The sequence below is a fragment of the Andrographis paniculata genome, unplaced genomic scaffold (assembly GCF_009805555.1).
Source record: "Andrographis paniculata isolate CXL003 unplaced genomic scaffold, ASM980555v1 Contig57END, whole genome shotgun sequence".
In the NCBI taxonomy this organism is placed as follows: Eukaryota; Viridiplantae; Streptophyta; class Magnoliopsida; order Lamiales; family Acanthaceae; genus Andrographis; species Andrographis paniculata.
Window position 1 is genome coordinate 3,223,051 of NW_026137592.1, and position 71,570 is coordinate 3,294,620.

General features: G+C 31.5%; 10 protein-coding genes across 12 annotated transcripts in view; 7 read left to right on the plus strand and 3 right to left on the minus strand.

Moving 5' to 3' along the window:
* Positions 1-1,729: 1,729 nt before the first annotated feature.
* Positions 1,730-9,198, plus strand: LOC127257368 (uncharacterized). 3 transcript variants are annotated; one of them, XM_051283754.1, is made up of 8 exons: positions 1,730-1,879; positions 1,990-2,143; positions 4,242-4,283; positions 4,444-4,569; positions 4,965-5,200; positions 7,229-7,265; positions 7,854-7,911; positions 8,002-8,263. In XM_051283754.1, exons 2-8 carry the CDS (start codon positions 1,997-1,999, stop codon positions 8,079-8,081), a joined length of 726 nt encoding a protein of 241 aa, XP_051139711.1. In that variant the 5' UTR covers positions 1,730-1,879; positions 1,990-1,996; the 3' UTR covers positions 8,082-8,263. The 3 variants fall into 3 exon arrangements, with proteins under 3 accessions (XP_051139711.1, XP_051139710.1, XP_051139712.1); XM_051283753.1 differs by having other exon boundaries at positions 1,731-1,879; positions 1,979-2,143; XM_051283755.1 differs by adding an exon at positions 8,947-9,198 and having other exon boundaries at positions 1,742-2,143; positions 8,002-8,095.
* Positions 9,199-10,278: 1,080 nt separating this feature from the next.
* Positions 10,279-11,232, minus strand: LOC127257242 (glycine-rich cell wall structural protein 1.0-like). Its single transcript, XM_051283627.1, has 2 exons — positions 10,980-11,232; positions 10,279-10,868 (listed from the first exon to the last, which is right to left on the minus strand). The coding sequence occupies exons 1-2, from the start codon at positions 11,230-11,232 to the stop codon at positions 10,279-10,281; spliced, it is 843 nt and encodes a 280-aa protein (XP_051139584.1).
* A 6,648-nt stretch (positions 11,233-17,880) lies between these two features.
* LOC127257119 (subtilisin-like protease SBT1.7) lies at positions 17,881-20,479 on the plus strand. Its single transcript, XM_051283433.1, has one exon. The coding sequence runs from the start codon at positions 18,041-18,043 to the stop codon at positions 20,342-20,344; it is 2,304 nt and encodes a 767-aa protein (XP_051139390.1). The 5' UTR covers positions 17,881-18,040; the 3' UTR covers positions 20,345-20,479.
* Positions 20,480-20,921: 442 nt separating this feature from the next.
* Positions 20,922-24,042, minus strand: LOC127257120 (protein arginine N-methyltransferase 2). Its single transcript, XM_051283435.1, has 3 exons — positions 23,725-24,042; positions 22,809-23,204; positions 20,922-21,356 (listed from the first exon to the last, which is right to left on the minus strand). The coding sequence occupies exons 1-3, from the start codon at positions 24,002-24,004 to the stop codon at positions 21,043-21,045; spliced, it is 990 nt and encodes a 329-aa protein (XP_051139392.1). The 5' UTR covers positions 24,005-24,042; the 3' UTR covers positions 20,922-21,042.
* A 2,148-nt stretch (positions 24,043-26,190) lies between these two features.
* LOC127257244 (putative expansin-B2) lies at positions 26,191-28,540 on the plus strand. Its single transcript, XM_051283628.1, has 4 exons — positions 26,191-26,278; positions 26,441-26,556; positions 27,155-27,345; positions 28,207-28,540. Exons 1-4 carry the CDS (start codon positions 26,191-26,193, stop codon positions 28,538-28,540), a joined length of 729 nt encoding a protein of 242 aa, XP_051139585.1.
* Positions 28,541-32,842: 4,302 nt separating this feature from the next.
* LOC127256979 (uncharacterized) lies at positions 32,843-36,800 on the plus strand. Its single transcript, XM_051283222.1, has 4 exons — positions 32,843-33,062; positions 34,584-34,801; positions 35,609-35,855; positions 36,319-36,800. Exons 2-4 carry the CDS (start codon positions 34,633-34,635, stop codon positions 36,608-36,610), a joined length of 708 nt encoding a protein of 235 aa, XP_051139179.1. The 5' UTR covers positions 32,843-33,062; positions 34,584-34,632; the 3' UTR covers positions 36,611-36,800.
* Positions 36,801-42,651: 5,851 nt separating this feature from the next.
* On the plus strand, positions 42,652-49,373 carry LOC127256980 (uncharacterized). The gene is made up of 5 exons (XM_051283223.1): positions 42,652-43,067; positions 43,243-43,357; positions 43,916-44,569; positions 44,679-44,862; positions 49,043-49,373. Exons 1-5 carry the CDS (start codon positions 42,991-42,993, stop codon positions 49,066-49,068), a joined length of 1,056 nt encoding a protein of 351 aa, XP_051139180.1. The 5' UTR covers positions 42,652-42,990; the 3' UTR covers positions 49,069-49,373.
* Positions 49,374-50,813: 1,440 nt separating this feature from the next.
* LOC127256981 (probable esterase KAI2) lies at positions 50,814-53,220 on the plus strand. Its single transcript, XM_051283224.1, has 2 exons — positions 50,814-51,282; positions 52,692-53,220. Exons 1-2 carry the CDS (start codon positions 50,900-50,902, stop codon positions 53,134-53,136), a joined length of 828 nt encoding a protein of 275 aa, XP_051139181.1. The 5' UTR covers positions 50,814-50,899; the 3' UTR covers positions 53,137-53,220.
* A 3,914-nt stretch (positions 53,221-57,134) lies between these two features.
* On the minus strand, positions 57,135-61,425 carry LOC127256982 ((S)-8-oxocitronellyl enol synthase CYC2-like). The gene is made up of 3 exons (XM_051283226.1): positions 60,770-61,425; positions 59,169-59,599; positions 57,135-57,435 (listed from the first exon to the last, which is right to left on the minus strand). The coding sequence occupies exons 1-3, from the start codon at positions 61,329-61,331 to the stop codon at positions 57,277-57,279; spliced, it is 1,152 nt and encodes a 383-aa protein (XP_051139183.1). The 5' UTR covers positions 61,332-61,425; the 3' UTR covers positions 57,135-57,276.
* A 6,985-nt stretch (positions 61,426-68,410) lies between these two features.
* The window catches only part of LOC127256983 (uncharacterized), a 3,891-nt gene continuing 731 nt past the window's right edge, over positions 68,411-71,570 (plus strand). The window contains exons 1-2 of the mRNA XM_051283227.1: positions 68,411-68,734; positions 68,837-68,948. Coding sequence (XP_051139184.1) covers positions 68,447-68,734; positions 68,837-68,948 — 400 coding nt within the window. The 5' untranslated portion in view covers positions 68,411-68,446. The remainder of the gene's footprint in view (positions 68,735-68,836; positions 68,949-71,570) is intronic.

Consider the following 71,570-nt stretch of genomic DNA (forward strand, 5'->3'; position numbering starts at 1 on the left):
ATAAATCGCATCTAATGACTGTAAACGCAGTATGCAGAAATTGCACAAATACGAATTATCGAAAAAGTTTAATTAAAAAGCAAATCAATCTCACAAATCCATAATCTAATACAAAATCAAATTCGACCAAAAATCAATAAGAATTATGCATAATTATAGTCAATACAAGACATTAACGTACAAAACGTAGAATGAACAATAAGTTCATCAACTGTGTCCCTAACTAAAGGGGTCATTTTGACCGGAATAGAGGAACTACAATATTAGAAAGTATTACATTAATATTATGCATTCTATTTTGCTTTGCATAATTTTCTATATGCTCTTTAACACGTTGATTAAGTGTTAACAAGGTACTTAATCAATATTTTATTTTAATTTGAAGTAATTTTATTATAGTATATTGTTGATAATATAAAAAAAAAATGATATTATACAGATATAGGATTGCGAAACAAAAATTCTTATTGCAAATTCTAAAAAATTATGTCAATTGGGCTATCATATTATGAGGCGGTTGCTATCTTGTGAGTCATTATATCATGTTAGAAAAATGAATATTATTTAAGTCCCGTAAAAAATGGTCTGGTGGTATTAGATCAATGTGATATTTCAAATATAAAATTAATTTTTAATATCATATAGAAAATAAAAAATACTTTATCTGTTCCATAAAAATGACATATGTTTAATTAGTTAATAATAGTACTTCATGTTATTACGTTATTTTATTATTTTCTATATAAGGGATAATGTTAATAGTTTTAAAATAAAAATTAATATATATGAATACAAAAAATTTAGAATATATATATAAATTTTTTAAAAATTATATGTCAATAAAAATATATTTATTTATTTATGACTAATATAAATTAATATTATGTAAATTAGTTGTACGATGTTATATGTTATAAAGTTAATTTAAATTGATTTATATTTGTTAAAATATATTTTAAGTTAGTAAAGTCTACAAATATAAAAATGTGTCATAAATATTATTTAAAAATATAATATACACATATTAATTTAATATATATAATATTATATTATATTTTATACTACTAATACAATTTTCATATTTAAAAAAAAAAAACTTATGTCTAAAAACATAAAGTAACAAAGTGTATAACATGATTCTTCATCGGAGCCGAACACAGTTAACTTTTCACCGGAACTGAAATGACATGATTCTTCATATAAAAAAAAACAGATAGATAGCAAACACCAAACAGATTACACACACGGCATATAGCGATTGCAAAACGACATATTTATAATCCGAAAAAACACGGGTTGATAGGATATATTTTCGCATGCGAAAAATAAACTTTGATACCATTTTAAAAATTTTGGAAAAAAATTATGAAATGACATATAAATTTGATAAGTTTGATAAACAAACTACTTAAGAGCATATCCAATGCACACTCTATTTAATGATTGGTGGCATGATCTTGCTCCAATCTACTCTAAAACTGGACATGTTAATACACCGCAATACTATTTTTAGTGTTCGTATATTTTTTTTAATATTTATAAAATTTTTGTATATATATTATTTTATTTTATTTTTATTTTCTTTAAAAAAGTAATATTAATATAATATATAAAATAAAATATTCGAATAATATTTTTTTTTAGAGTATGAAATTAGAATTATGGATCGGAGTAAAAATACTGTAACTAAAATGTATTTTTTGAGTTAAAAACTGAGTTGGTCAGTGGAGACTGCCTAAATAGCAGTCGTGAAAATTAGTGAAGGTCAGGCAGGAATTGGAAATTTATAACTGGCCATCCCTCTCGAGAAAATATGGAAGAAGGAAGCACATAATCGAGCAAAGAGTTGCACTCTAGCCGCGGGGAAGACCACTTTGAGGTGAGGGGTGGCAAGCGGTTTCATTTTTGGGATTTCCAAATCAAATAATGTGTGAGTGTGATCGCCATAGCTAAGCCATCAAAATTATTCATTCGATAGTATGAAAGCAGAAAAACCATGAGCAAAGAGGAGGGCAATAAACGGAGCTCGGATAATCCATGGGCCCAGACGAACGGCTATGGCCATGGGATGGAGGAACAGGACCCCAAGTTATGGGCAATCGTACTTTTTGGATTAATTGGAGCCACGTTCACCACTTTGGTTGTAAGTCAGTATATATATTATATATTTTTTCCAGAGTTTAGAGTGTTCTTTTTATTAGATTCTCTGAAACTTTTTTATGTTTTCTGATTTTTTAAATGTCAATTAGCGGTTGCTTTTAGTGTAGATTTTCTTGTTGTGGAATTGAATACCCCGTAAAGCTTGGGAATTCTGGTTCTTTCTAGGATGAAGTTAATTATCTGCGATTAGGCTTTGGCACTGTTCGGCGCTGAGGGTTTGCTAGTGATCTGTTATTCGTTAAGCTATTAGCTTCGGTGCATAAAGAAGATGGAGGATTGTTTCAGTAACTATTAATATTTGTTTTTGTTTCTTAACAAATTTTATTGGTTAATCAGTGGTTCGTTTTTGTTTTTTGTTTATTTCTCATTATTTAAAATAAATATGGTTTCCTGTTGGTTTCTCATTAATGCAATGTTTCGACACTTAAGTTCAGATTCTTCTGGCATGTTGTTGGATCCGAAACTACATGTAGTTTCTAGAGGAGAAATAAGCTTCTGAAATTATACAAACGGATATGAAGATGTTATCCAGTTTGTAGACTGTTATGCAAGATGTACGAGTGAATCAGGTTTTTGGGTTATATATTCCTTCATTCGTAATTTTCTTATGCATGGTATACAAGTGCTGAAAATGATTTAGAGTCGTAATATATGATATTCCTTATGGAAGAAGGTGGTTGTAAGTAATGAGTGATGGTGGTGGAAAGGGATGCGGACTGATTGCTTATGTTGGATATGGGTGATGGGAAAGAGAAAATGATGCTGAAGTATGCAAGTCGGATATAGGAAGCATTGATAAGAGAAAACTTGTGCTGCCATTTTAGTTTCTATGCGTATACATTTTTGGATATTTAGCTGTAAGTTGTGCATCTGTAGAATGGACATTAATCTGGGCTAGGCATCTAATTTTAATCGTTGAATTAGGAAATGCATTTAAGTTCAGTGTTCATAATTTAGTAGAAGCTGGATCTTAGATTCCTATCCCTAACAATTAGTTTTGCAAAACTAAGATATGATTTACAAGAAATTAATTCACAGAAATGTAATACATTCTATATAAAGTGCGTATGCCTTTGGTACTGCGTTCTCACTTAATGGAAGCAGCTTTAGGAAATCCTATCATAGTGGAATAGAATTTTCAACCACTGTTATCATGGTAAATGCCCATCTTCAGTTGTTCCCCCTAAGGCTATTGAAGTGGGAAGTTTGGCTTTTAGGTTAACTTCTAAATAAGGCAGTATGTTTCCGCATTTAGATATAAAACTGAACAAAAAAAAAAAAGGTTAAAAGATAACTTGTGGTTTGTGTGTTCATAATCTTCCTCTTTTGTGCCTGGTGCACTCACTCTCCAACATGTGAAGTCTCGGTGGAAACTGTCAGCAGTGAATATGGTTCATGTGGAAGACATTGGTTGCTGGACATAGGCCAACTTGGAGGACCAGATGTTAGCCCTGATATTCTGTAAGATTGAAATTAAATTAGAGGAAAGTGTGTTGAGTATTTTACTAAAACACTGGCATCTTATTTTCGGTTGATGAGTATTGTAAATAAAATAGAAAGTGTGATATTATAAAAAGAGAAAAAGGAAAAGACTTGAACAGGTAATAGATACTACTATTGATTAGATATTCCATGCCAAGATGATGTTCTATTCTAAGTTTCTTTCTGGCGAGTTCAACTTGAGAGCTGAACATTATTGGACACAACCGTGAATTGGGTGCTTATTTTGATGAATCAATGCAGAAGCAAGTTCTGGCATCAGATGTAGTTGGTCTTATATAACTCTTTCTCCCTCTCTCTTCACACACACAAACACAAACACACACATATATGCCTCTAATTTTTACATATGTCATATTGTTGATTATTTAGTATACGTTGTAATGGTTTATTAGTCATTTCCTTGTGGAAAATACCTTGAGTTGGCCATCTTGTGGCTTTTTTAACATACGCATCCTATAAATTTTTTATTTTTACTTTTTTACTTTTGTCGTGGGAAGGTCCATTTGATTTAAAGTTAACAGTTCATATATATTTCCGATGCAAATGTCATTTCTTTATTTTTTTAATAATTGTTTCAGTTTACCTCATTGCGAAGGCTAGGTGATGCGGTGAACCCTCAGGTAATCATCAGATTTATGTGTTCTTTTTATATTTTTTAATTTTATGAGTACTTAAAACAATTAAAACAATGCAATTGCATGTGGAAAGCAAGATTTCCTCAAACAGATAGAACTCCTATTTCTAGTAACTTGTGTTGACTGAAGATATTATTTTCCACAGAAATTCAATACATCTCGATCATCATGGAAGAAAGAGCATTCTTTTCGAACAAGTTTTCAAGAGGATGCTCGGAAAAAGTATTATCGTCGTTTGCAAGAAGAATATGAAGAAGAAATGGAGAGAGTGGTGAGATCTCTTTTAGGTGTCAGTATCATTTTGTCATTTTTAAATTGGGATGTTTATTATATACTTCCCTTTACAGATTATTGCTAGTTTTGACATAACTTAACTAAAATAAGTACGCCACAAATTCTTCACCTTTAGAAAACCTGCTAATCAATCAATATTTTTTCTAATTAAGAATTATACGTTGGACTCTGTCATAATTATAATACACTGCCAAATTACATTTACCGAGATTAATAACCCACACTGTATTTGACATCACTCCTCCAGTAGGGGGTAAAAACTAAAACACAGCACCGAAGAATTGAATCTGATGAAAGTGGATTGTGGGTACTGCTTTGATTTATATACAAAGTTGCATTACCATGATGATTCTTAGTTATGCTTTTTTCTAGGAAAGAATTCGGAGAATGCAAAGCATCTTCAATCGAGAGAGAAATAAAATAAAATGGAGTTATGAGCGTTGGCGTGAAAATGATCAAGGCTCAGATCATCAGCATTTTCAGAGCAATGATTGGTATTGGCAGTCAGACGCCTATTTTAGAGCTTATGATCATAATTTTAGAGATACACATAGGACCAATGCAAGTGCTCCATTATCGCATCACTACTCTGTTCTTGGTCTTGATAGGTACGCCATGTCCCGCATTCAGGATTACTTTTGGTCTTTAATTACACCAGTTGCATACATGACATCAGTGTTATTTAACAATTCTGTTGTTTTGTCTCTAGGCGTGACCGCCTAAATATTTTAAGAGCCTTGCTTGTGCATGCTGTATCAGCTTTTTAGTTGATGCCTAAGATAGCATGGTTCATACCTTTCTTGTCCATCCTTATGATGGGGGGTGGAGCTTCATGAATTCTAATGAAACTTCTAGATTGCATAATTGAACAAAAGCCCTTGACAAAACTTACAGCATTCATTCAAAGGATGCTGGACGTTTAAGTTCATTTGCTAGGTGCAGAATTTTTCAGGTCAATTCTTTGTTACTGTAGTTTCAGTTCTATCATGCCTACTTTAGAGATGGTTTGGCCGACAGCTGAATTGTACTTTGGATTGCTAGAAATTTTATCCAAGAAGGTTGTTTGGCCTTTTGAAGCTATTCCCACACTATGCGAACACTATAATTTAATCCTTCTAGTGTGTTCTTTTTGTTTTGTTTTTTGTTTATTTGAGCTTTGGTATTATTGAGGTGAAATAATGGTTTGATGTTACTTTTTTAAAGTAAATTGAGAGATTAAATAGTAAAAAAATGCAAAGTGAACAAAGCTCTCTCTCCTTAACATATTTATATATATATATATATATCCAAACCTTGTTATTTCCTTTATTAAACTAAATTATGATAATTATATAGAAATACATATATTTCTTTTCTATTTATTTGTAATATATAAAATTTTATTTTTTACAAATAAGATGCATATTGTGGGTGTGTACTTTTGTATTTTTGTTTAGTGTTTTTGGTTTCAATGTTTTTAAAGTGAAAATAGTTGTTTTATGTGACGATTTGTATAAAAAATGAGTGTTGGCTGTGATGTTTCCGGATGATAAATAAAATATTGAATAGTACAAAAATGGATATAGAAATACAAAACAACTAACCGTAAGTATATTTATATTGAAATATAATTTACAAAACACTTTAGTACATATTATTAGTTAAATATATTACATTACCCCATACTCATCCAAACACTACCTCATTTAAAACATTTTTCAAATCCAGAATTGAATACCTCTAAATTTCAAAAAAAATCTCAAAACCCATCAATTTGTGAAGGTTACTGCTTGTGTTATCGTACAAATTTCAAGTATATACTTTGCATTAAAGCTGAAGTTTTCTGTTGGCAATGAGATTACTAGATCCAGCTGTCACCTATATGCTATACTAATTTTTATTCTGTGCTCTCTGGAGAAAATGCTACTTCAGTCTAAATGTTAAGTATGTCATATATATATATATACATATATCCTGTATCCTATGGCCTTCAAACTTACTGTATGTATTTCTGCACGTGTTAGTTTCTATCAGTATCAACTAATGACTTACTATTTTTTTCCCAAGTAGAGAAAGAAAAGAACAAAATAAAAATAAAAATCATGAGGCTGAAGGAATTATACTATCTATTTGAGCTCTTTTATAACTGTGCTCCATGCTGCCCATAATGCATGCATATATATGGTTTTATTTATTGATAAATTAAATTATTATTGTTGATTTTATTCTTGAGGGAGCAAAGTTATAGTTTCATATGTTTCGGAAGCAAAAACTAGAAACCAAAAATTGAAGTACATGGGCATGATCCAACCATTTGGGTTATTAGATCTATAGTAGATAAAAATCTTGAGTTACGGTGCCTTATAACCAAGCAATAAGGTCCTTTCTGTTAGCAGCTTTGTATTTGCTAGAAAGTCAACTAGAATGTTTCCGCTTCTATAGCAATCCTAGTTACTTTGTTTAGTTTCACTAACTCATTTATCTTAGATGATGTGGTGAAACATGATAGCTGAGAATCTAGAGATTACTAAATATATCAAAGTTGATCCTCCTCGGGGGAAATCACTGTAAATCCAACCAATGATATTTTTGGAGTTACATTCCACCATATTGCATGCGGAAGTTCACAAATTGCACATTTTGTTCATCTGTTGCAGGTTGAGGACAAAACCCTACACTGATGATGAGATAAAGGTATGTTTGAATACACACACCTAAAATATTTGTATCCACATCAATCATATTAAAAGAATTTGAGAGAAAGACAAGGGAAATCAAAACAACAATGAAATGAAGTACATAAAGTGATAATTGCCAAAACTAAATTTGATGGGAAATCAAAAGGCGAATATTATATTGCATATGGTTGGATGTAGGATTTAGGGTTTACATAATCTCCTTGGAACTTCTTTGGATGCTCTCTCAAAATTTATGAAGTCTCGACCTCTCCTTTGCATAAATAATTCTTCTCACTCGCTCAAATTATATCTGGAGCTATTGATTATCAATAATGCAACATTTTCTCCTTTGAGGTTGATACAATAATTTGTTTTGAAGACTAATATGTCAATTCCTGTTTAACTGAATATGCTTGCCAAAGATGATCATGTTACCTCTTGATTTAGGTGCTCAAAGGTCTCTGATGTTTGAAAACTTCTTTTTTGTTGTATTGATTTTTTTTGTGATTCCAAACATTTGTGCTTCCATCCTATGCGCACCCGATATTTAAAATTTTCATTTTCTTGCCTATGAGTTACCTAATCCATTTGTCACTTATTACAGTCTGCTTTCAGAAAAAAAGCTAAAGAATTTCACCCAGACCAGAATCGGGACAACAAAGGTGTTTAACCTATGAAATGTTGCATATTTTGTATCAAGTGTTGAATCCAGGGGTCTTATTACTTTCTTTATTTAAAATTTTTATCTGCAGAGTCTGCTGAAGAAAAATTCAAGGAAATTATGGTGTCCTATGAGGCTATCAAGTCAGAAAGAATGAACAAGAGTTTCTAGTAAATGAGCATGAGGTAACATGATATTTCCAACTGCAGAATTCTGCATTTGTTAGGATTTTTATGGTACAATCGTTTATTTTCACATTATAATGAACTTAGTACAGTAGATTCTGGGATAACTGATTGAACATTTTCTTGTAATTTTTTCTCGCTATATTCTTCTGGCATATTTGGCATTGACCTGCAGGTGTTATTTATTTATTATTATTATTTAAATATATTGAGAGATGGAAATGCAATTATGAAGAAACTAGCATATAGCATGTAAGAAGCAAACACATATACCAAATGATGAATTATTCAAATAAATACCTTATAGAATTCAAGTTCATTGCATTGCCGCTCGATCATTACAGCTTTGTTTAAATATGTATTGGTGTTTTGGATTATTTGGGAAATAGAAAACATTCGAATGGAAAATAGGTGTTGAATGTGATGCTTTTTAGAACAAAATTTTTGTGGTGTGAAAAAAAAAAAAAAAAAAAACAAAAAAAGTTGAAAACACAAGTAAACATAGCCCCACATCTTTGGTTGTGTAAAACTTTTAAGGGCACTGTGCAGTCAAGCTGCAATAATTTTGTTAAAAAATTTTCCTGCCTTCTGGATTACTTCATAATTGTCGATATTTCTGCTTCTCCTTGTCTGTGCTTGCTTGTTTATCATCATCCTTACAGCCTATCTGCTGATGGCATCTTGTATTCGATATATTACAATATCATGACCTAGAAGAATATCGGGGTGAAGGCATCTTATTGCCACATATACTTGAAGTACTTCTGCAATTTTAGATACTTGGCATTATAAAATCTAGTTTATAGAAGTCGCGGGCATCGTATTCATGTGTTCTTTTTCCCTGAATAAAGGAAGTCCATTAAATCTTGTGTGGAAGCTGCTTTGCCTTAACTTTGGTGTTGACTTCCTTGCTAACCTCGGAACCCTGTTGGGAATGGATCTTACAGCTCGACTCACCTTCAATGCACTATTGGGTGTTATCCTGACTTAGGCTTTCTGTCTCTTCGTTGTTAGCTTTAGTGTTTCACTTTATGTTTCTATCTATATTCTTATGTTTGTGTTTAGGATTATCATGATATATTTTGATGTGATATTCTATGGCATGAACAAAAGTTGCAAAAGGAATAGAATAGTTGTCTTCTCTACATATATTACAAAAACTAATTAGATTATAAATGAGATAGTGTAGTAAGAGAGCTTTCTGCGGCAAGAATAGTCCCTTTATATATATATATTCTCTTAATAAATTAAAAATAATAATATTTATTTTAAATTTATTTGTTTTTACAAATTTCCTTGAGAAGTATCACAATCCATTTTATTTTAATTTTTTTGTACAAAATATTTATATTTAACAATATTTTTTCATCAACAATATCAAGTCCCAAACACGTGTGTGTATATATATATATATGTGCGCGCGCTAAGGTCTTGTAATGTAATGTTCGAAGAGAACCTGTAAGAGATGGTGTGAGATGAAGTCGTGATCGCCCGCACCAAATGAGATAAAATTACCTAAAATTACCTAACAGAAGAAGTATTAATTAAAAAATAAATGTAGGATAAAAATTTTTCTAAAGAAAAATAGTTACTGTTGATAAATAATTGAAAATTGCTGCTGAAAATACAATCAAACAAAACAAATTTAATGGCTATATCATCAATAAATTCAATACATGATACAACTAAATCATGTAGTAGTTTTTTTATTTCTTTTTTTAAATAGTTATTGATGTGTTAATGATCTTTAATATATTTTTATTTTCAAAATCTTTTTTTAGAATGACACCGAATAGATGATATTCAATATAATTTTATGTTGGTTTAACATTTTTCAAGTTTAGAATGAATAATGTCATGTTAATTTTGAAATTTACTAATTAAAGTACTCTAATACAATCTCAAAATTCCAATTAAGTGCAACAAGTTATGAGAAATAGCATCAAGAATTATTTATCTATAATAATAACAAGAGGTAAATATAGCATAATTTCAACAAAATCAACATGCTATAGCCAAAATGTCTTGCTACATGTAAATCAAATTATTATTTAGAAAGAAATAATGAACAAATTTTATTTAATTATTTGTCGACTACGAAGGATGACATATCTTAGAACTATATAACAAACTCTTCTTATTAGCATTTCATTTCTGTCATTCTAGAAATTTAAATTTTTTTGTCAACCGTCAGTAATACATGATATTTTATTCTTTTTATCGTCTCTAACTTTTGATTGATCAACTAGTCCGACTCCACCACCACCACCACCGCCACTACCTCCACCATAATTACCATAACCAGAGCCGGAACCACCTCCTCCGGCATAATTACCATAACCAGAACCAGAGCCATTTCCTCCATAGCCATATCCTCCGTTGTTGCTCCATCCGCCATTATTACTATTTCCATTTCCACCACCGTTACCATATCCAGAACCACCACCACCACTTCCTTTGCCTATGTTATTGCCACCACCACCGCCGCCACTACCCCAACCTACACCGCCCCCCGAAGCGAATCCATCACCCGATCCTCCTCCTCCTATACCACCACCTCTACCAGCATCTCCACCACCGCCGCCACTTCCCCAACCCCCACTACTTCCTCCACCCGAACCATATCCAACACCACCATTGCCACCGCCACCACCACCGCCACCACCACCATTTACTCCTCCTCCTTGACCCCCACCGCCATATCCACTTCCTCCTCCTTGACCGCCACTACCATATCCTCCCCCAACACTTCCACTAGATGTACCGCCGGATCCTGATCCATATCCATTTCCACCACCACCACCACCGCCGGCACCACCTCCACCACCACCACCATTATTGCCACCGCCGCCGCCACCACCACCACTAGCACCTCCACCAATACCTCCACCTACACCCTTTCCACCACTCCAACCTTTTCCAGGAACAAAAATCCTTCCTTTATCGTCTTCTCCTATCGCATCAAGAACTTTCTCTCGATCCTTCATCTCAAACACATAATTCATCCCATTTCGATCATCAACATGTAAGAACCTCCCAACCCTATTACCCCGAACAACCGGATAACCGCAAAGAACAAAACAAAACACAATCGACAAACAAAGAGTACTACAAGAAACAACATCAAGGTTTCCCATGACAAACCAAATTCAATATATCTTCAATAAAAAGAAACAAAAAACCAAAGAACCCTCAACAACCAACAACAATCATCAATTAAATGCTCACTCAATTCTCTAAACCATTTTGAAAACAAATAAATAAATGTATCCCCTAGAAGCATGCAACATGTAAGAATTTGTGTAGTAATTAAGTATGTCCTAATCAAGGAGGCAATATATATAGGAGAAGGGTTTAAGGTTCTTGCACGGGTTGGCTTATTAGTTATTAACTAGTCATGGATATGGAGTGGTGAGTGAACATGGCATGAAGCTTACTACATCAATTTGGTGGCCTAAACATTTTGCATGAGTGCACCACCCCTCATTCACTCTCCATGAAAATACTAAGCTCCCCTTTTGGTCGAATGGATTTGAGTTTCGACTTTTCCAGATGATTTTAAATGAATGAATTTGAATTATTTCGATTAAAAAAATAATTTTTTGGATGTTTTTATTTTGTGTTTATCTTTTAGTTTCTGACAGTGGACGAAGAGAGTATAAAAGAAGACATACATAATTTTGTAAAACAAATAGTAGATATTATTTTTTTATTTTTTTTTTTAAAAAAAGTGAACAATGTCATATTCGTTTTTCTATGAGAAAAAATATAAATAATTTATTTTTCATAATTTATTAATAACATCGAATTTTGTTACTCATAATTTTACGGTTACAATTTCACCATAACATTAGTAGATCATCATTCAGAGGATATTATAAGCAACTTCAAGTTAAGGCTTAGCTTTCGGTATTATTAAAATGATTATAAGTTATGTAATATTATTTTATCTCAAATACAATGCAAATAGGATAAGTTTTTTTTTAAAAAATAATAATAAAATATTCTCCTATACTTTGTAATAACTCCAAAATATCTTATTAAAGCCTTTGTTGTTTCTTTAATGTCTAATTAGGTTGGTGTTATCCATTATATTTTTTTTCCTTCAAAATCATCAAATTAAATATTTAATTTTATTTCATTTACTATTTTAAAAAAATAATTTTCATTTAAAGAATTACATCAAATAATTATTTATATTACATTAAAGAATACTTTGATTGAATTTTTTACCATCCTCAAATTTCAAACTCAAATTCCACCTTTAAATGAACAATATTTATATAAGAGGTGAATTGCATTATTATTATTACGACAACTTTTGTGTATGTCCGTAAATATTTATTTTTTGAAAAAAAATAAAAAATTTAGTATTTTATATGGTTTAAAAGAGTTTCCTTTAGTTTTATTTCTTCAATCGCGTTTTCATTGTACCGTATTCCTCTGGTTAAAAAGGTAAATCCAAGACCAATAATTCGTTAATTCCAATAATCCAATTCTTGAATCAATCACAAGTATATTTATTTTCATATATTTATTTTCATTTAATTCATTTATTTTATATAATTCAAAATATTGTATCAAATAAATTTTAGTTCAGATTTTTTATTATTCCTAGAACACTTATATTGATCTTCGATTTACTGATTCTAATTTTATATATATGCACGAGGATTTCTTGTTACTGAAACCACTTATTTTCATACTTTATTTTCAATCATCAATGACTTGCTTGTTATTAATTTGTAATTTGATTTTAGAATTGATTAGGAAAACTTAATTGTGTTCTAAATTTTAGCAAGAGTTTCTTTTATCGAAACATAATTGGCATGCACTAGTTTAACATTTTAAAGCCTAGTTGATCGAATACGGGTGATCAAACGATCGTTGGATTACTATTATTTATGAAATGTCTCGTTCAACGCCCGAATAGCAATCTTCGATGATATTTAATTTGGTTCGATCCAATATTGCTAATTCTACAAATACCAATACATTTGGGATGGGATAGACCAAACTTTGATCGATCCTTTAACGATTCAGATTATTATTAGTAGCGGTAATAGTTATAACATTATCATATCAAATAATCAGTACAATTATATTGTAGTACATCGTCAGTCCCGGCTATCATGTCTGTTTTACTGTAGACACAAAATTTAAAAGGAGTATAATTAGTAAATAATTAAGAATATGTTAGTGAAAATAATCATTGTATAATAAAAATAATTATAGATTAAGATTAAGATAAATAATTATTCTAATTAAACTTAAAAACATTATAAAGCAAAAAATTTAAAATAAGATTAAAATATATAATTCTTTTTTAAAAAAAGAAAGTGACAAAATAAATGAGACGGACGAAAAGAAAAATGTGGACATGATAAGTGGGACGGACGGAGTATATTTTATTTAAATTGACACATTATATTTTAAATGATATTATTACAATGAATTTATAAAATAATAACAATAATAAATATTATGTGTTTAATTATTTTTACAATATATTTTTTTATGGTGTGCACATTGAGTAAAATTTTTAGATCGAGCACAATAGTTTGCAAATTAAGCAATCAAGTAAACCATACTGAAAAATACTCTTTGAGATTCAACCACGAAGCCGTCGACAAGATTTGAATTTGTTACTTCGCAATTACAATCCTACTCGTAAGGATTATTTTTTCCTTTTAGGGTGTGTTCGTTTGTAGGATTTTGATAAAATTCTACTATTCATCCAAAATTTTCCTCCCAAAAACATCAAATCAAACACCTGTTTTTTATTTTTTTATATTATACTAAAAATCAATTTTACATATAAAATATTATATCAACACCTATTTATATCACATCATACAACTATTCAAATTCAAAATTTTTACTATTCAAATCCCAACTCAAAATACCAAACCCCCAAATATAAGATAAAATATAAACGACTATGAATCATGCATGATCTTATATGTCTTCCTAGATCTTACAATTCTTAAAAATTCGAAGAGAAATACAGAAAAAGATGACTTTGCTTTTACTAGGAAAAAAATAAAAATAAAACATCAATTACAATAATAAAATTTGATCTTGTCAATGTAAATTCAATATTGTTTATCATATAAATGTTATTGTTTTGTAGAAGGATTAGGAAGTCTTATCGAGTGGATTTGACAAAACACCAAAAATTGAAATTACATAGCAAAAGCTAATTAATGAAGATAGATATATGTACCAATAATAATAATAATAATAATTTATTGATGTTTAACTTAATAATAGCGTTAGTTAATACACACACAAAAATGATACAAAACTAATAATAATAATAAATACTTAAAAGAGATTGAAAAATCTATTCATAATAAATGAAAATTTATCTCAATTTAAAATTTTATTATTTTGAAACACAAGTGCAATCGTTCACCTATCATACTTAATTTTATATTCTATTTTGTTTTTGCTTGCGTGACCATGCACAAGGAGTATATTATCATTTATTTTTGTTTGTATTTTCTTCTTCATTCAGTGTTCTTTCAACACAAACTAGTATCGAAGCCTCGTTTAACGAAGTTTGTTAGTAAAGTGGATTGGATGTCATTCGACATTACTTGTAGGTTTGGGAAGCCCTCGTTGACCTCGTTATTGAAATCTACAGTGTCGAAAGTCTTCTTGACCTGTGATAGTCGATCGATGGTCCCGACATGTGTAGTCAAACGGGAGGTCCCTTTGTTTATAAAGACGGCCCAAGATAAGCAAATCAACATGATATAACCGGAAAAGAGATCAAGTTATATGGTCATCGTCTGAGGGGAGGATTGTTAGATGTAAATTCAATTCCATATTGAAATATTAGAAGAATAACCCACACTTTGCGAGTCACACATAAATTTCACTAATCCGAAGCTTTTTAGAAAAAATTCGAAAACAAATATGTGCTAATAATATCATACTAGTATTTGAGTTATTAAGTACTAACAACTACAATAATAATACAATAAGAGATGGATATTGCAATTAGCAAAAATTTATAGTATGTAATGGCTCAGAATGAAGGGGAAATCCTTGTCCATTAATGGTTAGTGAAGTGTCCATTACAACCTTAATTAGTACCCACTAGCCTTGTATTAATAGGTGGTTAGCCAGCCACCCCATATGATAGCAACAGCAATAACATTATTACTATTATTATTATTGTCCAAAAATCTATAAATCAATAATTGCTCATTTTCTTCATGATAAGATATCCCAACAACTCACACACCTGTCATTAAATCTTGCAATCATGAAATGAATCCCACTTGTACCAAAATGATGATAAGAGTTCAAATCCAACCATTTTCTAAAATTTTGCATCAACATTTAATGAATGGTTCATGTGGATAATGATCATCTACTAGGACTCCAATTTAAACTAAAAGTATCATAACTATTGCACAAAAGTTCGTTGTTTGGGTATATAATTTTGGAATTTTTACACTATACTATTCATTAACACTAGTTCTTTAAAATATATAACATTCAATACTTTTATTTTTCTTACGAAAAATCATATCAAATGTCAATTTTTTTACCCTGAAACTTTAGAACTCCAAAACTTCTATTTAAAGGGACTTGCTGAAGCCACTTCCAGCTGTAGTCAAGTCTGATTTTGTCCTCCAAAATAAAAAAGACTAATAAATCAAATTCAATATTTGTTCTCTTCAATGTGTGTATATATATATATACACACATATATAGTTCAGGTTGGGTGCTGAACAGATCAAATCAACACTATTTTTATTTGATCCCAATAACACATATATATAAGGTAAATAGCACATAAATAAAATCACATAATAAATACAATATACAATACATATTCTGACAACACATGATAATATTATATACATCATAATATATTATTGATTTTCATTACAATAAACATATATACATATATACAATACAATATAATATATAAACCGTAAAACGCATGTGCTGATTTAACTCAATCAATACCTAAACCACCGTCATATATATACATACTCCATCCGTTCTCCCATACGATAAATATTTTTCATTTTCGTTTGTCCAATCAAAATATATAAATTTCATTCTTTAGTAAGTTTGATAACATACTCATTATAAATAACCCCAAACTTACATTTATTTATATTAACACAGTTGCATCATATTAAAGCATAAGGACAAAAAATTTATACACAAAAAAAGTTTACATCGGCCGGATGTAGTATATCTTTTCAATTTCTTTAATATGCAATCTCATGATTCCTTATAAAAATACATAATTTCTTCCAACAAAACATCAAATTCAACCACTGTTTGACATAAAGACAAACCAAACAAACAACATGAATCCCTATTGTTAATTAACCAGTCTATCCTGTTATCAAACTATTAAAGTTCAAAGTCTAATACCACAACATTTATTATCATGCTATGGTCTATTTTTATATTAATATAAGAATTTAACTTCTATAGACTATATTAACAGAACAATATATTTTATGTCAAAATTAATACTAATTTATTGGCCAAAAACTTCCTCATTTCCAAACAAAAAAAGGAAAACATTAAACTAAAATTTCAATGTATCAAAAATTGACGTATTAGAATATAAAGGAAACCTGTGAAGGACAATTAAAGCAACTTTATAGAAAGTGTAGGCAAATGAATCCACAAAAGCTACACAGTAGATATTGAATCATCAAATAATTGAGCATTTTGTTGATATCAGAATTCCACTATGGTCTCTCACTACTATGGTGCTAAGTTATCTCTTCATTGATTTACTCCACACATGTTTGTCTAACATATAAACAATAATATAAAGATTAATTTAAATGACTATTTTGAGTTATAAATTTCTTACATGAGAAATTGTACCTATATTTCATTTTTAAAAGAGAGACTGGCCATGTTCATTTATGTTTTCATTGTCTTTTCCATAATATGCAATCTATAGTATTTTGTTTCCATCTAAACCTCTTATTTTTCATTCAAACATCACGTCTAAACAGCAATCCAAAATACAATTAAACACACCCTATCACTCGTAACTATACCTAATAGTAAACACGCCTATAGAGAAACAAAATGATATTGCCAACATGTAAAAGCATCAAGTTTTGACCCCCAAATAATATCAATAAAGCAAAATATGTCTATTAGTTGACAGCCTATCCTCCACAACCACATCAAATTCATCAATCACATCCATCATGAGTATAACCAAAAATTTTTAAAAAGTGAACAAATAAAGATGGTCCCAAGTTGCGTGATCTAACTTGTATTTCCAGCACTGGACCTTTTGTCTTATCCCAGTCCCCAGTAGAGCTTTTCAGAGCGTTTTCAGTATCTCCAAGAAGTTCATCAAGAATTCCAGTAGTCTAGTATGCGTATGATCATAAGAGCAACATAAACAAAGTTTGAAAACTCTACCAAATTCTCACTCATGGGGAAGGGTGAATTTAGAAATGATCACAGTTAAGATTTAGGACAACAAAGAGAAGCACCAGAAGTTGACATGGTCAATACAAACCATGTTTATAGTAATAAGAAACTGAGAATAATGAAAACACAAAACCTAAATGTAATGCCAATCCTGCATAATAATAATAATAATAATAACAACAACAATAAGAGATTCTGGTTTAAAATGAATCTTACACCAATTAAACAATAAATGAGCCAAGTTCTTTAATTTCTACCAAATATGTGGGTCCAGAGTAATAATATCAATTAAGTTCCCAAACCAGTGAATAACACACGCATATATATATATGCACCAAGGTAGCTCTCCTTAAAAGAGAAAATTATATGAATACACAAAATTTGGAGCCCAGATGAAATATTGATCTCTTGCTCAAAAAGTTTAGACGGGGAAAGAAACTTACAATATAATTTTAGTCACAGGGAAGATCTTTACTCTCATCTCCAAAAGTGGACAGCTAAATGAAGATGCCAAGGCTTAGGCTTCTTCCTCTGTTGATAGTTCTGTTTCTCTTCCATTCATCTGTTGATGCAGCGGACACGAACATCAGTCACAAGAAGACATTCATAATTCATATGGACAAGTCATACATGCCAGAAAGCTTTGATGATCACCTGCAGTGGTACGACGCTTCTTTGAAGTCAGTATCACATTCTGCAGACATGCTGTATTCCTACAACAACGTCATCCATGGCTACTCTGTTCAACTAACGGTTGAGGAAGCCAAGTTGCTCGAAGAGCATCCAGGAATTATATCAGTCCAAGAAGATGTTGTGTATGAACTCCACACCACCAGATCACCTGAGTTCCTTGGACTCCTCAACACTGGCGCCTTGTTACCTCAGTCCAGCAAATCTAGTGATGTAATCATCGGTGTGTTGGACACCGGGGTTACGCCTGAACTGAGCAGTTTTGATGACAAGGAGCTTGGTCCAGTCCCAAGCATCTGGAAGGGTACATGTGAAGTGGGCAAAAGCTTTAGTGCATCAAGCTGTAACCGCAAGCTGATCGGCGCGAGGTTTTTCTTGAAAGGTTATGAATCTGCATATGGGCCAATTGATGAGACAATAGAATCAAAGTCCCCAAGAGATGATGATGGTCATGGAACACACACAGCAACCACAGCAGCTGGATCAACTGTGGTCGGAGCAAGCCTTTTTGGTTTTGCTGCTGGTACAGCACGTGGAATGGCCCCTCATGCCAGAGTGGCTGCATACAAAGTATGCTGGATCGGAGGATGTGTCAGCAGCGACATACTAGCAGCAATGGACATGGCAATCGCTGATGGAGTGAACATTCTATCATTATCCCTGGGCGGATCAGTCTCTGAATATTTCAGGGACACTGTAGCAATCGGAGCATTTGCAGCAACATCAAAGGGAATACTCGTTTCCACATCAGCTGGAAATGGGGGGCCTAGTGAAGGAGCCTTATCCAATGTTGCACCATGGATGACAACAGTCGGGGCTGGCACAATGGATCGTCAGTTCCCATCCCATGTTACGCTTGGAAATGGAAGAAAGCTGACAGGAGTATCACTATACAAAGGAAAACCGTTAGCTCGCTCAGTGCAACTTGTGTATGCCGGAAATGCTAGCAGTATGTCCACAGGTAATTTATGCATGAAAGGAAGCTTAATACCAGAGAGAGTCCGGGGAAAGATAGTGCTCTGTGACCGAGGACTTAATCCAAGAACAGAAAAAGGATTGGTTGTGAAGGATGCAGGCGGCATCGGAATGATTCTATCAAACACTGATACTTATGGAGAAGAGCTTGTTGCAGACTCCCATTTCATACCTACAGCAGCTGTTGGTCTGATAGCAGGTAATGAGGTGAGAGATTACATCACGTCGACGCATAATCCAACTGCTACAATTGTCTCTGGGGACACTCAACTAGGAATCCAACCATCACCTGTCGTAGCAGCTTTCAGTTCAAGAGGTCCGAACCCAATCACACCAGAAATACTGAAGCCAGATTTGATAGCACCAGGTGTTAATATTCTAGCAGGTTGGACAGGAAAAGTTGGTCCAACAGGGCTGCGCGAGGACACCCGGCGTGTAGACTTCAACATAGTTTCAGGCACTTCAATGGCATGCCCCCATGTAAGCGGATTAGCAGCGTTGATCAAGGGTGCCCATCCAGAATGGAGCCCTGCCGCTATTAGATCAGCTTTGATGACCACTGCTTATAGCAAATACAAAAATGGAGAAAGAATTCAAGATGTTGCAACTGGAACAGCATCATCGCCATTTGATTATGGTTCAGGACATGTGAATCCTGTATCAGCCCTTGACCCAGGTTTAGTCTATGATGCTGCTGAGGAGGACTACATAAACTTCCTTTGTGCCATAAAATATAGTTCAGCAATGATCAAACTCATCACAAAGCGAGATTACACCTGCAGAACAGATAAGGAATACAGTATAGGGGATCTTAACTATCCGTCTTTTTCTGTTTCCCTGCAAACAGCTTCAGGCCCGAATGGTGGAAGCAGCACTACATCGGTAGTCAAATACACAAGGACTCTGACTAACATGGGACAACCAGCATCTTACAAGGTCTCGATCTCTCAGGAAACAAAGGAAGTCAAAATAGTAGTCATACCAGAGGTGCTTAAATTCAGCAAACCGAATGAGAAGAAGACTTACACAGTGACATTTACTGCAGACTCAATGCCCTCTGGTACAACCAGCTTTGCTCATTTGGAATGGTCAGATGGAAAGCATATAGTCAGTAGTCCAATTGCATTCAGCTGGACATAATATAGTACGGAAGAAAGACAATTGTATCCCCATAATTATCTTGCCACTAAATCTCAGAAGCTCAGCTTCCCCAGCTGTCTCTGAAAAATGATGTGAAGTGCCCTTCAAACTTCAAAGGAGGCTGTTTACAAACTACCAGAACAAGTAAGCAAAGAGCTCACAGTTGCTCAATACGAAACATAATGCAAACCAATATCCCAATTACAACATGCAGCCCATGATGAGTCAACCATCATTGCTACATTTCTTTATAAAGTTCCCATTCATAAATTATTTAACCAGCTCTTCATAATGAAATAGAATTTGACAAGTAATTTTCCTTAAACTAATAAAAAATACAGAATTCAATCTTTTTGAACCACTAATACTGCAGTCAGTTCATTAAAATATTCGTCTTCATGCTTCCAACATATAATCATGCCAGTCTCTTCTCGTATGTACCGTACACATAAAGCATGAGCCCTAAAGTAGTGTACGGCGTGGTCCTGAACACATGCCTGAATAACCCCATGCAACATCACAGGTTATAACAGCAACATCAGGAAATTCAGAAAGAACATCAAATCATGACCCAGTAGGAACAATAAAGGAGAATGGTCATAATTAAGCAGATGCATTCTGCTCAAGCACTTCATAAATGTTCTACAGTTAAGCACAACATCTAAATGCATTCTTGATGCAAAAGATAATAGGAATTATTATTCAGTATCATCCATACACTGACAAACAGGAAGGTTGTAAGTATCCAACTGCCAATATTTGTGTTTGACACCCTCCCAGATTTCTTCTCCTAAGCAATCCTTGACAGGTAAGGGTATGAAGGTGGTGGAATAATCCAAATTCTGAAGCTCCAGAGCAACCAATTGACAATAAACAACATGAAAGAATGGATTACTGCCACAAAGACCATTGAAGAATGAATATATTCCTCCGGGTTTTAATAATTGAGGGAGATGCTGATGAAACTCTCTCATGTCTTCATAATATTCGCCATAGGTGTCGAAGAATATACCTGATCAATTATTTAAAAAGAAAAGATTTATTAGTGAATATTCAAGTACAAAGAAGGGCAATATCAAGCAGCATAAATAGAGAAAATGCCTGAAAAAAGAACCCAAAAGGAAAGTTTATGAAAGGAATTTTTCTCGAAAGCATTGTATTAGCTATTCCAAATTCTACTACATGCCAATGCAAGAAAAGAAGAAAATGCAAGTTTATTATAATTAGTATATATTAAGTGCAGGGGAGTAAGTGGCGTCTCTGAGATATCCATAAGCACAGGCACCTCCACTACGGTTAACTGATTATGTTTATCATCTTAAAACTGACATTAATAAGAAAACCAATGTATGCAGAATTTAATTAACTACTTTGTGAAAAATTAATAACATGGCATTTCCGATCAAAAAAAATAAATAAATAACATGGCATTTGCCAAATATACAAACTCATTATAATGTGTCAAACTCCTATCATGGCTTTTATAATTTATTCAACTTCAACAATCAACATACATATGGACCCTTCGAGATATCCAGATCTTTCCATAATATGTTAGAAGCATCACCTATACACACTGATATGTACACATGAAAAAAGGCAATCCTAGACTTTAATAAAAAACAGCACCTATAAATTACTATTTTCAGGGTGGTTCTATATACAACTTCGTGATGGTACACACGAATTAAATTCATATTTATATTAAGATTCATTAAACATTTTTCTTTCTCTTCTATGCATCAAGTGCAGACAGGTAGCAGCTAGTTAGTAACCAGGTAGGTGTCTCAGGTTGAGTCTCTACAAGTAGATAGCTATTAGGTATATCGAGCTATTTGTTGAAAGCAACAAAAATGGTTTAAAGAATTATCGTCATATCAAACTTAAAATTTCAGTCGGGAACTTACATGTACCAAAAGCAGAGGTTTGGAAGGCACAATCAGTTTAGTTTTAAAGATCCTGAATCAATCTATAATCTATGAAATTTAAAGAAATAAAGAAACGACACAGTACAAGCTTCTATGCTAGAAACAATGTAAGGTTCTTTATACGAGAAACAAAGTACAAGCTTCTATGCTAGAAACAATGTAAGGTTCTTTATACGAGAAACAACAAAAGAAAAAAATGCCCACCACTCTAGCCAAAGCAGAACAAAGGTGTGTTCTTTCGTGTCTTTTTTCCCAATTTCCTACTATTCGATAGATTATCTTTCCCCTAAAATTGTCACATCCAAAACCCAATTTTCATACAAAAAATCACATTGAACAACTATTTTCACTTCAAAGATATCAAAGAAAAAAAAACTAACTAACTAAAAATTTTATAGAAATGTTGTGCGGAGAAGTTAAGTGTGCAATTGCTAGTAGATGACAGTGGCATGCACTACAGAATTCACTTTAATTAAAAACACATTTACAGATTACTGAAGCCCTTTGGAAAATAAGTTTCCATATGGATATATTACCGTCATATGAATCCAGCTGAGGAAGAACATCCTGCCAGCGTCCAAATACTATTTTGACGTTTTTCTTTTCAGCCCATCCAGTCCGTACCATCCGATCATATACCTCTGGGTGTGCTTCAATAATAGTGTGGGAAGCCGGTGTGTATTGCTGTATTGCGGTATCAACAAGGCCCATGCCGAACCCAATATTTAATATGTGTCCACCTCCTGAGCAAATTGCCTTAGCATGAGCTTCCATTAGTGGTCTCTCCCAAGCCATCATAACAGCCTTGCTCTCCATGTCCATCACCTTGTCCTCACTGAATGTAACCCGGTCTTCCAGGTAACAATCATTAGGATTACTCTTGGCATTGTCTTTCCTAGCTATTGTTCCAAGAATCAATTCTGCTTGTATGCCTATAAGCAATCAAACACTTGCCATCAATTAAACAAGATTGCATCGAAATGAACATATAGGAAATGGATTGTTGAGAAAGTATGATGGTAGGGAACTATATCATTCACAGGTTTGCATTCAAGTATATTGCACAATGTTCCTTGGTACAGAAGATGTCACAAGATGATTAAGTAAATACAAGAACAAAATTAATAATTTAATAATATATAGAATGAGGTTTTTGTTTTGTATTTTATGTTTTGTTGTTTTTGGGTGAAAATAGTTGTTGATGTTTGTAAGATAAAATGGGTGTTGAATGTAATTTTTTTAGAGGGAAAATAAAAGATTGGATACTTATAATGGTAAAGTGCTTCCTTTTAGCAAACTACAAACATGGGGAAAAGGACTTATTGGTTATCTTCCCCATAAACTTGCAAAAACCATCAAATTTTATCTGAGAAAAATGAATAATTGCACAAATCGAAGCTTACTTCGGAATACAACGTACAAAGATTTGAAATTTATCATCAGAAGACAGACCTGCGTTGAGGAGGATGTCGAAGGCCGACTGGTGGCCATTTTCCATGGCGAAGTCTCCGGCAGAGATGTTGGAAGGGGAGAGAGCGTTCCATGGGGCGCCGCTGTCGAGGAGCAACTGCACCACCTCCGCGCAGCCGGTTCTGGCTGCAAACATCAGCGGCGTTAGGCCGTCAGCATCGAAGAAGGTAACGTCAGCACCGGACTCGATTAGAGATTTTACTCTGCAAAGGTCACCGTTTTGGGCCGCCTTGCATAGCGATTCTTCTTTGCTCTCCGCCATGGCCGATGGCTGTGCCAGTGCTTCGGTTAAACCCTACTAATTACTTATAAAAGAAAAATTAATAATAATAATACTTCTTCCGCCCATATAAGGATGTGTTTTTTTGTTCGAAAAAAATTGATTTGACTTTTATATTAAAATAATATTTTGTGAATGAAAAAAATATAAATTTTTTAAAAATATAAAAATCAAATAGTAAAATTAGGGAAAATTTTGATAAAGAAACATACCATTAGTATCATTCTCACATCATTTTTTTTTATATAAAGTAATACCTCTCCCTCCTCTTCTAAGAATTTTTATTTATATTTTGCGTGTTAGATATTTAAATATTAATTATTATATTAAAATGTAGCATAAATTAAAAAAAAATTATAAAAATACTTTAATTAGTATCTTATAATACTAATAGAATGATATTTGTAAAAAAAAAATTATACCAATATAAATAGTAAATGTGACTATTAGAGACGGACTGAATGAGTATTTCACACTTTAATTATATTTAAAATTTGTAAATTTCACATTATTTTTAAATTTTAATGATACTTATTAATTATTTTAATTTTAATTTATAATTATTTTTATTATATTACAATTATTTTTATCGATCATATTTTTTTAAATTCTCGTGTTTATGACATTATATCATGAAGTAATAATAATCTAAACCGAATACATCAAAAAAGACAAATTCAATTAGCTTTTTCATAAATACATGAATAAAAATAAAAATTGATGATCTCCTTCTTTGTATATTGTACTTCCTCCGTCCCACATAATTTGTTCCTATTTTCTATTTTCGTTCGTCTCACATAATTTGTCATTTCCTTTTTTGGAAAATTAATTATAGACTTTAATCATATTTTAAAATTTAAAATTTAATTTTTTTAATCTTAATTAAACTATTTAGTTATTTTAATTTTAATCTATAATTATTTTTACTAAATAATAATTATTTTTACTAATATATTTTTTAATTACTTACTAATTATACTTTACCTAAATTCACGTTTATACAGTAATACATCCATATTATATGGGACGGAGGGAGTATATGATAATCACAACCACGACTATTTTACATTCTTTAATATATTTGCATCATTGAAAGTATTTTAAATTATTTACCGAAGAATCGAGAAGGTTATCAATGTCGGAATAATATGTTTGATAAATTTTCCAACATATGGACAAGTCTTGAAGATTGTCTAAGACAATAAAACCCGTCATATTCGGAAATAGCTTTATTACGAACTTTTTTAAGCATAAGGGATGCTCTTATAGTGTGTTTGTTTGGATGATTGGATTTAAATCCAACTATTCATCCAATTTTTTTCCCCCCAAAAACATCAAATCAAATCCTTATTTTTCATTTTTTAAAAAACACTAAAAATCAATTTTACATTCAAAATATTACATCAATACCTATTTATATCACATCATACAACTATTTAAATTCAAAATTTTTACTATTCAAATCTCAATCCAAAATTCAAACCCCTAAACAAACACACCCTTAGTAGTTCATTGGAGTCATGAGTTTTAAACTATAGAATTCTGTTTTACTTTTGCAGTAATGATGAGATTATCAAAATTTATATATCTGAAAATTTTGAAGTTGTCTATCATAAATAAAGAATAATCAAATTATCTTGAATTTTATACTTTTTTTTTTCATCTTTTTTATATTTTTATAGCACTTTTTGAATTAATTGTTCTAAAACAAGGTTTGAGTACGCTATATAAACATCATCAAAGAAGGGTCTTTAAAAATTTAATAATATTATAAAAATTGTTTTAATTGTTTTGTAGCTTACAAAAAATAAAAAAATTATACTACCTTACAAAGAAATTGAAGCAATTTTTTAATGACAGAATATAATAATATTTAGTAGCTTGAGTATTCTTAATTTGCATGGATCATGCAAACAAAAACAAGGAAAACTACATTTATAAGTATATGCCAAAGAAAAAATAAGATAAAAAGAGGAAAGTTAATATATATACACACAAGATCTATAGGCAAAAAAAAAAAAAAACATTAAAATTGTTGGTTCATATAGTTTTACATGATGAAGATAAACACCATGTTTATGTTTAGCACTTCCCATGAATTCACAATCATTAATGTTGTCGTCGCTATTTTATCGCTCTTTGTAGGGTTTTGCGTTTGCACATCATCGATGGATCCTTATTTTGATGACGTAGGCTCTTATTCATTTTCGCCTTCTGTCGCGACATGGTATGGAGAAGCTAATGGGGCCGGAAGTGGTAATGCCGCGCACATATATTTGTATATCAAAATTGAAAAACCCTAAATCTTGAACTATGAACAAAATCTTTTGATTATGTTATTCAATTTGTATCGATGGTTATTTTGTATTGATTTCTTGATGTGATGATAATGATATGATCGACACCGTTGATTTGAAGGGGGTGCTTGTGGATTCGGAGACGAAGCATTAGGAATTCATCCATATAATAGCATGACAGCAGCTGGAAATCAAAATTTATTTAAATCTGGAAGAGGTTGTGGAACTTGCTACGAGGTAATTCATGCAATGTGTTAAAATATGGATAAAATAATGAAATTGTCTTATTGATCATCAAAATAAGGAGCATATATATATATATATATATGGATAATACAAAACGGACTCTATAAACTCAAATCTAAGTAATCCAATTTATGAATAAAAACTAGATCTAAATATAAATCTACCAAATCGAATATCTAAAATATCTCGACACAATGATTAATCTTTTGATATATATATATATTCTAGTACTAATATTGACGTGAATGTTCTTTTAAATTAAAAAATAAATATTTGTGCTCAATGAAAGTGACATAAACATTCTTAACAGACAGACATAAATATTTGTACTTAACATTAAAAATATTTTTATATTTGTATAATTTTTTGTACAAATGTTCTTCTATTAATATTATAAGACACCAATGAAAATATTTTTGGAATTTTTTCTTGATTTGTATTACGTTTTGATATAAAAATTAATATTCAAAGATTAACACGCAAAAAGTAAATGTGATCCTTAGAGCTGGACGGAGATAGTATTTAAGATATAGGAAATTACTAAAAAAAATTTATAAATATAAATATAACATGTAATTTCTTCTTCTAGGTGAAATGTACTTCGCATCCATCTTGTTCTGGATCTCCGGTTAAAGTGACGATTACAAATGAATGTCCCGGCGATTGCAACAACGAACAATTTCACTTTGACTTGAGTGGAAAAGCATTCGGAGCATTAGCTAAACAGGGACAAGAGAATGCTTTACGCAACGCCGGAAGAATTGACATTCAACATAGGAGGTAATTAATAAATTATTTCGATTTTTATTTCTATTAGCAAGAAGAATAATTTCTTAATTATATATATATATATATACATATATGTATACCATTTTTTATAACAAATTTAGCATGATCACATCCTTAAGCCCTTATTTCCAACATTTTAATAGTATTATACCATACCTTTTTAGAGAGCAATTTCAATTAACTTAAATATGCCAAGATTTTGTTTTTATTTATTCGAAAATATTATCCTTTAGAAACTTTGCTAAATATTTTATTTTAACATTTGAAAAGGAAAATAGGCCTTAGCAATTTTGGTAGTGTTGATTAGATCATTAATCTCAAATGCATTTGCTCACTACAGAAAAATAATATATTTGTAATGGAATTCCGTCCCTAAAGTTCACGTACCTAACCTAATTTCATTCCTAATTCCGTCTCTATTGTCATTAGTAACGAAAAAAGTAAATTTAGAGACAAAAAAGTTTTGTTACAAAAATAATTTTTTCTTTTAGTGGCTTATACTGCTTTAGTTTTTTTTTTTTTTTTTTTTCGATCGAAAAAAATGCATTCAATACCATATAGTAAATGGTGTTAAATATGATTACTTTTGTTAATTACATGGACTAGCTACCACATAAGTTTTTAAATAGTGATTTTATATGATAATTTATAAGAAAAAATATTTACATTTTTTCAGAGAATTATGAAGATTGTATAGTGATTTTTTAGAAAAAATTAAATTTTAATTTTTTTTTTCCATTTATATAAATTTGTCTAACATAATTGATACATGTATTAAATATATTGAGATAAAATAAACTCTTCTAGCAAAAGATCAAAAACAAAAAGAGCTACTTACTATTAATTTTTTAGGGTTTCATGCCTTTACAATGTGAAGGGTATCACATTCAAGATTGATACCGGATCGAATCGCAACTATTTAGCTTTTGTGATTGAGTATCAAAACGGGGATGGTGACATTGGCAGCATCGAGCTATTGCCTTCGAATAGTAAACAATGGCTCGTTATGCAACAATCATGGGGAGCAACTTGGAAGTGTGATCTTCCAAACGGCATCGAAGGTCCTTATTCTGTAAAATTCACTACCATCGAATCAAAGAAGACAATTGTTGCACTTAATGCAATTCCAGCAAATTGGACCCCAGGATCTTCGTATTCTTCGAATGTAAACTCAATATTTCTCTAAATGATCGTAAATTGCCAGTAATTTGAATACTATCTATCTATACTTCCATGTGAAGATAAAGAGAATTGTATTAACACTTAACTTATCAATAACAACTGGCAGTTCTTATTGTTGTTGTTGGTTATTTATTTATTTTAATTTGGTAAAGGTTTAGATAATTTGTTGGGTGATGTTATGAGCATAGTTGCTACATCATATCATATGTAAAGAGTTTGTTAACAATGAAAAAATGCAATTAAGAAATTCTTCTAATACGCGGGATATTAAAATCATAAAGTTGAATTCTTTTTTAGTTTTGAAAACCTTCAACTATATTGTCGCTTCCACTCCAATCTCATTTCCCAATATGCAGAGATCATCACCTCCTAAATCTTTCCCAGTCTCCTAATTGTCCCTACACTAAAAAAACTATATAAAATGGACCCGTGACCGTAAGGATATTAATTTTATTTTTGCCAAGGACCCCAATTCGGTAGTATTTTTAAAATATTTTTCACTAATCATGTCTTACTCTTTAAATTCTTTTAGAATTAAAAAAATATAAATTTTATTATATTGGGTTAAAAGATTTCCAATTCGAGCAAGAGTTCAAATTGTCATGAGTTCAAACCCCCAAAGCCTTCAAGATTTTGTCTGTCAGACATGGTTTGCTTAATGCACTCAAAGAGTGGCGGTTGTGAATTCCTATATTATTAAAAAAAAAAAAAACAAAACAACTATGCATATGTATTGCCTATATATACAATAAAAGTGTATCTATAAATATTATTTTAGAGAAAAAACAAGACAAATTATATGAACGAAATTAGTATAATGAGATCAAATATTTATAATTTCAGAAAAAAAAAAAAGAAAGAAAAATAAAACGGTGCCAAAACCATAGCTATTATAGTAATTGTGTGGGCACAAAAAAAAAAAAAGAAAGAAAAAATAGAAAAATTTGAAATATATTGGAGGCGCCAAAATTGGTGTTACAAAAAGCAAAAACAAAAAAATATAGGTGTTGGAGAATAAGTGTTGCACCAAAATTTATTTGAACATCTAAACAAGGGTCAACTTTCGAAGCGTAGTTATATCACATTTATAACACCCTACTGCCAACTGAATGCTTGTGAAAAAACAAAGCAGTAAATGAGAAGCGTTTGTTTACCCGTTCAGAAATAAATAATTCTACATCCGGGATACCAATTTAGAAGAAGTTCACTAATCAGTGTTATTAAGAACAAAGACAAACCACAACTCGTTCAACTCAATCTCCTACCATGAGTTACCTTGGAAATTCCCTCCACAGGTATTCGTTGTCACAAACTCGTACTAACAACCACCACGGAGCAGAACTACTTAAAATCTGGACGTCTCCTCTGATTGGAACTCGAATTTCTCCTTCCTCCGACGAGGTCTCCAGCAATATAAGTGTCTAGCACTCACTCAATACATGAATAAGTGAATGGTTGGGGTTAAGAGGATTGAACTCACTTTATCTCACTACACACAACTCTCAAAATCTTTCCAACAACCAACTTTCTACACACAACTTACAATGTAGCAGCCATGGACTTGATAGGCGTAACCGGCAATTAATTCTCTTTGGTACAAAAAATGTATTGTGTGTCTCTGCATGAATTTTGAAACAAGTTGGCCACTCAAAACATCCATTGCTTTTGTCTTCTGCCCACCAACTGAGAGTGAGAGAGAGAGAGACAAAGAATGTTGTTGACAATTATTGTAGCAGCCATATAAGACTCGTTACTACAATGGAAATCTGAAAAGGCAGTAGCAGAAAGATGAAGTGACCAAATTCTAAAATAAATTGAGGGATTTCATGTTCCAACAATATGGTATATTACCCCAAGGTGGTTTGGGGATTTTTACTGTGCGGAGATTGTTGGAACATGAAATCTCTCATACTGTACACAGTAAAAATCCCGCCGAACACATTCATAATCAAATCATACCATTATTACTTTTTAAATTTTAAATTTAATAGTGTACACACCCAAAATTAATTGGGCCGGCCCAGTGCAAGTGCAGCCCAAGTCCAAGGACATTTGCGGCCCAACATATGGGGAAGCAGTCCAACGGAGGCAAGAAGGTCAAAGAAGTTGTTAGAAAGTTGGTGAAGTTGTTGGAGAAAAAGGTGGGATAAGATCTTATTCAAATAAATTCAAAAAATTAACTATTTAAAGAAGATCTAAGAGAGCAAAAAAAGGACGCCATTCATCGTCTTTTTTTCATCTGCATTATTTTCTTGTAATTTTTCCAGATTTTTACAGTTTTCTTCGATTAATTCCAATTTAATTTTCAGTTTCGTTCTGGTTTATTTTACTTTCTTTTTTCATCAATTTTTCGGTTATCGTGAGATAGCCCGGATCCTTTCTTGAGGAGGCCGGGGAACCATACAATTAAATCAATTCCGACAGGCTTTTTCGATTAAGCCGTGGCGATTTTTTTACGACAACAGATAGACATTTATATATTAACCATCAAACCAATACGATCAAAACTCCTTAAACATAAACCAACCCTACATACAAAATAAATACATAAACTCAAACCTATCTTAAAATTAAAATAAAAGTCGAAGTCAAACTCAATTTTTTCCAAACCTCCCTTAAAGAAACACACCCGTACTTATATCAAAATTTTCTCAAACTTATCTAAAGAAAATCTATATGTATCATTAGTTGAAAACTCAATCATTCTCAAATTAATTAATTAACGTAATGTGCAAAAATAATGTCCAAAACTCCAGATATTGAAAAAACATAACCAAAACATTAGAACATGGATGCATATACCGCAAAATGTATCAATGTTTAAGCAAGTAATTAATAAAATCCAATGTTATCCATAACTAAAGTGCGAAAAGGCTCTTTAGAGCCAATTCAATCTACTTTAGTTATCTCACCGTCTTTTTATTTTTTGCTAAAGATCCATGAACCAAACTATTGGAAACATATCACGTGCTTTAAATTATTTTTCATATGTATCTATAACTTGAGGGATATAGAACAATAAAAGAAATAAATTAAAAAGAATGTTAATCTAAATTATATATATTAATCAGGTCTGGCCTTGGGCTCGGACGAGAAGGACGATTCCAATATAAATAGCGGTTCATTATATATTTATATTATATATGAAATATTTAAATATAATTTGTATTTGATATTTTATATTTAAGGATTTTGACTTTTTTTTTTGTCCCAAACTCTTCGAAAGTCAAAATCAACCACATATAAGAATTAAAAAGTTACAAAACCACTTCGACTTATATACCTAAATTTGTCTTGTCAGACCTAATTTGCAAGTTATTATATTCGATCGAAATTTATTCAGAGCACACTCAAAGAGTAGCGACTGCAAATTTTCATTTTATATATAAAAAAGTTTTAAAAAAATTAAAATATAGTCTAATTATTGAGGTCTTATGTTATTATTATTAGGTTTTAAATTCAATTCCTACACTTATGATGGGTTATAATAATGAAAACTTTTACTATTTGAACATTATATATATTTCTTTGGAAAGATATAAATATATATATATTGCATATATAAAATATTAATTAAATAAAAAAATTAAACCCAATATAGGCTAAAAGAAATACACTTTTAAAAAGATTATTAGGTTCGGTCGGGGTTTACCCAATGCATATTTTCGAGTTGCGATTACGGATTCTCACGTTATAAAAAAAAAAAAAAAGATATATGATCATAATTCATTATTGTGTCCTTAAGGTATAGCTCGGTGAATTCGTAACCGCGAAGTCATTGGTTTACATCTAGACGTCTTCAAGTCTAAATACCACTAATAGTTCGTTTAGTGCGACTTGTTTTGTCAAGCCTAATTTGTAGAGTATTAGGTTCTGTCAGAATTTTAAAAAAAAATATATGATCATCGAATTTAGTTTGCAAACTATTAGATTCGGCCGAAAATTTACTTAAAAAAAGGTGCGAGCGCAGATTTTCACATTATAAATATATATATATATATATGTATGTTTAATTTGTAAATTTTTAGTAACTTGTTGTATGGACATGATTATAATTGTTTTGAATGAATCTTCGTCGTTTATAGGTTTATTCCTTCGATATGATAATGTCAAAATATTGAATTTTAATAGTTGATAAAATATTTTTGTGTAAGTCAATATTTTTAATATTTATTTTGATAATTTAATCGTGATAAATATAAACATATAAGAAAAATCAATATTATAATTATAAAAATAAAAATAAAACATATAAAATTACTTTTAAAAAAAAATTAAATTAAATATGAATGTATAGGCACGGAACCACACTTGAATTTTCAGAACCATACCCTTATTTTCCAATTTTACCAAATCGAAGTCCGGATTGCTCCTCAAGCCCGTAACCCCTGCTCCGCCGTCGCCGTTTCAAGGAAACCCACGGTCGACGATGAATCGGCGCCCCTAAGCCGCGCGCCTGTGCGGTGACAACTTCGCCAGCGTGAAAAAGAACAACAGCTCACCGCGCAGTTAGAAGAAATCGCAAGGTATGCTCAGGGTTTGGAGTGGTTTCATATCGATGTTTATGTTTTGTCAAATTCGTATTTTTGGTTTTAGAAGAGGTGTTTCTATTATGTTGATTTGTAGGAGGCCGAAATCGGACAATTTCGATTTGATTATTTGTTTACTCTACGTCCGTAGCTGCCTTACTTTTCCATTAACACCACAGACTACTCCAGTGTGTGGTGAAAATGGGTATTTTCATTTAATCTAGTTTCACTTCTTGCTAATTTTATTTGAGTATAATTTATGTGGCATGGGTCGAGCGTGAAATTGGTCTTAGAAGCAGCGAAATTGCTTCTTCATAGTTTTCATATGAAACTTTAGTTGGGAATCATTGGGCTTAATTAAAATTGAGTTGGGATATGATTTAGATTGGTTTTGGAGTCATTGAAATCATCAATTTTCTGCTGAAAACTGCTGGTGAAAGTTGTTCTGTCCTTAAGGTGAATGGGTAAGAAAATTCTTTTTGTATACCTTGTTCCCTCTCCTCGCCACCTTAGCAAATGACCTTGTTCACAACTACTTACACACTAGGTTGCGAGCATTGAATTGAAATTGTTTAGTAATCTGAAAATAATAATAATAAGGTAATGTTGAAACTACACTTTTGATGGTTTTTGTCGTTGCTAGGGGCTGTTGATGTTGTTGCTGATGGAGAGAAAAGAATCGAATCTCATTTATGAGATTAAAGTCTTCTGTCTGAATGGGAATCGGAATCTACATTAAACAAAATATACATTAAACTCCATATTGCAGTGACTAATTTAGGGCAGCATCGAGATCACTGTTGCTATATTTGCCCCTCTCTTAAGACATTCATGTTAAGATATCCTATGGCTCTCTCTCTCTCTATATGTACATATGTGTCAAATGTAATGCATTGAATTTGCTAAGGCTAAGGGGTGCATAGTTTGGATGCATGTTATGAATATGCATTTATGCTTATTGTAATGCATTGAATTTTACCTTAGTAAGTAGTTAACAAACAGGGCCTTTATGTTGTGTATCTAGGTGTTGGTTTTGCATAGGTTTTGTAGCCGTAAGTTTTGTGAATTAAAGCAATGTTTTAGATGTGATTCATGTTGTGTTACATGCTGTGTCACTTCAATGTGAATAATATTGTGACACATGCTGTGTAACATGATGATATTATCCTATTGGTTCTACTGTTGATGGAAATCATATCTAATGGTGTACTTTCGAATGTTTTGTTTGTTTTGTTTGTTTTTAGCTGAATAATGAGTTTGCAGCAATGCCCTTTTAAAAGTTACCGAGGCAGTAGTCAACGAAATACTGCAATTATCTTGTTTGGCTTGATTTTCTTGATTTCTTTCATATCTTGTCTCTCTGAATTCTTGTCACGTTCCAAGTTTTGGGTGAAGAAGAACAAATTTTTATATACAACCTTTTACGATGAAGCTACAACCAATTTTTTAGCTGTGTTTTAATAATCCACATTCTGGTAGCTGATCCCCAGGATATTTTGTTCCTGTATTTATTTATAGGAGGGTACGCTTATTTCATTTGTTGAACCTTTGGTCGTGAGGCTTGGATATGGATTTAGAGACGGAGAATAGAATAGCTGCCATTCTTTTGAAAGAGGCAGCAGAATTACGTCGGCAAGCACAGAGGGAAGGTGCTCTTGCTTATCTTGGCAAGCCGACTGTAAGGAGTAGGCCTAACTCTCGCTTCCTTACAGCAACTGTCCGTGGAGTACAACAAGGTTAGTTTTGATTGATATAATATTTTCTTTGTTTGGGTGTAGGGAAGTTGTGCTCGTAGTCTTGGTTGGATTAGCTTTTATGTTTTTCTTGGCGTTTATATATTAATATATCTGTCAGGTGATGTTTCCGTGAGTAGAAATACAATTTAAGACCAATCCATAAAGTTTCTTTGTTGGTGCTCGCTGGTTATTTCACAAATAAGAGAAAGTTACTCTCATGTTTCATTTGGCTATTTACTCGTGTGAAACTATAGTTATACCTCATTAAAAGCATGTAGGTTTTGTTGGGTGTGTTTTTTTGGGGGTTTGATAAGGTTAAATTATAATAGTTGTTTGATATGATATAAAAGGTATTGATGTGATGTTCTGAATGCAAAATTGATTTTTGTATAATAGAAAAAGGTGTTTGATTTTATATGTTTGGAAGAAAATCTTGATGGATAGTAAATAATTTAAAAAACATTTCAAACAAAAAAACAAATAAAGCTTTTGCACAATAGTTGTCAAGGATGTTTAGTTTTGCTTTTACTTCAAATAATTTAATGTTTGTCACTATGGCTTGTTTGAGATTTCTTAGGTAATGAGATCCAAGTATGAGATTTGAATACAATGTCGCTCATTTTGTCATTATTAGGTCTTTCATTCAGAGTCTGAGCGAAAGGCTTCTACTTATGATTGACGTTTATTATTCTCTCGCAACATTTTAGCATTGGATTTTATTCCTCGTTAGCTTCTCCTATTGTCTGGCCTGGATTTTGTTTAAATTTTTCTAACTTGTCATTTTTTATTTCAATAAATTTCTTTCAGCTAATCGTGCCGTGGAAGTAAATGAGATGTGGCGACTAAGGGAGAAACAAATAGAGCTCGACAACAGGCTTACAGGAAGCAGGGATGTTTCAAACACTCATAGGAGTAGTAAGCATAGGGACAACGACTCAGAAAGGAGTGGCACAAGCACTTCTATTTCATCGAAAAAAAGAGATGTTACAGATTGCCACACAATCGAGGATGGAGGGTTGGGAGATGATGAAGTTGAGGAATTTCTACGGTCAAGGTTAGCCCCTCTTCTTCCGATCTTCTGCGTTTGTTTGTGGGTCCGGGAATTAGTTTTGAGTTTTGAATAGTATTTAAAAAAATTAAAAAAATACTTCTTCCGTCCCAATTCAATGTACTTTTTTGTTTTTCTTTTGAAGAAATTAAAAAATAATATTATTTTATTGGTTAGGCAATGTGTAAGATAATTTTAACAATTTTGCTCTTGCAAGTACAAATGGAGTGAATACTTTTATAAAAGTAAAGTATTAGGAAGAAACTTTTAGTGGGACAAACCAAAAAGATAAAAATGATATATTGAGTTGGGGGCAGGAGTATTTATTTGATTTGATGTTTTTGTGTGGAAGAAAAATTAGTAAATAGTAAAATTTGAGTCCAAAACCTACAAATAATTAGAGAACCTTATTTACTGACCCCACTTTAAAATCATCATTTTATTTTTGACATTCGGCTTCAAATGTTAGAACAAAGCGAGGGAGGGGCGCAGTTGGTTCACGGATGGATGAAACAGGTCCTTACCTTTCAATTCCTCGTGATTATGAAATAAATGCATCGGACGAGGAGGTGAAAAGACCTCGGGTTTCACTTGGCCCGGAGAAGCCCCACTTCTTACAATCTAGGGAATGGTCGGAGAATTTATGTAGCCGAGATGAGAGGAAAAGTGCGAAGGTGCACTTGAGCAAACGGCACTCGAAGAAGCACAAGAAATCGGAGGAGAAGAAGAGAAAGAAGAAGAGAGGGAAACGTAGGACATGAAGTGTTTGATCTATCAATGGTTTCCCAATAGAAATGTTTTGTGGGAATATGTTGGGTATGTAAATTGTTGTGCTTTATAGCTTTGTATGTTCAAATATTTTAAATACTATAATAAAATTTTATATAATACAAATAATATTCTTTGTATTTTTAGTAAAAATGCATAAATTGTTTTTATGTATTGTGTTTGGTTGTAAACATTCATTTAGTATTTCTTTAAAGATAAATTGTTATTTCCTCGGTTTGTAAAAATTAGTTATATTCTTTTTGTTACTATACAAAATTGATCAATTATTTATTATATTTTGTTTATTAAAAAATACTATTTAAAATATTTTTATGCATTGTGTTTTGTGTTTTGTGTTTTTGGTAATAGTAATTGTATTTATTTTTTATTTTCTTATATATTTATAAAATTTAACTCTAATATTTTTTAATTTAAATTTAAATTTAAAAATAAATTAAATTGATATAAGTATTAATGTGTGTATATTTTTATTTATTTTTGTTGAGGTAAATGAAAAGAGCATAATGTGAAGAAAAAAATTATGATATAAAAATGAAGAATGTTACGAAATATACACCTAGCTTATACACAAAAGTATATATTGTATGTGGAAGCTTTTCATCCAACAAGTTGCTACGGCTTACATCTGTCAGTTTGTTATCTCATTCTCTCTCTTATATTTAATATATATACATATATATACATTCTCGTAACAAACACACCCAACACGCATACATATATATATATATATATACTGCACACACATACATATATTTATATACTTACCAATATTATATTATACTATTTATTATATAACACGTTATTAGCATGAAGGTTTTTGCCTATTTTATTTTTGGTAAGTTTTATTTTTATATTATCTATATAGTCTATTTTTTAAATTATGGAAAATTTTGCAAAATTTTCTTTTAAACCTCCATCTCTCACCGGCAATAATTTTCTGACTTAGTCACTGGATGTAGAAATGCATCTGGTTTCTATAGGCCTTGTTTATACAATTGTCAGTGAAAATGTGGCTACAAGCCAAGATCGAGCTAAGACTATTATTTTTATTCACCACCATCTAGACATTCCTTTACCGTCCGAATATTTGACGGTGAAAAAACCACTTGATTTGTGGAATGAATTAAGGGAGAAATTTGGACACTTGAAATATATCACTATCCCCAAAGCCTGACATGATTGGCTTAACCTGCGTTTGCAGGATTTTAAAACTGTTACAGATCTCAATTGAAACTTTGCAGAGAAATTTTTACTGATAATGATAAATTGGAAAAGACTCTATCTACCTTCCATGCTTCCAATGTTGCGCTGCAATAGTATCGTGAAATATTTTTTTCAAAAATACTCAAAGCTCATAGCATGTCTTTTATTAACTGAGCAAAATAATAAGTTACTGATGAAAAATCATCAGTCCCAGCCCACTGGTTCCAGTCCGTTCCCTGAAGCGAACGTGACATTTTCTAAACGAGGCCGAGGATGTGGTAAGGCCGTAAACGTGGTCGCGGTCGTGAGAGTCAACAGGGTTGATATACCCTTTAAAATCACCGCGGTTTTGACATTAACATGAAGCAGAGTAAACCCCAATATGAGGATATAGTCGAAAAGGCTAAATAGGGAAAAAGGCAAATCGGCATTTGTAATCGATGTGGCATTGAAGGTTATTGGGCCAATATCTGCAGAACAATCAAACACCTAGCCGATCTTTATCAAGCCTCACTGCAAAAAAAAAAAAAGGGAAAAGAGGTCGAGACTAATTACATTGATAACAATGACAACCCCGATGATGATGTTCTGGATTACGACACAATGCATCTTGTTATAGCGGACTTTGTCGTAGATCCAGGAAACCCCAGTGACAGACATACTATATCATTTTACATTATGCCATTTTATATTTTGTAATATTTAAATTATTGCATATTACTTTTTTGTAATGCATTTTGTAATATTTATATTTGTCTTTATTAATACTGTGCTTATTTATATTTGAAGGTTAAATGAATACCAATCAAAATGACGCAAATATGTGTTTCATTGATAGTGCAACAATGCATACTATATTGAAACACGAAAAATATTTCTCCCATTTGAAAAGGGAAAGAATGAATGTCAATACAATAAGTGGCAGTGCAAAATTAATTGAAAGCTCTAGAGAAGCCATTATATTTCTCCCCACGGGGACGAAAATTGTGAAACAATATGCATTATTGGCCACTAAAGCTCAAAGAAATTTATTGAGCTTTCATGACATTCGGAAAAGTGGTTATCACATTGAAACTATGAGTGATACCGATTGTGAATTTTTATTGATCACCAATATCATTGATAAAAAGAAATGAATCATTGAAGATTACCCTCACTCTCTATTGGTTTATATTATACCAGAGTAGGTGTTGTTGAAACACACCTCACGGTAGATCAAAAGATTACCAATTTTCAAATATGGCATGAACGTCTTGGGCATCCTGACAGTATAATATGAGGTGAATAATTGAGAATTAGTATGGTCATCCATTAAAAGGTCAAAAAGTATTAAACTGAAATGAGTTAACCCTGCACTCAGGGAAAATTGATAACCAGACATTTCAAGCTAAAGTAGGTATTGAATCACCTACATTTTTTGAAAGAATACACGGGGATATAAGTTGACCAATAGACCACCGTGTGGGCCATTTAAATATTTTATGGTGCTTATTGATGCATCTACGAGATTGTCCCATGTTTGTATATTATCTACTCACAATATGATATTTGCGAGATTTCTTGCCCAAATTATTAAATTACAGATACAATTCCCCGATAATCCAATTAAGACTATACGTCTGGATAATGCTGGTGAATATTCATCGAATGTATTTGATGATTATTGCATGCCGATTAGAATTAATGTAGAGCACCTAGTGGCTCATGTTCATACACAAAACGACATAGGCAAAATTACTTATTAAAATATTCCAATTAATTTCTAGACCATTACTGATGAGATCTATGTTGCCCGTTTCAGTTTGGGGGCATGCGATTTTACACGCAGGAACACTTATAAGAATGAGGCCGACAAGCTATCATAGTTATTCCCTTATGCAATTAGTATTTGGTTACGAACCAAATATATCTCATCTACGTATTTTTGGGTGTGTTGTTTATATTCCTATTCCACCCACCAAACGTACAAAAATGGGTTCTCAACGTAGATTGAGCATTTATGTCGGATATGAATCAACGTCAACTATAAAATATCTTGAACCTATGACGGGTGATTTATTCACTGCAAGATTTGCAGATTGTCACTTTGACAAATCATATTTTCCGACATTAAGGAGAGACAGAAATGAATCCAAAAAGGGATATTAATTGGAAAATCCCATTGAAGTTTTGTGATCCTCGTACAAAGCAGTGTGGACTAGAAGTTCAATGCATTATACATTTGTAAAATATTGCAAATCAGTTACCGGATGCTTTCAATGACTCGAGCGAAGTCACTCGATCATAAATCCAAGTTGCTAATGCTCCGACTTAATTAATTGTCTTTGATGGACAAATTGCAAGTGCTAATGAATCAGTGACACGCTTGAAGCATGGTAGACCACTTGGTTCCAAAGACAAACATCTTCGAAAGAAAAGAGGAATTAATGATGATGATCATGAAAATATCAGGAATGGCATTATTAAACCTCAATCTAATGAGGGAGTCAACCCTGAAATAATTGCTCCAGAAGAGCACGATCTTGAAGAACATGATGAGATTATTGAAAACTCAATTAACTATGTTACTTCAAGAAAATGTTGAACCGTAAAGAGACAATTATTGATAATGTCTTCGCATACAATTTAGCACTTGATAACATGGATGAAAATAAGGATCCAGAGCCAAAATCGGTTTATGAATGTCGGCAAAGAAATGACTGGCCAAAATGGGAACATGCGATTCAATCAGAGCTTGACTCATTAAACAAAAGGGCTCTTCAGACCAATTGTTCAAACACAAATGATATAAAACCAGTTGGATACAAATGAATATTTGTACGAAAAATAAATAAGCATAATAAAATTGTGAGATATAAATCCGGTCTCATGGCTCCAAGATTCTCACAAAGACCTGGAGTAGATTTTGATGAAACATACTCTCCGGTTGTTGATGAAATAACATTTAGATACTTTATGAACCTAGCAGTGCGAGAAAAGCTCGATAAACGTCTTTTAGATGTAGTTACTGCATATCTTTATGGCTCATTGGATACTGATATTTATATGAAAGTTCCTGAGGGATTCAATATGTCTGAAACATATAGATTAAACCCAAGGGAATCACATTCCATTAAATTAAAAAAGTCATTGTATGGACTTAAACAATCAGAGCGAATGTAGTATAACCGTCTCAGTGAATGTTTAATAAAAGAAAGTTATACTAATGATCTAATATGCCCATGCGTTTTTATAAAGAAAAATTGATCAAATTTTGTCATTATTGCAATATATGTTGATGATCTCAATTTAATTGAAACTCTTAAAGAGATCCAAATTGCAGTTGAATATCTAAAGAAAGAATTTGAGATCAAAGATTTTGGAAAGACAAAATATTTTCTGGGATTACAAGTGGATCATGTTAATAATGAGATATTTATTCATCAATCCACATATACCCAAAAGGTATTAAAATAATTTTATATGGATAAATTTCACTCTATGAGTACACCAATGATAGTCAGATCCCTCGATTCCAGTAAAGATCCATTTAGGCCAAGAGAAGAAAATGAATAAATACTTGGCCCTGAGGTACCATATCTCTGCGCTATTGGCGCATTAATGTACCTTGCAAATTGTATCAGGCCATATATATCTTTCTCAGTAAATTTACTGGCCAGATTTAGCGCATTCCTCACAACGCGTCATTGAAATGATATTAAACACATTTTTTGTTACCTTCAGGGGAGTCATGACCTCAGTCTATTTTATTCGAGTGAATCTCGAATAAATTAATTGGTTATGCTGATACTGGTTATCTATTTGATTCACACAAAGCAAAATCTTAAACTGGCTATTTATTTACTTGTGGTGGAACCGCAATTTCTTGGAGATCTGCTAAGCAGACGATAACAGTTATCTCTTCAAACCATGCTGAGGTTTTAGTGATTCACGAAGTCAGTCGTGAATGCGTTTGGTTGAAGTTTATGACTCACTATATTCAGAAAAATTGTGGCTTGAATTCTGATGATGTATTACCTCATACAATTTTGTTTGAAAACAATGAGCTTGCATAATTCATTTAAAAGGATGATATATTAAACGTGATTGGCCAAAACACATATATCCGAAGTTCTTTATCACTTACGATCTTCATAAAAGTGGTGAAATTAATGTGCAACAAATTCGATCGTCTGAAAATTTTGCAGATTTATTTACGAATGCGCTACCGACTGCAACATCCAACAAATTGGTGCAAGGAATTAGAATGCGTTGAATAAAAGATATCAAATAAAGTTCAAAACAGGGGAACTCATTAATACAAGAATGATGTATTTTTTTTTTCCTTCACTATGATTTTTTTTCCACATGATTTTTTCACAATAAAGTTTTAACGAGATATATATTTTTTTGTATAAAAATATCTAAAAGGAAGTGTTACAAAACATACACTTAGCTCATACACGAAAGTATATATTTTATCTGGATGCTTTTGATCCAACAAGTTCCTATATAATCGTATAATAATTATCTCGGTACTCTATATATATATATATATAATTGTCTTTGTATTTAAAAGACAATAAGAAAAATTTCAAATCACTTCTCTCAATTTGCTATCCCATTCTCTATATTATATTTATTGTATATACATTCTCGTAACAAACACACCGAACACGCATATATATATATATATAGTGCACACACATACATATATTTATATACTTACAAATATTATATTATACTATTTATTATATAGCAAAGAGAAATTTTTAGTTTTTTTTTACGTGGATGGATGGTCTCGTATACTTATTGCAAAGCACATTGAATGAAGACGACGCCGTTTCATTCACAAATTAAATAATTAATCAATCTCTCCACCGTTTGCCCGACGGAGCTTCGCGCAACCATACAATTCATCATTAGTTGATACCAAATCTAGAAAAAAAACCTAAAAACAACTTGAAATTGAATGCCTTGTTGTTTTCACAAATCCTGTTTTGTATTGAAACATTTCTTCGTTTTGTTTGTTAATGGATCTAGCCATTATTAATCTGCGTTAGCTAGGGTTTGGTCCAGTACGGTGCTTTTTTGGGGTTGAGCCTTCTGCCTCTTGCTTGATTCGTGTTTTTTAATTAAAGGGTGGTCGTAATTCTTTTTCCGGGGAAGAATGGCGTCGAGTTTTGAAAGATGGGAAAAGGATCCATTTTTCCCTGCTGCCGAGGAAGTTCAGGAATCTGCCGACAGGTGCTGCGATTAATTTATTGTATTTTGTTTTGAGGATTCAAATTGTATGCTTTCTAGGAACGCAAACGATTCTTGTGTTGTTGTATGGTGATTGGATTTCCTTGAGCTAGCTATGTTGCCTGGTGAATTTTTGTTCTAATTTGATATTGATTTTTTTTTTTCTTTTTGTTTGAAGGATGGAATCGACGTATAGAACTTGGATTCATGCAATGAAGGATACCGATGGTGTTTGGAAGTTGGATGAGCTACGAAGAGATCTTCGAACAACACTGGGAACAACCAAGTGGCAGGTCGTTTGTCTATAAAAACATTACATGTAATGTTTTTTATTGCAATATTTAGCTCTTAGTCCTCTAAGGATATGTTTACTTTCCTTGATTAAATTTTCTTTATTTTGGAATTTACAATGTAAAGATAGATTAATCGAGCAAAAGAAACTTACCCTAAGAGGTGTAATTGTAGAGAAACTTATTTTGAATCCTGTAATGTAAAATTGGTTGCATGATTAGACCAATATTTCCCCAATCATACTCATAAATTTTGGCTTGTTAAGATTGATGGAAATGTATTGCATTAGATTCCATCTTTTTTTTTTTAAGCATATACATTATTTTGTTTTATTTTTTCCGGACCATCTTAATGGCCTTAAAAATATATGAGGATTTTTACTAATATGTGAGATTTAATGTGGAACTAAAATGGTATTGTTCAGCTCTTTTAGTATTGAAATGCGATATTGCCCAACTTTGCGCACTTGCCTATTAGGTGCTGTAAAGTTACACTTTTGTAACATGTATTTAATTATTCTGTATTGGTGTGTTTAGTTAATTAAATGGTTGGTGGTGCAGTTGGAAGAATTTGGGCAAGCTGTTAGTTCAAGTTATACTAATAGCAATTCAAATGAAGATGAAAGAGATAGGCATCGAAGTTTCATTGTCGCAATCGAGAGTCAGATAGACAAAGTCGAAAGTTCTTTAAATGAATCAGCCGCATCTCATGGCAAGCCACCGCTGCCTTGGGTGAAATTAGATGAAGGAGAGCGAAATGAGCTTGCATTGTTTCTTTCAGGACCTTCGTCTTCTCTAAATAAAGCTTCAGGAAGAATTCATAGTAGAGGCCAGGGAGCGAAAAACTCAAAAGAGGATGATCGACCTACAATAACTGAGTGTTCAAGAAGTTCGTCTCATTTGGTTGAATTGTGTCAAGTTCAAGTAGAGGGTAAGGAGAATAGTCCTCCTGGGCATCGAAGGACAGCCAGCGCGAGCGCTGACATTGAATCTTGGAAGATTGCTGTGGCGGATGGTCATTCTGCTCAGGATGTATCAAGTGTAAAACCCAATCGTCAACCACAAAAGATACCAAGTTTCTCAGGGTTTTTAAGTTCCATGGAATCCTCCATGTCTCAATTGAAGTGGTCTAAGAATGGCTATAAGAAGCTAAAGCACACAGATCGGCTCCAAGAAGCTGATTCGATGCCACCCAGATCTCAGAATTTGGCTAGAGTTAGTAATCAACTTTCCTTATTTCTCTTCAGCAATTATTTTCATCTATTTCATGAGATGTATTGTACTATAGTTTACATCATGACGTAATTTTTGATTGATTGTAAAGGGCGTTAACATATGTTATGAGAAGAGCAAGAGTTGCCTTGATGGTTGTGATGAATATTATGACAAGCAACTATATGGTTGGTCTGGGGCTATACAGAGACAGCTTCAGAGGTCCCAATATTACATGCAGTATAGTCGTTCTGTTCAGGTCTTCTGTTCCATGTTTCTCATCCTTTGCGTGCTTGGTGAGTTACTGTTTCTTACTTACCTTGATATTATATTTACCATCTAGAAAGGTCTTTCTCTGAAAATTCTCAAACTTTACATTGCGTTTAATCTTATATGATTGTCTTAAATTCCTTTATGTATGCAGTATTTCTTATTTATGACCATTGCTTGGTATGTTGTTATTTTCTATACTGTTATTACTTATTAGTTCATATATAAAATTACTTCAAACTTATGGGGTATGTTTAGAGTTCGAAATAGGTTTGACAATGTTCTTTGGCGATACTTGGCTACTGCATCATCTTAAAAAGGAAGTTTATACTAGTGTTAATCTCAATTGAATCCAATGTTATCTAAATTGCTTAACTGAAACCAACACGTTATTGCGGGATTCGTCTACTTTAATCTATTCCATGCTTATATGTTTCTTACATCTGGTAATGCTTGGTTGTGCATTAACCTATGTATTATTGTTTGTTCTTTTGATGTACGAGTTGTTATTGTAGGAAAAATGTACTGTAGATGCTGATGTAAGGTGCTAAATTTTTTTTTTGGCAATCTTTGCAATTCATGGGTATTTGTTATTGGGTGAGGGATGAATAATTTTTCAGTTTGTCATGGGCTCATGGCTGAAAGTTGAAAATGGAAAATATAGCCCAGATTTACTTGAAATACTTTGGTTTGCATTTGAATCAAGAACCATTCTATGGAAAATTCCCTTTCCTGTTAAGATGCCCCTCATAATTATCCACAGTATGAGGATTCATAAAACATGATATAACATAGTTCAGTAATCAGGGTTTCGAGATGTAAAGATCCAAAACTATCATGAATACACGATGGCTTAACCACATTTGGTTGTTGAAATTTTGCTCTACGTCTCATCTCCAAAGTTATATAAGATATTCAATTACATGATGCTTCAATCATCATATGTGAACTATATCTCATTGACTCATGGTTAGTGAATGCTAGACTTTGGCTGCATACCTATGACTTCATATCGTAGAGTACTTATGTTGGATTGGATTCTTTTTGTTTCCTAGCTGATGATACATTTTTGTGAAAAGTCTCATAGATTTGGGCTTGTGCAATTTTTCTTTAAAATTGAATAAAGATAACATTTAAACTAGCTGTGAAAAAAGCAGATAAGTCATGAACACATCTAATGCCAGAAGGTTTTTATATATACATGTGAATTACAAAATCATATTCACACATTAGGAATACAATTACCTATTTAATATCTGAATCGTCATTTAGTCAGATTGTCGACCCAATCCATGGCCTGTCAATAGATTGGCTGATCTTGAGATAGCAATAGCGAAATTATGCTCCCACGATTCATTCATTAAAATGTTGTTTATACCATTCCGTTTCATCACCTGCACGATGACTATCTCTAGTAAAAGTTAAGGCTGACAAGATGTTTTGGACTTTTGGGGTGTGTTTCTTTTAACACACAACTCCTAAATTTTACTATTTAGACTCTGCATTTTTCGAAAAATTACATTTCTTCCTCTTACAAAACATCCCATCAAATATTATTTTAATACAATATCCAAACTAAATATTCCCAAACCAAACCCAAAGAAACAAACCCATTTGTTCCTTGGCTGTGTGGACCATACGGTTTGTGGCTGTTCAGATATTGTTCCTGTAGATCTTACCTTTAGAATCTGATCAATGTCTTTGGTTTCATTATATATCTCTTCAAGAAGATTCTCTAGGTCTTGGACATTGGATTCTCATCCAATTGTCTGATTGTCCATGCCTGCACGGGTTACTGTCCATTGGAGTATCAACAGTCCATGCTTAGATTGCTGATTGAGTGGAATCTAATTTTTGAGTTTTGATCTGTCAAAATCCAATCTCAACCATTGAAGTATCAAAGTCTTAGTCTATTAGTGAGGAATCTCCACTTTAAGTTTCAGATTGCGCAGATCACTCTGGTAAACTGTTTGATTATATAAGTTCCTTCAACCCCAAGTTTAGATCTAATCATTGAAGCAACCTAATTAATTGAGACCAGTTCATTTCACATGCCCAAGATTACTTTGTTATAAACATTTCCTACAGGACCTACACCTGTAGGTTGTTAGAGACTAGAGTGTTAGAATTATTAGTCGAAACCTTGCCTAAAATGGGACATGGCCACCTATTGAGATGCGAGATAACAGGTTGGTGGGTTCCCCGGATTTAAGTGTGTAAATTTGTTGTCTCATTTTTTGAAAATCTAAGAATGAGGGATTGCAGCTTATTTGAGTAGAATAAAGTCCATATGTTGCCTGGCTTATTCTTGACCTTAATATTTTGTCCAACTCTTATTTAGCAGTTAGTTAGCAAGGGTTTCGATGATTCCTTCAATACATTTATACACTGCTTTTTTCCACAGTCTATAGTGTCTTAGACAAGTTGTACAAAGTGCAAGTCATATCCTCCGACACCCAATTATAGGTCATTTTGGTTGTAAATTTTTAATGAACAGTATCATATTCTTGTAATGTTCGTCTTTATCATCCCATGAAAGGCGGTGTTCTCAGATATTTTATGGACTTATTCACATTATTGCTATGCACTAGCCAAATCTCCAATTGTGCATTATTATTCAGTGTCTTTTTTATTTTTTTATTGGGTGTCTTTTTATTATATCAAAAAGCGTCCGTTGCCAAGGAAGTTATATGCCCTTGTTTAAAATATCCATATTCCTGTCTCCTTGTTAACATTTTCGGTATGCTACTAAATATTTCGAAAAAGTGATTTGATTGATGACAAAGAAAGAGAATTCTTTGTTAAGTTGTCCCCCTTTATGACAAAAAGAAGGTTTGTTCAAATTCTATTGAGTTTTATTCATAGTGATCATTTATCAAAGAATGACCGGTTATCAAATGATTGAACAATCGGGAGCAATTTACTTATGACATGCCCATTGCAAATTAATTTACTAAAATTCTTTATGTTACCATGTTCTCTTGCATTTTGTTTGCAGCCTTAATGTTCTAAGAATTTGCTACTTGCCAGGAATTCAATAGCTTTAAATTTGGTTTTCTTCCTTAAAGTTTGGCATGCGATCTTTCAATCTCTCAAAATTATTTCTGTTGTATTTGCTCTGAATCTACCCTGGCTCAAACTAGCAGGAGCAATTTTCTATTGCTTGATAGGATACCTTGCAGTGTCTGCTTGCAGCTGGAAATTCCTCTGTACTCTCTTGCTACATCTTGTTTTCATTGGTCCATTTCTGTTTCTTAATAATGCAGATACAGAAACTACCCTGAAAATCGAGGCAACATCACATTAAATGTGCATTAAAATCATAAATCTTCACTTGAGCATCAAGGGATCGAATTACATTTGTTTTCTTACTTGCTATCACTTCATGATGGATTTACCTTTTCCAAAACCAAACAAATAATTGCTATCCCCTGATCATAGCTTTGTTTTAATTTTTGAAAATGGAAAACGACTGTGAGTTCTAAAGTGTTGATTTGTTTACTAAAATCATGAATATTTTGTTTCTTTAGAGTAGAAATATGACAACTAATTGCGCCCAACTGCCTTCATGGGCAAATTTTCATATCCTCTCCTCCTACATGATCCTTTGTTCTCTGCAGCTTCGGGATGTGGGAAATCTGTTACTTTGTGATGTGTTTGTTAGCTTTTTTGGCATGTGGTTGATTATATGTGGCATTTTTGATTGCAACCTTCCAATAAATTCAGCATTAATGAATAAATATTTAACTTAAATTCGGTAGTATTGACTGTTAGATTTTGAATTTGATGAAATTTGATCTAGAAACTTGCGTAAATTGTTAGTGTTATTAAATCTGATTGATCATCCAAGTGGCTTTTATTTATAGATGACCATCTAGAGCTTCATGACTTGTGCTTGGCATTGGTGAAGCAAATTTGAAATCCATTAATTTTGTTTTAATTATATTATTTCTTTATATCATTTAGATAGAAATTTAGAGATCATTTATCTTCATTTTACCTCTAGCTTTGATTTTAAAAATATATTTAAAAACAGATAATTTAATATATTTGTTGTAATAATGCTTTGATCTGTGCAATGGTTACGGTAGTTATATGTCTTATTTAATTCGATGCAATTTTGAATCAGTATCCTGCCCGAAACAATGAGTCTCAAGAGGATAATTTATCAGTTCCTGATATAATTATAATTTTAATTCCCTGCAGTGCTATTTGTTTTACGCTCAATCTGAAGATGACGACAAGCTCATACCATCATTCCAATGCAGCAATTCGCCTATGTCGAAAGCTAGAGTTGCTGATTAATTCTTTTTAAGGTGTTGCCCGGTATGGATTGATGCAAAACAATGTGTATATGGTTTCGCCCACAGGTTTATCTTCAGGTAGCACCATATTATCATCGATAATATCATCAGTTAGGGCGACAACAGGTTTTGTTCTCTTGCACTGTTTTTAGTTCTAATTGTAGCCATTAGAATTCGCTGTATTGCTTCTACACTGAGAGCTCCCATTGTAACATGCTGTTGTATTATTGTCTTGTTGCCCTTTTCCATGTCGTGGGCTCGTGGCCATGTTTTTTATCCTCACCAGCAATGAGATACGCGCACCAATGGTTAGCTGTACACAGGTATACTGTAAATCTGATTCCCTGGATTTATACAATCGCATATATGATGGATAGACAAGTTAGCATCTTTGGACAATTGGCAATTCCTGTGTTGGACATTTCAAGGCTAAATAGGAAGAAATCGAAATGAATTGTAAGATGCCCGTAGCTTTACTTTTTTCTTCGGTATTTTCAGCAGTATTGTGGTTGTGGGCTTGGTTATGATGCTGAATTAAATTAATCAGTTTTATGTTGATGAAAAAAAAATAAAAAATGACATACATGCAATCTACATATGTTTTGAATGAATACAACAGATGTTGTGATGATTCTTAGAATGCGATGTTAATTTATATTGTAAATGTATATTATTTTTATATACCTTATTTGTTGAGTTCAATTACAGCAGATGTTGTATGGATCATTGATATATACTGTCAGTTGATTATGTTAACATATATAATGTGTTGTCGGTATTACGCCTATTGCTTATTTGTTGTATATTTTTTGGTTTATAGCAGCAGGTGATTCCAAGAAAAATTAAAGGTGAAAGTTCAGTGCACTCAACATGTGGATAAGAAAGAACACAAGAATATTCTACCAAAAGAAAATAGAAGCATGTTGATAAACAAACTAATTAAATAGGATTTCATACTAAAATGGGCATTAATTAATGTAAACAATTATTATATTTGTGCGCGAGATTGTGTCTGTTGTGAACTTACCAGAGGATAAAAATTTCGAAAAAGTGACATCTAGAGATATATTACATTTGTCTGTCTCTAAGAGTTTTATTTACTTTTGTATATTAATACTCGGTACAAATTAAAAAAAAATTGCAAAAATATTTTCATTAGTGTCTCGTAATATTAACAGAGAAATTTGTACAAAAAAAATTATACAAATATAAGGATATTTTTAATGTCAAATACAATAAATGTACGGAAAAAATATTTTACAAGGGTGATAATTAAAGAATAAAAGTGATAATTAGTTATAAATACAAGACATTTCTTTCAATTTTTTCGACTATTGACAGATAATATATAATTTTAATTAAAACAATATACTATGTGTTACCTAAATCATACAATAACAATTTGTTACCTAAATCATACAATAACAATTTATATTTTACAAAAATGTGTCGTATGAAAATACTTTTTGTGATGAAATCAATTTCAACATATAATATTTGGACTATTGTCACGTTCAGTCGATTCAATCCTAATCCCAGATTCCATAAACAGAAAAAATCTGAAGAAGTGGGATGTAAATATCATATTCCTCAAATACAAACATACACACACACATATATATATATATATTCTTTGTATCTCGATCCACTTGCTATCATCATATACCTATCACTTCATTCATAATTCATCAAAGTATCCATCACACAATGTAAAAATCAAGAAAAGTAAAAATCAAAATCTAAAAAAAAATTAAAAGATATGGATGGAGGAGATGATCATGAGCTGCTGGAAAAGCACAATGTGAATGTTGTAGGGTTTGGGGAGCAGCACATAGTCCTCTCCCATGGGTTTGGGTTAGATCAGTCTGTGTGGAAGTATGTGGTGCCTCACTTGGTCGACGACTTCCGCGTGATCCTCTACGACAACATGGGCGCCGGCACCACCAACCCCGACTGCTTCGACTTCCAGCGCCACTCCACCATCGAGGCCTACGCCTTCGACCTCATCACCATTTTGGACACCCTCAACATCACTTCTTGCATCTACGTCGGCCACTCCTTCTCTTGCCTCGTCGGCGCCATCGCATCCATTCATCGCCCCCAACTCTTCACTAAGTTTGTCTTCATGGGTGCATCTCCCAGGTCTTGATTTTATTTTATTTTTTTCTCATACTTGTTTGTGATGTTTTGAATGAAAAATTTTAATTTTTGAATAATATATACTCCCTCCTTTCCGTCTGCTCTAAGGGTCACATTTATCTGTAGTTATATTTGTATAATTTTTCTTCTATTAGTATTATAAGTATTTTTGCAATTTTTTCTTAATTTGTACTATATTTGATATAATAATTAATATTTAAATATCAATACGTACAAAAGGTAAACGAGACTTTAGAACTAGACAGAGTAGTATAAAAGAAAAATTATAAAGGTTTAATTTGGTGTTTTCATGTTTTTAAATTTGTCTTCATGGGTGCTTCTCCCCGGGTCTTAGTTTCCTTTTTTTTCTTGTTTGTTTGTTTGTGATGTTTTGAATGAAAAATTTAATTTCTGTATAATATATATAATTTTTTTTTTTTCTATAAGGGTTTAATTTGGTGTTTTCATGTTTCTTTATTTTTTTATATGAAATTTTTTTGAATGTAATGTTTGTTAAAAATATAAAATGGTAACAGTGAAGATCATATTTGAATAACACAAATAAATAAATGTATTTAGTACTTTGAAGCATTGGTGATATAATTAGAACGAATTTTGAGGTGTTTTCATTCTCCTCGTTATTTCTTCAATCCTTTATATTTGTGAATAAATCTTACTTAGGTTGTATTTGGTTTTGATTTGTGTTTGAGATTTAGTTTAAACATTATATTTTTAATGAAAACATAGGAACAACGTAGTAAAAAATTTAAATTTAAAATGAAAAACAAATTAAACCAACTCTTAATTATTATTTTTTTATTTAGGTAAAACTTCAAAACACCCTAAATAGTGAGATACATTAGGGTGTGTTTGTTTGGGAGATTGGATTTAATTTCCACTATTCATCCCATTTTTTTCCTCAAAAAACATCAAATCAAACACCTATTTTTTATTTTTTATATTATACTAAAAATCAATTTTACATTCAAAACATCACATCAACACCTATTTATATCACATCATACAACTATTCAAATTCAAAATTTTTACTATTCAAATCTCAATTCAAAATCCAAACCACAAACAAACACACCCCTCTAAATGATCTTCATGGGAAAGGAAAAAAAAAGAATGAAATATACCCTTTGTATTTTCTCTCCTTCTCTTTTTTGTATTCTTTTTATTTATTTATTTATTTATTTTTGCATTAGCTAGTTTGAAGATAATCGATTTGTTCTTTTATTATTTCAAATAAAAATTAACACTATTTCTTTGACATAGTTTTCAATAAAAATATACTATTTTTCTCTCGCAAAATATCATATCAAATATTATTTAAACAAAATCTCAAATCTAACATCCCAATTGTAATGTACACCTACTAATATGAATGAAGCATGTTCCCTTTGAAGGTACTTAAACGATGTTGACTACAATGGAGGTTTCACCTCGGAAGAACTCGAGCAAATTTTTTCAGCCATGAGAGACAACTACAAGGCTTGGTGCACCGGGTTCGCGTCATTAGCCGTGGGAGGCGATTTCAACTCGTGGGCCGTTCAAGAATTCAGCCGGACAATGTTCAACATGAGACCCGACATAGCCTTGTGCGTGGCTCAAACGATATTCAAGTGCGACCTTAGATCAATGCTCGGGATGGTCACCGTGCCTTGCCACATTTTGCATAGCCGCAAGGACTTAGCCATCCCTTTTGAGGTATCGGAGTACCTCCACCGCCACCTTGGCGGCAAGTCCGTGGTGGAGATCATGGACACCGAAGGCCACCTACCTCAACTTAGCTCGCCGGATATTGCCATCCCCATGTTGCTTAGGCACATCCGGCAGAACATCGCGAGCTAGTTAGTTCATAGGGTTTATCACGAAGAAATGAGTGTACTATGAACACAATTTATGTATGTACATGAATAATTTGATATAAGTATTGTTCGGGTGCATTTAGTAATGACAATAGATTAGGTATGAATTCAATACAGCAAGACCAAAAAAATTACCTTAATATATGAATCAAACTGAACTTTTATATATTGACCTAACTTGAGACCAGCCAGGAACTTGCAAGGATCAAATATCAATTAAACTAGTATAAGAAGAATGGTGAAAACAAAGAACATATGATATGGTAACCAATTCCATCCGATTGATTTACTTGTCTGATTTATTACACGTGTGATTCAATTACTTTATAACAAAATTCACATTGGTCTTTTTTTTGTTTTTTTTTTAATTTTTAATTTTATTTTTTGGTACAAGAATAATCTTCTGATGATGGTATTTAATGAAAGCAAAATTGTAATATGAGACTAGTTTCCGTGTCTATTGAGAGAAAAATCAGTGTATTTCCGGTCAATGCATGAAAACCCGCAGATAATACATATTTTCAAATAATACTCATTTATTGTGTTATTTGAAAATATATATATATTGTCAATTATATTTATAGAATGTGTTCTCTATCATCATATTATATGCTGAGATCAATAGATTGTATTTGATTTAAAAAAAAAAAATACACTAAATACGAGGGCGGTAGGACGAGCAATTGCTCAGGCCCCTAAGTACTAGAATACCCATATTTGAAAATATTATAAATTATTGTTTTTATTAAATTATAAAATAAAAGTTTAATTTTTAGTTTATATTTTTTCTTCTTCATAATTATCCAATTTAATTTTAAAATTAAATTTTAAATTCTAATCAATACTTTTTTCTATCTCTTTCTTTTCATGACTAAATGAATCATATGTGACAGACAACACTTAGAGATATTGAAAATTTGAACTAATGACCTCGTGATCAAATTAAAAGCTCATCTACATATGGCTATATCATCCCTTATCGGACTAATCTTACTACCTTTGAGCTCACAATCTCAAATGCCATGTAAAGTGTCCGGAACTTTGCAAAGTCGATATCACTAATTAAAAGTTAAAAAAAAAAAATCACTAATGAGACTCGATACATAGTCAAAATTGTGTTACAAAAAGGTTCATCCATAATTGTGGAGCATTATATTCTTTCAGTGATAGTTCATTATCATAATACAAACCAACTTTGGTAATAAAAATTTGAAGTTGGTCATGATATTGGAATTTGAAAAACCTTTTAATGTTATCAACCAAATTCAAGACATATAAAAGTGTGCATTTGGAGACCATTTCCAACATCAAGTCACAAACCATATTTTTCTAGTGAAATTCATTCTTTTTTAAAATTTTTCTATGAACAAAATATCATATATGAATCATAATTCAAATATATATATATATATATACATTATAATTACCAACCAAACACATACAAGAAATTATTATAACTCATTATTGTGGATGATAATAATTTGTAGCTCTTTTGTAACAGTGGATTTTTTCGATCGAATCTCTTAATCCTGTGGTTTTTCTTTCTATCTGGAGGGTTTTTTCATGTAAAAATTATAGTGTTATCTTGTTATTTTCTTTGCCCATTTTAATAATAGGGAGAAGTCTTGTTACTAGCAAATTTATCGAAGCTTTTCCTAAATCTATATATTGATGGTTCCTACCAATAAAAAATATACTGATTTTCCTTCCATACCTGATAGGGCTTTTCTTAATTAGTGTTATGGAATTTGTTTTTCGTTTTTTCAAAAATCGAGACGAGAATATAAGAATGTAATTTTTACTGTAATTATTTGTTAGTGTTGATAGAGCTGACAAAAATAGATTCGAAAATTTTCGGGCCATGCTTAACCCAACACTCTAATGAAGAGGGTTGTGCCCGAGCCCACTAAGGTTGGACTATGCCCAACCCCGATTATTTTTACAAATTAAGTATACCAAATATCTATTTTTTTATTTTTTATTTTTATGTTATATTAAACATTAAATTTAAATTTAAAATATCACCTTAAACCCATATTTATATTTATATAGCATCAAACATTTATTTAAATTCAAAATTTTATTATTAAAAAGTCAAACTCAATTTTTTTTACTTAACTCATTGGATTAAATTAATAATCTTACTTAATTGATTTCTCACAAAAATTTATCTAGGGAATTTATGGTGCATTTGGTTACCGGTTAGATTATTGAAATAGAAGTTGAGTTGATAATGATTTATTTAATTAATATTTAATTTATGATATAATATATATAAGATTAAAAAAAATTAAAAATATATGTTTAATTATTTTAATAATTATATTTTAATAGAATATATACCATATGAATATCATTTTGTAGACAATAAAATTTTATATACTAATGCAAATAACTAAAAATTATATATATATATATTTATAATTAATATAAATTAATTTACAAATAAATTAGGAGTTTTAAATTTATATAAATATTATTTATCGATGAAAGAGATATAAATAAAAAATTTAAATGAATTTTGAGTAGGTTCTTATAATTGTAATATTTTGAAAAAAAAAAGTTGAGAGAATAGTGCAGCGAACGCAAGTGTGTTTGTTTGAGGATTTGAATTTTGGTTTGGAATTTAAATAGTAAGAATATTAAATTTGAATAATTGTATTATGTGGTATAAATAAGTATTGATGTGATTTTTTTTAAAATAAAATTATTTTTTAGTATAATATGAAAAATAAAAAGTACGTGTTTGATTCCAAATTTTTGGAAAAAAAAAATTAATGAAGAGTAGAAATTTGAAAAAAATTAATAAGAGAAACACCCTTAATTATTCTTTTGCATTTACTCACTTTCATTCGATGTAACCTTTCCTTTCAATCACATTTGACTACCAAACTTTATCAAGATTCTTTAGTAATTAGGTAGCAATATTAAATAAAATTTATTACTTCATAAATATAATTAATTCTGCCATATCATGTAACTTATCCTTACCAAAAAAAAAAAATATTTTATTTTACTTTTGAAGTTTATTTTATTTTTTTAAAATTGATACTATTTTCATTTGCTATAAAAATCAAGGAAACATCTGTGCAAAGGCATAGAAATATGGCAAAATCTGAATACACAAAGTTAGCAATCTATGTGTTGTTCTTTGCAAGCTTGCTATATTGTGATGCTTGTTTTTGGGGCGATTACGAGGTGTTTATCGACATCGATATTGAAAATCATACAGGTTTAAGCTATCATTGCACGGCGACGGGTAAAGATTTGGGGTATCATACCGAATCATTCCGTTGGACAATGTGCAATCGTGTTATTCTTCCTACCAAATCCTCTTGCAATTTTTGGTGGGGCGCGAAGCAACAAGCTTTTCGAGTTTTTAGTACGAAATGGTACAAGAAAAGATGTCAAGCGAGCAATTGCGTATGGCACGTAAAAGAAGATGGATTTTATTTAGCGGGTAGGCATGGTGACGTGAAAATGTATGATTGGATGTGATTAACCTTAAGGTATCGAGCTAATAATAGTTCGTTATCTTTGTCTTAGTTACCCACAGAGTTGGCGATCGAGTAGTTGTTTTGGTTTTAAAAAACAAATTTCATGAACAATGTCGTTTCTTCGTTCCTTAATAGATGATTTAAGTTTTGTTCAAGTTTGTATGAAAGAAATGAAATATAAGAGAAGGCTTGATTTAAATGCCCACATTTTAGATTTAGATAAGAATATGTAGTGAAAAATAAAAAATGAAATGACTACATCTAAGATTGTTGATCTTTTTCGACTAGGATGATCTATGTAGGATGATCGAGTAAGATATTTTCACTAATAGTTTTAGGATGTAATTTTTTTTAAAAAAAAATAATCATCAAATATATATAGAAGTGTAAGCCACCGGTACTTTCAGTCTCTGACTTAAGCTTCATAATATATCATTTTTCTCTCGATCCACCCTTGTAAAACACAAATTAAATCGAAAATATAGACAAGAAAAAAATTAAAAAGAAATTTTTTTAATAGTAGGGCATCTAATAGATGGCTGGATGAAGTAAAATACATATTGTTCGACATATTTGTTGTTCATACTCAAAACATTCTCATCAAACACACAAAATTATGAATTAAGTCATGGAACAATTCTGTGAGCTTTCATTTTTTCGATGATGGAAAGCAACGACTTCTCGGTGTTCCTGAATCCAAAAAATCCGTGCTCTTTGCTCTTATTCATGTTGTCCAACATGCACTCCCCTCCGAACATCAAGTCCACGAACCAAAATGTTGCTACCTGTTCACGAATAAGTACGAGTGAATGAACTAGTTAGTGTTCCACAATGATGGAAGATGCCGATAATATAAAACAATCGACTCATTTCTGTAAAATTAAACAAGTTGCACGATGATCTAAGTAGCCGCAAGATTTTCATCAAGATCATTCATGTAGCTAACAAATCACTATTTAAATACAAAAGGGTTTATTTGTCCAAGATTTGTTTCGATACGATTTCTAATATATATATATATATATTTCATTTTGTTACATAAACCAATATTTAATATAAAATATTATTTTTTATATTATCGACACGATTCTCTATATATTACATTAAAAAAAAATAAAAAAAATCTTCAAATCAAACACTAAACAACAAACCCAAATACAAATCAAAACACACTCTATGTATCCAAATTTCACTGAAGTTTTTATTATTATACATAATATCAATCATAATATTTTTTTATGACTATTCATTTTGAGATAATCTTTAATTTTTTTTACTATATAATCTTTACTATCATTCATAATTGAACTAGCTTAATGCATAATTTCTAGCGTCTAAACAATATGTTATGTTAAAAAAAAAAAAAAATTATTTTTATTTAAAAAACATACACATATAGACAACGGGTGTATTTATTTTATAGGATGCGATTATAATTATTATAATTAGTTAAGTATTTATGTAATCTTTGAGAGTAATTAGTAGTATAATATTTCTTTACTTGATTAAATATAAAATTAATAGACTAGAGCTAGCATTTTTAGCACCAAAAATATATATTTTTAATCGGAAATTTCAATCGACTAAATAAATAAATAATTATGTTAAGCAAAATAATATTATCCAATTTAATCACCTAAATGAACCAACCGAAAGTAAACAAACCTATTTCCGAGTCATATTTACAACCTACAATTATTAAAATTATCTCGCTAGATAATTCATATACGCAAATTATTCAATTTCCGACAACTATATATATTAGGGGTGGAAATTCGGACCGGTCTAATTTTTCATGCTGGCCCAGCCCGACCCAGTTTGGAAGTGGATCGGAACCCACAACCACATTCACTACTAGAAAAAAAGTTGATAATTGCGGAAATTTGTCGTAAATTTTAATTCGTGACAATTAAAAGTCACGGAAAGTAATTTCGTGACAAATTTATATCACAACTTTTTGCTTTGACTATTCCGTAAGTAATATTTGCAGAAAAAGCTACAAACAACTTTCCGTGACTATTTAAAGTAACGGCTTATGTAACGAAAATGTCCAAGATATTTCTATTCCGTGTCTTTTGACTATTTCGTCACAAAAATTGTCACGAAATTTGTTCTTGACTATTTTAAGTTGCGGAAAAAATAACCAAAATATTTACAACATTTTAAATTATTACAGATATTGTCATAATATAAAACCGTGACTTTTTCTACCGCAACTATAGCCTAATTTTCTGGCAGTAATTTACATTGTATAAGAATTTTATCATCAGCTCATAACTAATTTGTGCTACTATTTCATTAGTTAATATATATATATATATTAAATACTGAATTTAATTATAATAAATTGGGTCAGGCTAGACACAACTTGGCTTTCATAGGCCCGGGCATGGCCCAATTTATTAATGTGCAGGTCAGACATGGTCCGAAAATTTTTGGGCCTACTTTTAAAAATCGAAGCACAATTTTTTATATTTTATTGTAGTAAACACACGCTAAATATAATGTAGCACATTACCTCGTCCAAGTTGGTCGCGACGAGGTCATTTTTCTTCACAATCTCATCCCAAACCCGACCTTTGTCTTTCATCCTCTCCGACAAGCTTACATACTCTTCATTTTCATCGAATTCCTCGGACTCTAACTGGAACTTATCCGCCAAAACCCTCCACAGATGCTTCCACTTGAATAAATCCCCATTGCTGCAGTTAAATGCATTGTTCTTCCCGTTGAGGTCGAGGCTGCACCAAATCTGCTGCTCGGCAATCAGGCCGGCATCAGATGCCACCGAGTAGCAATTCCAGGCAGCCTTCGTGCCCGGAAATTTGAACCGACTGTTTTCATGTTTGCAGATTGCGGCGTATATGCAGAGGCTGCCTATTAGATTCATCTTGCTGTGCGGGGAGAACCCGAATATCGCGGCCGGTCTGTGTACCGACCATGTTAAGCCTAGAAATAGTAAAAAGTTGAATAAAAAGTAAGTATTTAAGGTGAAATAAAGGTTTTGATTGTATGTGTAATAATATGATTGTAGTTTTAAGTAAAAATTAAAAGATATTTTGGTATTAATGTATAGTTAATTTTTCTAAGAATAAGAAACTGAAAGAGTATAAAAGTACATTCAATTGGTAAGGAGAAAATACTTAAAATAGAAAAAGTATTTTTGAATTAATTGCTTTAAATAGAAAATAGAATCTTAATGTAATATATATATATATATATATTTAAAAAGGCAAAACAGAATTGAGAACTTAAGAGACTGTCTTTGAAGCTGTAACAAATGTGCACATAAAAATAGTTCAATTCAACAAAACTTAAAAGGATTATTCGGTAAACCCCCCGGTCGAACCTAATACCCTGCAAATCAGGCCCGACGGAAAAGATACACTAGGTGAATCATGTGTGGCAGGTGAACCTGAGGCGTCACAAGTCCAACCCCTACACCACCAGGTCATCCCTTACGGAACAAGATTATTCACCCTTAATTTGGTTGTTGTTAGTTGCAGTTACTTGGAAGGATTGGACTATAATACCTAGCTTATTTTTATGAATTAAATAATTATGAGATTAATTAATATGATATTTAATTTGTTTGATTAAATATAAGATAAATAAATTTTAGTATAAATATTAGTTGGACAAATTAATCCTACTCATCTAGGTAGGATTAATTATCCTTAATAAGCGTATTAGTGTAGCGGACATTGATCAAGGACTTTAATCCATTATAGTAAATATGTAATTAGGGTGTATAAAATAATATTATAAACTCTAATCATTCAAAGTAAATACACACTTGACTCTCGACGCCTCGGGTCACCTGCCATACTTGGTTCGCAAAAAGTACAGTACAATATAATTTTATAGTATGAAAAATCAATTTATAAAATCGAAAAAAAATACAAAATTATGGATTTCTCTTTGTTTAATATTTTGATTTGAATTTTTTTTTTAATGTAAAATATAAAGAATATTGTTGGTAATATAAAAAATAATATTTTATATTGAATGTTTACTTTTATAAGAAGATAAAATATATATTGAAATGGTGTGTAAAAAAAAACTTAGGGGGCAAACAAACCCTATATTCAAATAAAGAAAAATTGCAAAATTTTGGACCTCGCTTCTTCTTACAAAACTCGAAGACAATGTCTTCGAGCGCGTAATAAAAATTCGGAGCGTCAAGCCTCGCCACATCCTCGACAAAAGGAGTCTCGTGCGGCCTTATTTTCCCGAAAGCTTCAAATGGCCCAATGTAGTGTTTATGCCCTGTCTGAATGCAAACATGCTCTAAATTTCGAGCATTTCGCGCCACGGCGCCGAGCACATTTCGCAACATTGCACTGTTCACTTCACAGCACTCAGCCTCCGTCGACCCGTTGGCCCACGTGACCCAGAAAATGTGCGTCACGTCGGTCAGGGCCGACAGCTTCGCATTGGCGTCGCCGGAATCGGAGACGTCGCACTGGATGTACTCTGCATCATTTTTCCAGGCCGGATTGGGGCGGCGCGCGACGCCGTAGACCTTCCAAGGCCCGCCGGGAGTGTTTTCAGCCGGCAGGATTCCGGCGAGGGCATTGCCGACTATTCCGGTGACGCCAATTATTAGGGCGACATGGCCGGAAGGGGTCGCTGGAGCAGAAACTCCGGCGGGAGTCTTGTTGGTCCAACACCAGGTCATTTGGTAGGCTGGTTTTGATGATCTGTCAAAGTGTAGTGATTGATTTGATTTGTTGATTTATATATATGGATAAAATTTGTAGCAAGTTATTGTGGAGTTTTTAAGGATGTGTTGAGAAAAATAATGAATTGGGGCTGCCATTTATAGCACGAGGCGCACGTTTTTTTGTACCTTATTGAAGATCTGCCGTTGTAAACATTTTTCTTTTTAAATTAAGGGTCTACGCACGTGTTGCACGTGCGCAACCTCATGCTCCATTACTTTTTCTCATTGATCGAGATGGCAATTCGGGCTGGCTCCGGGCCAGGCCGGGCCAGGGTTGGCCAGGTATGGCCAGGGTTGATTGGTCAAATCAAAACTATATTGATTTGACTCAGCTAGCACGCTAATCAAAACGAATATTCATATCTAACTAATCAAATTTTAGACAGCAGTTACTGTGCCGAATCCATTCAACACGGTGTTAAAACACATTGTAAAGAACTAGTCAACATAAATAATACATATTGTGTTAAATAAGATCACGTAGTTGTGTTGCATGAATGCATTACTTGTTTTGAGTTTAATTATACAATATACTATGTTTTACTGTGTCATGTGCTTTATATTTAATATTAATATAATACAAATACAACACAAACTAACAAAATATTATATAGTACTCCATCCGTCCAATAGTAAGCTTTTCATTTGACTTTTGTACGCGAATTAAGGTAAATTAATATTTTATAGATATATACTACAGTAAAATAGTGTAATATCTATTTTATTATTGACATTAAAGTAAAAATAATATGAAAAATAAAAAATAAGGGTATTTTGGTATTTATATTATAGTTATTTTTTGTAAAAAGGAAATGAATTTTTTTGATTTGAACGTACTAAAATGGTAAAATGAAAAGTTCACTCTTGAACGGTGAAAATATCATACAACACATAATATATAGACAAACAATACATAATATATGTGCTGCCAACAAATTGTAAAGAGAAACTCAACACAATCTATAAATACAAACAATAAATTCTATGTAAATTAACAACACATAGTTGTGTTGTATGAATGCATTAGCTATTTGTATTGAATTCAACTAAAAGTTATATTGTCTTTAACTATAAAATATGATGATCGTTCTATGTTAATATAATACAAATACAACATATAAACATGAATTATTTTTTATGTTCACATTCATTATTAGTTAACTTTGTTGTTATTATTGTATCTTATTTTTATAGAATTTTATTAGTAATGTTTGCATATACGGATGGTCAAACAAGTTAAGACGTTACCTCGACGGATTATGCATATTCATAATCTTCACATCAGTTGTAGTGAAGACACTATTTATTCTCAACGGCCAAAATATCCCTTGAGTTATATGAAAGATCCATCATTTTTAGATGAAAATGACCCCATTGGATATATTCCAACATAAGAAAGAGGTAATGAAAATGAGGATGATGATAAGACAACAAATGGATCTGATTCGAATGGAAAGTGATGGTTTTTAATTCTAAGAATTACAAACTTAATATGTTTAATTATATTGTATTACTTTTTCTACTTACTACCATAAATATTGTTGTTTGGTTACGTGTAAGGTGTGATCATTTGAGAAATTAATTTTATTTATAATATTGATATGTATTAGTTCTGGTAAAAATTTCTTGGGGAATTGATGACTCTAAATATGAGCATATTTTTAGTTTGAAAAAACTGTGTATACTCGAATTTCTGTATAAAAACCATCATAATAACCCGTTAATGGCATACATTATTGATCTATATCGCTTGGCATGATCCAGATTTCGTTGTTGAGATTATTAACGATTTTTGCCCTTTTAAGTGGTAGTCTGGTGCCAGAAAAGCTAAGGCATGCGCCACAAGCGATAACCTCCTCCGCTCGCAAGCGCCCAGAATATTTACTGAAAAAGACTAAGGCACGAGAGGCAAGCGGTAGCTTCCACCGCTCACAAGCGATAGCCCCTTCCGCTTGCAAGCGACAACCCAGATACCCACCGCTGCAGAATGTCACCAGATTTCGACTAAGTGTTCCAAACGCAGCGGTTCAACCATTTCATTTCCATCCAGCACAAGCGAGCCTAGCTACGCTGATGTCCTCAAGCTCTCTGGCAAGCGAGGAAGATCTGAGCCTTTACAATTCAATGCAAGTGAAGTGGACACCCTGGGAGTTATGGCCAGCAACTACTTCAACAGAATAACTACCAATAACCGTCTAACTGCCCAGCGGTTGAAACTGCCCAGCAACTACTTGCAACTGTCCCAATTCACCTACTATAAATAGGACCAGATATCTCTATGTACATAACTTCGATCTTGGAGTACTTTTAGCAATTACTTTCGGCAGTCCAGTCGTCTTCCTGTCTCCGAGAGCTCCAACCCTGTAAGGGAGTTCTCCACTAGAATGGCCAAGGGAGTACGGATTTCCCTCCTCCATTGGCCAAGTCTTTACCCTTTTCTTATATTAGATTACTGCTTTCAATTACAGCTTTGTAGTTCTAGTCTTTCCAGCTTTAGTAGTAATTAATGAAATATCATTCAGTTTTTCATCCTCATTTTCTCCACAGTTTATCCATACTTATATAAATTTTGAATTTAAAGAACTTCATTTCACTGGTTTAGAGCATGAGAAGAATTGATTAATCCGAGTCTTGTTTTGCGCCAAAAGCGGTTTCAAGGTAGTTCAATGTAGTTAAGTACGCGGGAGCCTTGTCGACCTGCTCAACTACTGTTCTGAATTCAATTTTGATTAAAAATAGGTAACAGAAGGGTAAAACCACTAATGAGGCAAAAGTTGGGATAATTAATGGGGTATAGACGGTGGTCTATTAGGTCACAGAGATTCCTAGTGACAGTAGGGTTTCTTTCTTATAATATTCCAATTCTGGGTGTCATTGAAGTCTTGTTGTAAATCTCTTAAGGTCAAATTCCAGTGTTATGAATTCTTTACATTTCAGTTTATATAATTACATCATCTCTTTCTAACAGTTTCCGTAATATACATATATTTTCGTTAACACACTTACACAATTCGCTCATTACATTCAGGGGAATCTATCCATTTAGTAACGCACAAGTCAGACACAACACCTCTCATTCACTCTTTGTCGCTTACCTATATATATATCTATATAACAATTGTGACATTCGCTCAAGTCCTGTTCACTCGGTAATCGCTAATCATTCATGTCCCGCTCACTCGATCTCCACTTTCGCTCATGCCCTGATCATCTGGTTACCGCTGACACTTCATTTTATCCCCTCGCTTCGCTCGCTTCCTCTCATCCCCTTTTACCGCTTTATTTACCGCTTTCAATAGGCTAGAAGTTTTGATCCGCTGCAAAGCGGAGCCTTTCCTACAGTTTCCATTGCTTTTTTTTAAGATCTTCACCTTTTGAAATTCATGACTTCAAATCTTTTTGTTCGACCCGGAAACTCACCAGTAAAAAGAATATAAATAATTGTGATAACCACTCAGGGTCTACAACCACAAAATTTATTATATCTGATCGCTTTTCTATAAACCTTCACTCACTGATTTTCGAATATAAATTCTCTGTGAACTTGTACAAATTACAAACCACAAATTTTAGTAAGCTTTTCATTTGACTTTTGTACGCGAATTAAGGTAAATTAATATTTTATAGATATATACTATAGTAAAATAGTGTAATATCTATTTTATTATTGACATTAAAGTAAAAGTAAAATAGTGTAATATCTATTTTAATTAAGGTAAATTAATATTTTATAGATATATACTATAGTAAAATAGTGTAATATCTATTTGAGTAAAATCAATATGATTCTTATTTGACCAATCAATATATGTTTATAAAGAAAGTAACACAAATTAACATAATCTATAACATATTATATAATTATATGTAGCACAATATATGATTTTAACATAATAAACAATTTATACTATACAATACAATACATAACAAACATTGATTGTTAATACAATAGATAACATAGCACATTATATAATTTTATTGACACATAACGATACATTTTATGATCACACAAACCATATTAAATTTGATTGTCATTTTATTTGACATATTGCCCTATATCATGGATTAGACTATAGATATTTTCAGTAAGTCTGTTTTTCTATCCTGCTTCGGATTGCTCTTATAGAAACTCAATCGATATGAGATACCAACTTGAATTTGATGAAGTGTTAGTTGTATTATTATTACTATTATAGGTCAAAATTCATCTTGAATTTATATTTATATTTATATTTGTATACACTTAATTTGAGATAATGGAATTTATAATTTTCTCCTCAAAATTCTACAGTGAATATAATCAATTAATTTGGCAAATATGATCAAGATTGCAATCAGTTTCCTTATTTTATCATCCAATAAAAAATTATTGTTAACTAACAATATATATATTTTTTCAAATAGTTATTGGATATATTTTATATAATAAACCATATGTTTTTATACAAATTATTGCTTGTTATTTGCTGGCGTAGTTTGCAAGTTATTGCGCTTGGCTTAATATTTACTCATTATACACTCAAAAATAACTATTTTATGTTCCCTCATAAAAATAAATACATAAATAAAAAGAACATAACTTTTAATTTGTATTTTTTTTTTGTGGACAAAGAGGTTTTGGTTTTTTTGTTTTTTTATATATATAGTAGAATTGTAATTAGATGTTGAATAGTAATAGATACGATGTTTTATATACTCTTTTCGTCCGTCAAATTTATTCTTTTTGTTTTTTCATCCGTTAGTTAAACGCCATTAATATATTGGGTAAACTGTTTTTTTAGTCTCATAACTGGATCCTTATCATTTTAGTCCCGTAAGTGAAGTTTGTAGCAAACTAGTCCCATAAGTGAAAAATTTTCGCTTTTTTAGTCCTCCGGCGCCGGAGACGCCCGCGTGGCTCGCCGGAGGTGATGTGTCCACTAGAGCAGCGACACCTGGCGGACACGTGGATTTTTTTTTTTCATTTTTTTAATTTTTTTAAAAACTTACTTTTAATTTTATTTGTATTTTTTAATTTTTTTTATTTGGTCTAATTAAAAAAAAATAAAAATAATTAAAAAAATGAAAAAAAAATAAATTCATGTGTCCGCCAGGTGTCGCTGACCTGGCGAACACGTCACCTCCGGCGAGCCACGCGGGCGTCTTCGGTGGCGGAGGACTAAAACAACGAAAATTTTTCACTTATGGGACTAGTTTGCGACAGGCTCCACTTACTGGACTAAAATGATAAGGGGGTCCACGGGACTAAAAAAACAGTTTATCCTAATATATTTGGAAAATTCAAGAAATCTATATTTAATTAAGGGTAAACTGTTTTTTTAGTCCCGTAACTAGACTCTTTTATCATTTTAGTCTCGTAACTTGAGGTTGTCTTAAAATAGTCCCGTAAATAAAAAATTTTCTCAATATAGTCCTCAATACCTATGTGGCATATGCGTAGCATGCTGGCGGACACGTGCCGGCCAAATCAGTGCTACGTGGTTGACACGTGTCCGCCACGTGGATAATTTTATTTTTTTAAATAAAAATAAATTAAAATTAGAATTAAAAATATAAATATAAAAATTAAAATTTAAAAAAATAAAAATAAAAATTATCCACATATCCGTCACGTCAGCGCCATGTGGATAATTTATATTTTTTTAATTTTATTTTTTAAAATAAAAATAAATTAAAAATATAAAAAATAAAATTAAAAAATATAAAAGTTTAAAATTAAAAAAAATTATTCACATATCCGTAAGGTCAGCGCCACATAGCCCATTTATATTTTTTATATTAAAAATTAAAAATAAAATATAAAAATATAATTAACAAATATACAAATGAATATATAAATTATTAAAGATCACCTGGCTTGACGGATATACAAATATTTTTTATTTTTTATTTTTATTTTTAATTTTAATTTTTAAATTTTATATTTATATTTATAATTTTTTATATTTAAAAAAATTAAAAAAATAAGAATTATCCATGTGTCAGCCATGTGAGGCTGATTTGGCCGACACGTATCCGTCACCATGCCACGAAAGCATTGTGGATTAAATTGAGAAAATTTTCACTTACGAGACTATTTTAAGACACCCTTCAATTACGAGACTAAAATGATAAAGGGTTCAGTTACAAGACTAAAAAAATCAGTTTATCCTTTAATTATTACCGTTCATTCAACGTTTATTTATTACAAATGCTATTAACTTTATTACATTCTATCTTTTCATTCATTTTAATTACTAATTAAATTTTAAAAAATATCCAAACTAATTTTTACTTTTTCTATTTTTGTAATAAAATATTCATATTCTTAATTTTCATTCGAGTGCAAATGACTCAATACGACGGATGGTGAAAGTATATAATAATAATAATAATAATAACACTCAAATCCCAAACAATCCGAATATATAGTAAAATAAATAAATAAATACATAAAAGTGTTTGGAAACCACCTATATTTAGGATTTATTAGTTAGAAGACCAAGAAAAACTCAAAAATGGGACCCATTGTAATAACTATTTGCAACAAGAAGGCAATCTGTCTGCTCCACGAAAAAGACCCACAACCTTAAAATTCGATTCTTTATTACAGATGGAGCAAACTGTTGTTACATCTTTTTTTGTGCAAATCTAAGTTCCACATCAGAAGTTGCGGAGAAAATTTAACACTTTATAAGTCTCGAGTGAATTCCATTAATACGAGGCCTTTTGAGGATATCAAAAAACAAATCCGTGCGGGCTCAACTCAAAGCGGACAATATCATACTAGTGTTGGGTTGACCCAGTCCCAACAGTGGTATCAGAGTCCGGTTAAACGGTGAAGTGGACCATTGGTTGTGGTGGTGGGCTCGCCATTGTGACCTGCGGACGTGCCTTGTGTCCGTGCGGACAATATCATAGTAGTGTTGAGTTGACCCAATCCCAACATTTATCCGAATTACTTTTTCTTGTTCATCAAAAAAATGACACCAAAATAGCATATAAAAATATACATTTATCAATTTTCATTCATGCAACTCATCAAAAAATAAAATCCATCTTGGTATTAATCATAGATAGATAATTCAGCCATGCCCAAATTGCTGATGGATTTCCTCCATGAGAAGCAAGAACCATTTTCCATGGATCAATACCTTCTTGAAAGAGGCCTAATTCCTTTTATGTGTAATAATTCTTCCAAACCCTCGAAGAGATCATCGATCCGAAGGCCAAAATCTGTCCCAAACTGCACTGAATTTGTCAAGGCAGCGGTTGGAAGAGTGGTGGAGATAATCAATGGTGATCGAAGAAACAGATCGTGCGATGAAACCTGTGATGATCGGTATTTGTCAAAAATTGGCACCACTTTGGAAGAAGAGGTAATCGGTGTTTGATTGATGATAAGTTTGTTAATTAGGATTAGGATTAGGATTAGGATTGGGATTGGAAATTAAATGTGATCCATTGATGGATCTTGATAGGTTGATGAAGACAAGAAGTTGGAGGAATCTGTCAAATGTTTCGATAAACAGCTCAGCCATGTGTATGTTCTTGATGCTACCGAATCCGGAAAAGGGTCGCCTCTTTACCATGGTAAGTTATCCCTCGCAACCTTATATATTGACCCTATTCTTTTCGAGACCCTTTATTTTTTACTATGCTATTTTTTATTTTATTTTTATAAAAAAGTATATTATTTATTCCCGTTAATATTACATGCAATAAATATTTAAGCATAAAATATAAACATAGATACAAACCATATACATAAAAACTGAAATATATTATCATTAGGTCAGCATTTAGTATGTTTAAACTTAAGACAACATATATATAAAAAAATAAAATTTAATTGATTTCGTAACAACCTTCTAGTATTATGAAACCCAACATAATATTTATAGACAATATTACATAATAGTACTATTTTGGTCCTAATTGATTTGTTAGTTCTTGTTTAATTTTTTAGGTGGTGCAATTTGGAGAGTTTTTTTTTTTTTGGGTTATAATTTCATGAATTGTATTAATAAGAATAAAAGAAATTAAGTTTTTTTTTTTTGGGTTATAATTTCATGAATTGTATTAATAAGAATAAAGAAATTAAGTTTTTTTTTTAGGTTATAATTTCATGAATTGTATTAATAAGAATAAAAGAAATTAAGTATTTCCTTCTCCTGGACAAAAAGTATCCATTTAAATTTTTATAATAGATTGATAAATAATAATATTTTATTAGTCGGTGAAAATATATAAAATGATTTTAATATTTTTGTCATTTATATTTATGTTATTTTAATATTAAATTACTGTTATTCTTATTATAATAGAAAAATAAATAGTTTTTAGTTAAAATAATTATAGAGAAAGAGTATAGAACAAAGAAAAATACAAATATATTAGGGCTTCTCAAAATTAAAATAATATCAAACAAATTGGAACTTATAATATTAAATATATCAATCTTAAACATGCTTAACAAATATAAATCAACTTAATTAAAATTATAGTATCTTACATGTTGGATTCACTCAAAACTCTTTTTTTTTTTTTTTCTTCTCGATAAACAAATATATAGTATCTATATTTAAAATTGTCTATTTTTTTTTTATAAATTAATTTTTATTAATCATGAATAAAAGAAAAAATGTAAAAAAATATAATTTATACACAATTATAACTCTTTTTTTTTAATTGTCACCATAGCAAAATATATCATCTACATGTCACAATTTTACTATTTTAGTACATTGACTATGCGTGAATTTCTATCTCAGTCGCAGTGACTTGCACTTTATGACACTCTAGCAAAATATATCATCTACGTGTCACAATTTCACTATTTTAGTACATTAACTATGCGTGAATTTTTATCTTAGTTACAGTGACTTGCACTTCATCACACTCTAGCAAAATATACCATGTTCTTGTGACAATTTTACTAACAATATATTCTACATGTCACAATTTTGTTAAAAGTATCATGTATGCGTCATGTGTTATTTAATGACAACAATGCATGGATTTGACAAGTTGTTAAACTCACGCGCGCTTAATGTACCGAATTAGTGAAATTGTGACACTTGCAAAATATATTTTGTTAGTATAACAATGAAAAAATAAAAATGATAATTAAACCTATGTATGAGATATTTTTTGCAATATTCCCATGAATAAATAAATATATATTTTTTATTAAATTATACTACCTTCGTTAGGCTCTAAGGGTCTCATTTACTTTTTGCGTGTTGATATTTGAATATTAATTATTATATCAAAACATAATAAAAATTAAGAAAAAATTGCAAAAATACTTTCATTATTGTTTTATAATACTAACAGAAGAATATTTGTACAAAAAATTATACAAATATAAAAATATTTTTAATGTTAAATACAATAATGCAAAAGTTAAATGTGACCCTTAGAGGCGGACGGAATATGAACATACTTCTGTAGACGAAATAAGTATATTTTACATGTCAAAATCAGTATAATACTATATATATATATACTATGTCTGTCCCAACTCAAAATATTATTTATATCATTTTTGTTCGTCCAACTCCAAAGTATATATTTTCTATTTTAGTCAAAGTAATTACACACCAATAATAAAATACCATTAATTTTTTACAAAAATTACAAACATACAATTTCACATATAATAACTTTTTACATTAAGTCAAATGGCAAAAATGTCAAAACCTCTTACACAGAAATTTTCGCAAAGCGACTTAGATAAAACACTTCCACTAACTAATAAAATACAATTATTTCTCAATCTACTACGAAACCTCAATAGCCCATTTGCACCGGGATTAAGAGAATATATTCTTATCAACTGGTGTTTGCTATAATATTTTGATGAAAAGAAATATAATTTTTATATGTAATAAATTAAATAAAGAATATATTGTATTTACATATTTTGAAATAGATTATGAAAATATTACACAAATAACCAAACAAAATCTTACAACTAAAAATTTAAGAAGTACTCTCAAATTTTGATTTTATCCAACTAACTAAACACATCCAAAGGTATTTGGTGCAATGCATCTTACAAATATGTTTGCATATTAACTTATCAAATATTTAAGAGTAAATTATGTTTGTATCACTTGTATTTTAATTTAAATACATAAATTATATTGGATAATTCACTTTTGTATTAGTTAAAATGATGCATAAAATTCATATATTCATATAGAATAA

Bases quoted from the DNA above. Each gene is read 5' to 3' on its own strand.
- LOC127257119 (XM_051283433.1), top strand. From the start codon at position 18,041: ATGAAGATGCCAAGGCTTAGGCTTCTTCCTCTGTTGATAGTTCTGTTT.
- LOC127256979 (XM_051283222.1), top strand. From the start codon at position 34,633: ATGGATTTAGAGACGGAGAATAGAATAGCTGCCATTCTTTTGAAAGAG. The intron at 34,802-35,608 runs GTTAGTTTTGAT...AATTTCTTTCAG, and splicing joins TGTCCGTGGAGTACAACAAG to CTAATCGTGCCGTGGAAGTA. The intron at 35,856-36,318 runs GTTAGCCCCTCT...TTCAAATGTTAG, and splicing joins GAGGAATTTCTACGGTCAAG to AACAAAGCGAGGGAGGGGCG.
- LOC127257368 (XM_051283754.1), top strand. From the start codon at position 1,997: ATGAGCAAAGAGGAGGGCAATAAACGGAGCTCGGATAATCCATGGGCC. The intron at 4,570-4,964 runs GTGAGATCTCTT...GCTTTTTTCTAG, and splicing joins AAGAAGAAATGGAGAGAGTG to GAAAGAATTCGGAGAATGCA. The intron at 7,912-8,001 runs GTGTTTAACCTA...TTTTATCTGCAG, and splicing joins CCAGAATCGGGACAACAAAG to AGTCTGCTGAAGAAAAATTC.
- LOC127257244 (XM_051283628.1), top strand. From the start codon at position 26,191: ATGGATCCTTATTTTGATGACGTAGGCTCTTATTCATTTTCGCCTTCT. The intron at 26,279-26,440 runs GTAATGCCGCGC...GTTGATTTGAAG, and splicing joins AGCTAATGGGGCCGGAAGTG to GGGGTGCTTGTGGATTCGGA. The intron at 26,557-27,154 runs GTAATTCATGCA...TTCTTCTTCTAG, and splicing joins GTTGTGGAACTTGCTACGAG to GTGAAATGTACTTCGCATCC.
- LOC127257242 (XM_051283627.1), bottom strand. From the start codon at position 11,232: ATGGGAAACCTTGATGTTGTTTCTTGTAGTACTCTTTGTTTGTCGATT. The intron at 10,869-10,979 runs GTATTGGTGGAG...GATATGGATCAG, and splicing joins TGGAAAGGGTGTAGGTGGAG to GATCCGGCGGTACATCTAGT.
- LOC127257120 (XM_051283435.1), bottom strand. From the start codon at position 24,004: ATGGCGGAGAGCAAAGAAGAATCGCTATGCAAGGCGGCCCAAAACGGT. The intron at 23,205-23,724 runs GTCTGTCTTCTG...GATTGCTTATAG, and splicing joins CGACATCCTCCTCAACGCAG to GCATACAAGCAGAATTGATT. The intron at 21,357-22,808 runs GTAATATATCCA...ATAATTGATCAG, and splicing joins TCAGCTGGATTCATATGACG to GTATATTCTTCGACACCTAT.
- LOC127256982 (XM_051283226.1), bottom strand. From the start codon at position 61,331: ATGACCTGGTGTTGGACCAACAAGACTCCCGCCGGAGTTTCTGCTCCA. The intron at 59,600-60,769 runs GTCCAAAATTTT...TACTATTTCTAG, and splicing joins GTTTTGTAAGAAGAAGCGAG to GCTTAACATGGTCGGTACAC. The intron at 57,436-59,168 runs GTAATGTGCTAC...ATTCGTGAACAG, and splicing joins TCGCGACCAACTTGGACGAG to GTAGCAACATTTTGGTTCGT.
- LOC127256980 (XM_051283223.1), top strand. From the start codon at position 42,991: ATGGCGTCGAGTTTTGAAAGATGGGAAAAGGATCCATTTTTCCCTGCT. The intron at 43,358-43,915 runs GTCGTTTGTCTA...TTGGTGGTGCAG, and splicing joins TGGGAACAACCAAGTGGCAG to TTGGAAGAATTTGGGCAAGC. The intron at 44,863-49,042 runs GTGAGTTACTGT...AATTCCCTGCAG, and splicing joins TCTCATCCTTTGCGTGCTTG to TGCTATTTGTTTTACGCTCA.
- LOC127256981 (XM_051283224.1), top strand. From the start codon at position 50,900: ATGGATGGAGGAGATGATCATGAGCTGCTGGAAAAGCACAATGTGAAT. The intron at 51,283-52,691 runs GTCTTGATTTTA...TTCCCTTTGAAG, and splicing joins TTCATGGGTGCATCTCCCAG to GTACTTAAACGATGTTGACT.